The sequence below is a fragment of the Schistocerca americana genome, chromosome 2, assembly GCF_021461395.2.
Source record: "Schistocerca americana isolate TAMUIC-IGC-003095 chromosome 2, iqSchAmer2.1, whole genome shotgun sequence".
NCBI lineage: Eukaryota > Metazoa > Arthropoda > Insecta > Orthoptera > Acrididae > Schistocerca > Schistocerca americana.
In genome coordinates, this window is record NC_060120.1 from 140,941,343 (window position 1) to 141,013,431 (window position 72,089).

Below are 72,089 nucleotides of genomic sequence, written 5' to 3' on the forward strand. Positions count from 1 at the left end.
TGTGCCAGAGTTCTACTGCACATGGGTGTACACGACCCGGGACAACCGGGAGATCCGGGAAAAACCCGTAAATTTTTTCATCCTGGAGAAAACCGGGAAAAACCCGGGAATTTTTTAGAATTCCGGGAAATTTTCATTGTTTTAGTTTTCAGTTAAATTTTTGTGATTTTGACTGGTAAGAACCAATATTCTAACAAAGACTATTACTGTATCCCGCTTCTGCAGAATAATACTACAGCAACAAAGCATGAACGAGAGGGAAAAAAACGAAAATAACACGTAAGTCGCAAAGGAAATGCGCCATATACAACAACAAAACACGGTGTTCATACAAGCGTCTGCCAACGGCAAACTGTGTCAAAGACTTTAGGAAGACTATGCAACGCTTCTTAACAACAAATTGCCTCCGATGAGCGTGACATGACAGCTGTTTACATTAGATTCGTTTTACTGCAAGATCTTTTAATGTTTTACACGCACGAACATTCGGGCTTACTGCGTTATCGCAGCTGCGCAAGCTCAGTGACGCCTGTTAGCTGGCGCACTCTGGTAACTGCTGAAACGAACCTATTTCTCACAGATCATGGGAAAATATAGCGAATGGTGGTTTGAAAAGCGTTACTTTCAAAGTAAATTCCCTTTTATGTAAGATGAACTATGTGCGAGAATGTACGACGAGTTTCTTAAATCATAGAGCGTTTGACCCTCATTTAAAAATCAACTCTTTGGGGACGACCATCTAGAAGAATTTCGAGCACAGGAGATCACATATTTACGTCGTTATTAAAAATTTTACTGGCACATTTATCTCATGTATCTTAAAGTGTAACACGCGCAAAAAAAGGTCAACATTATATGTGGAAGCTTAGCTTATCTTGCAACTTATTAACCTTAGAGACCAATAATATATGTAAAAGCTTTGCTTTTCTTGTAGCAACAATATGTATATTAATTTAAACCATTAACTTCTCTTATTTGTGTGTTCGCGCTACTTAAGAGTGATCTTGCTATAGGCTGACTACATCACGTGTCCTATGCTGTCATGAGGTGGCGAGATCACGTGACATGAGCTATGACTGGCTTACAAAAGCACGTCGCAATCTCGATTTCAATGCTTCGGAAAGTAACATGCGGTGTTTAGTGGAATTCGAATTTATACCTTCGTAACACGAAAATATGCAGCGTGCATGTTGCTGAACATCAAAGATCTTTTCAAAACGTCTTTTTTCCCCTGAGTTTCATTTTCTAAAGTGCCTGGAATTTCTACGTCGGTGTATAAGACCATAAACCATCAAAGGATTGATAAGTTTTACAGTGCCGAGGAAAAGTACAGGGTGATTCAAAAAGAATACCACAACTTTAGGAATTTAAAACTCTGCAGCCGGTCGAAGTGGCCGTGCGGTTAAAGGCGCTGCAGTCTGGAACCGCAAGACCGCTACGGTCGCAGGTTCGAATCCTGCCTCGGGCATGGATGTTTGTGATGTCCTTAGGTTAGTTAGGTTTAACTAGTTCTAAGTTCTAGGGGACTAATGACCTCAGAAGTTGAGTCCCATAGTGCTCAGAGCCATTTTTTTAAAACTCTGCAACGACAAAAGGCAGAGCTAAGCACTATCTGTCGGCGAATTAAGGAAGCTATAAAGTTTCATTTAGTTGTACATTTGTTCGCTTGAGGCGCTGTTGACTAGGCGTCAGCGTCAGTTGATGCTAAGATGGCGACCGCTCAACAGAAAGCTTTTTGTGTTATTGAGTACGGCAGAAGTGAATCGACGACAGTTGTTCAGCGTGCATTTCGAACGAAGTATGGTGTTAAACCTCCTGATAGGTGGTGTATTAAACGTTGGTATAAACAGTTTACAGAGAATGGGTGTTTGTGCAAAGGGAAAAGTTCTGGACGGCCGAGAACGAGTGATGAAAATGTAGCTAGCAGAGAGCTGCAAATTCCACAATCAACTGTATGGAGAGTCCTACGAAAAAGGTTAGTTATGAAACCTTATCGTCTGAAATTGGTTCAAGCACTGTCTGCAGCTGATAAGATTAAAAGAATCGATTTCTGTGATTTTATCCTTGCTCAAATGGAAACAGATGAATCTTTCTTTTCAAAGATTGTGTTTAGTGATGAAGCAACTTTCCACACTAACGGGAAAGTCAACCGTCACAATGTCTGTATATGGGGCACTGAGAATCCGCGGGAAACAACTCAGTATGAACGTGACTCGCCTAAGGTGAACGTTTTCTGTGCCATTTCAGCCAATACAGTTTTTGGTCCCTTTTTCTTCGAAGGTGCTACTGTAACTGCACTACAGTATCTGGAGATGTTAGAGAATTGGCTGTTCCCTCAGCTCGAACAAGAAGCACAGCAGTTCATATTTCAGCAGGATGGAGCGCCACCACATTGGCACTTATCTGTCCGTAACTACCTGAACGTCAACTACGCGAGGCGATGGATCGGCCGCCATGCAGCCCGTGACAGAGCACTTCATCACTGGCCTCCAAGAAGCCCTGATCTTACCCCCTGCGATTTTTTTCTTATGGAGGTATGTTAAGAATATGGTGTTTCGGCCACCTCTCCCAGCCACCATTGATGATTTGAAACGAGAAATGACAGCAGCTATCCAAACTGTTACGCCTGATATGCTACAGAGAGTGTGGAACGAGTTGGAGTATCGGGTTGATATTGCTCGTGTGTCTGGAGGGGGCCATATTGAACATCTCTGAACTTGTTTTTGAGTGAAAAAAAACCTTTTTAAATGCTCTTTGTAATGATGTATAACAGAAGGTTATATTATGGTTCTTTCATTAAATACACATTTTAAAGTTGTGGTATTCTTTTTGAATCACCCTGTATACTGTCCGTAACACGGAAAAAGTGTATTTTCACCCGGGAGAAAGTATATTTTCAACCGGGAAATCCGGAAAAAATCTGGCAATTTTTTTCCTTGTCCATGTATACACCCTGTGTATGCGCCGCCACGGGACACCAAGCTGCATGTTTATGTCTCTCCATTAATATCTGTTAAGGAGCTTTGAAGTGGTTGCAGTGCAGGAGCGCTGTCGTAACTACAATTACGACACGTTATACCATCCGAGTGTCACGCAAGGCGTGATAACTTGGGTAATTCTCGTTAAGTGCGTGGGCCTCTGAGAGAAGCCGATACCCGCTGATTATCATCTTGGTATTTAAATCAATTGATTTGTTTGACAAGGTTCAGCCTCCCGTGGTAAAACTTCCTTCTAATAACATGCTTGCTGTTTATTGCTTTGGTCCTTTGGTGAGAATATATAAGGATGTACTATCTTACATTCAGTAAAGTTTGCTGTTGCGAACAGGGTAAAGCTTTGGTGTGGCTTCTAACGCTCCAGTTGAGTTCCTGCGCCCATCCGTATGGTGTTCTCCCAGCCCGGGCTCTCTTAAGTATTAATGGGATTGTTTCAGACCGGTAGTGCAGGTCTTGCAACCAAACATTTTCTACTTCTTGTAAATGAGGGAAAATTGTATTAACTTTTTGTAGCACTCCGTTATATCGCCTGATACCAGGAATTTTTACTTGTCCTTTCTCAGATCGTAAAACAGAGCGGCAGTGAAGGAAGAGGTGCAGCAAATCCCTAAATCTAATCACCAGAGTGTGAGATTCAGCTATTTGTTGCCGCGCTGTATTGAGCGTGTTAATTTTATTGTATCTGTAATAACAGTCTTGTGTATGTTTTAGAACCAATTAATTCGGGCTACTTGCCCGCGATCTTGTAGAGTGTCGTGGATTCTACCGCCCGATGGGAACCGCTTGCTATACCATAAGGTTGCTCAGAATATTTTGTAAAAGTTTCACCTTCAAGTTTCTTATTGCAATTTTTGTATACGTCTTTCCTTAAAACAGTCTTTGCTGTAAAGAATACTTGGTAAATTTCATCGTATGTAAATATTTGCTTTGCAGTGTTCTCAATTTAGAGATTGATAACTATACCTTTGGGGGCCATCCTCTAAAGCTTGTGATTTATGTGGAATCTTGTAAGCTCAATAGCCGCGCACAGTGGCGCCACGTCACTTATCGTGCGGCCCCTCCCGCTGGAGGTTCGAGTCCTCCCTCGGGCATGGGTGTGAGTGTTGTCCTTAGTGTTAATTTAGTTTAAGTAGTGTGTAAGTCTAGGAACCGATGATCTCAGCTGTTTAGTCCCTTAGGAATTCATACACATTTGAACATATTGTAATCTGAATAAACTGTATGCGTTAATGAATGATGTTCAATACCTATTTGCCCAGGCCTTCCTTGTCCTTCCGAGTAGAAACGTTTCGAGGCGTCTCAGACATAATGTCAACATTGCTGCTTTACCTGTTCTTCTTGTGGGGTTTGATGATGGAAGTGTTGGAGATGTGGTGGTTTCAAAAGTAAACTGTTGTTTCTTGCGTTTCCTTAACTGCAGTCGACAACTGGCATGCTGTGGCTTCTGAAGCCTTATCTGCCTACGCTGCAGGTACCTGAGGAGGAAAATCCATAGATGAAGAAATCAGTGGGTCACAAGGATAGAGCTCACATTTTTTGAAACCATTTGAAGCCACTTTCATATTTGGGGGTCTGCAGTATGCCCAGCCCATCAATGCCCGACGTCTTTGTATCTAAAACACTGGAATAAAATTCAGAACGTCTCTTTATGTAAACTGGCCCCAAATTTTGGGTACACGAAATAGTGCAACTTACTGTATTACTACCCGCTATTACGAATCACTTCCTACTTCTACACTCATATTCAGAAAGATGCAGAACACCTTGAACGACTAGAGATAGGACATTCACATTCAGCGGTCGTGTACATTAGTATGTTCTGCAGAAATGATTAGCATTTCAGTCACCTCGGTTCAGCATGTTTCCTGTTGGCTAGTAGGCACAGGGTCCGCCGTGGGCCCTGATAACTTGTTCCGTGTGTGATGGCATCGACACGTATCAGGTGCGAATGGCCTCCTGTGATACAGTCATTCATACTGCACTCACCTGGTTCCAAAGTTCAGCTGTGGTGATTGGGTTACAGCGCTGCACCCTTCGTTTCACCATATCACATACATTTTCGATTGGCGACAAGTCTGGTGATCTGGCGGGCCAGGGGAAGAGGCTGACACCATGAGACACCAAGAAGACACGTGTTCGTGCAGTAACAAGTGGTCGTGCATTGTCTTTCTGCAAAATGGCATCTGGTGTGTAGCGCAGAAAGGGTGTGGCTGCCGGTCGCAGGATGTCATTCACGTAGACCACACTGGTCACAGTGACCTGGATACACACCAACTGTGATTTGTGTTTGTACCCAATAGTACACCATAAGGCCTTGAGTTGGTCCTGTATGTTTTATGCGGATGCAGTCACTGTGGTGCCGCTTCCTCTGTCTGCAACAAACCAAAATGCAACAATCATTTTCAAACAAACATAACCTGGATTCGTCAGAAAACACTATCTGATGCCTTTCGTTTTCTCAGTGATGTCGTTCTATAGAGCATTGCCGTGTAGTATGTTTCTGCTCATTCGTCAAAGGTTAAACGACGACGGACTGTCACCCCTGACAGTGTTCGCTGTATTACACTGTTCCACTGTTGGGCCAGAGCCGACCAGGACATAGATCTGTCCCGCAATACCTTTCGGATAAGGTGTCATGGTCTATGGCCTTGTGACTTGGGCAACCACCCGAAATATGGGCACTTTACCCTACCCCTAAACAGTCCGCCCCCTTAGATGAGTGGTCAGTGCGGCTGCCTGCAATGCGACAGACCGGGTTCGATTCCAGTTACTGCCAGGGCTTTTCCCTTAGTGAAAGGAGTGGAACGGAGTGCACTCAGTCTCTTGAGACGAATTTAACAGCTGCTTGGCCACGTAGTAGAGGCTCCAGGGCACGAAAGTTGACGTGGAGAGCGGTCTGCTGACCTCACGTCCCTCCATACTGCATCCAACGGTGCCATCGGCAGAGGATGGCACGGCAGTTGGTCGGTAACGAGGGGCATACGAGGGTTCGTGGACGGAGTTTATGTTTATGGTTTTTTATGTACCCCTATATCACCTACAAATTTAATGATCTTCCTACTCTACTGCATACGCACAATAAGTAAAACCATGGGACCCGTTCAGAACTTTTATAGTTTCAAACAACGACAGTATCTGGAGTAAGTGTAGTCTTTGGCTTGAGAGTAATCGTAAGAATGAAGAGGAAACACCTTTAACTATGAACCTGGCGAAGTCAAATAATAATCGTGAATCTATGATCCATCCTTCCCCCGCACAGAATTTTGAACAAACCACTGTACGAAACATTACAAGACTTCGGTGTTACCGATATTTGACGTAACAATGTGATCGTCGTGTACTTTTTGTTTTCCATTTTCTTTAAGAGACACAAAAACGTTAGTTTATTTAGCTATCCTTGAAAAAGCTACATATAATTATCAGTCAGTAAATACAGGATTTGTTAGTGATCGCGCCTTAACTGTTATTATACTAAGACCAGAACAACCTCTAACTGTATTTTGAGATCTTAATTGCACTTAATACGTCATGTAAGCACGTTAGGCCGTAATAGCAATGGGTAAATCAGAATTCAAGGCGGCAGTGAACCATGGATCTTGCGTTGGTGGGGAGGCTTGCGTGCCTCAGCGGTACTGATTGCCGTACCGTAGGTGCAACCACAACGGAGGGGTATCTGTTGAGAGGCCAGACAAATATGTGGTTCCTGAAGAGGGGCAGCAGCCTTTTCAGGAGTTGCAGGGGCAACAGTCTGGATGATTGACTGATCTGGCCTTGTAACACTAACCATAACAGCCTTGCTGTGCTGGTACTGCGAACGGTTGAAAGCAAGGGGAAACTACAGCCGTAATTTTTCCCGAGGGCATGCAGCTTTACTGTATGGTTAATGATGACGTCCTCTTGGGTAAAATATTCCGGAGGTAAAATAGTCCCCCGTTCGGATCTCCGGGCGGGGACTACTCAAGAGGACGTCGTTATCAGGAGAGCGAAAACTGGCGTTCTACAGATCGGAGCGTGGAATGTCAGATCCCTTAATCGGGCAGGTAGGTTAGAAAATTTAAAAAGGGCAATGGATAGGTTAAAGTTAGATATAGTGAAGTTCGGTGGCAGGAGGAACAAGACTTCTGGTCAGGTGACTACAGGGTTATAAACACAAAGTCAAATAGGGGTAATGCAGGAGTAGGTTTAATAATGAATAGGAAAATAGGAATGCGGATAAGCTACTACAAACAGCATAGTGAACGCATTATTGTGGCCAATATAGACACGAAGCCCACGCCTACTACAGTAGTACAAGTTTATATGCCAACTAGCTCTGCAGATAACGAAGAAATTGACGAAATGTATGACGAAATAAAAGAAATTATTCAGATAGTGAAGGGAGACGAAAATTTAATAGTCATGGGTGACTGGAATTCGGTAGTAGGAAAAGGGAGAGAAGGACACGTAGTAGGTGAATATGGATTGGGGATAAGAAATGAAAGAGGAAGCCGCCTGGTAGAATTTTGCACAGAGCACAACTTAACCGTAGCTAACACTTGGTTCAAGAGTCATAAAAGAAGGTTGTATACATGGAAGAAGCCTGGAGATACTGACAGATTTCAGATAGATTATATAATGGTAAGACAGAGATTTAGGAACCAAGTTTTAAATTGTAAGACATTTCCAGAGGCAGATGTGGACTCTGACCACAATCTATTGGTTATGAACTGTAGATTAAAACTGAAGAAACTGCAAAAAGGTGGGAATTTAAGGAGATGGGACCTGGATAAACTGACTAAACCAGAGGTTGTACAGAGTTTCTGGGAGAGCGTAAGGGAACAAATGGCAGGAATGGGGGAAAGAAATACAGTAGAAGAAGAATGGGTAGCTTTGAGGGATGAAGTAGTGAAAGCAGCAGAGGATCAAGTAGGTAAAAAGACTAGGGCTAGTAGAAATCATTGGGTAACAGAAGAAATATTGAATTTAATTGATGAAAGGAGAAAATATAAAAATGCAGTAAATGAAGCAGGCAAAAAGGAATAAAGAATCTCAAAAGTGAGATCGGCAGGAAGTGAAAAATGGCTAAGCAGGGATGGCTAGAGGATAAATTTAAGGATGTAGACTTATCTCACTAGGGGTAAGATAGATACTGCCTGCAGGAAAATTAAAGAGACCTTTGGAGAAAAGAGAACTACTTGTATAAATATTAAGAGCTCAGATGGAAACCCAGTTTTAAGCAAAGAAAGGAAAGCACGAAGGTGGAAGGAGTATATAGAGGGTCTATACAAGGGCGATGTACTTGAGGATAATATTGTGGAAATGAAAGAGGATGTAGATGAAGATGAAATGGGAGATATGATACTGACAGAGCACTGAAAGACCTGAGTCGAAACAAGGCACCGGGAGTAGACAACATTCAATTAGAACTACTGACGGCCTTGGGAGAGCCAGTCCTGACAAAACTCTACCATCTAGTAAGCAAGATGTATGAGACAGGCGAAATACCCTCAGACTTCAAGAAGAATATAATAATTCCAATCCCAAAGAAAGCAGGTGTGAAAATTACCGAACTATCACTTTAATAAGTCACGACTGCAAAATACTAACGCGAATTCTTTACAGACGAATGGAAAAACTAGTAGAAGCCGACCTAGGGGAAGAACAGTTTGGATTCCGAAGAAATATTGGAACACGTGAGGCAATACTGTCCCTACGACTTATCTTAGAAGCTAAATTAAGGAAAGGCAAACCTACGTTTCTAGCATTTGTAGACTTAGAGAAAGCTTTTGACAATGTTGACTGGAATACTCTCTTTCAAATTCTGAAGGTGGCAGGGGTAATATATAGGGAGCGAAAGGCTATTTGCAATTTGTATAGAAACCAGATGGCAGTTACAAGAGTTGAGGGGCATGAAAGGGAAGCAGTGGTTGGGAAGGGAGTGAGACAGGGTTTTAGCCTCTCCCCGATGTTATGCAATCTTTATATTGAGCAAGCAGTGAAGGAAACAAACAAAAAATTCGGAGTAGGTATTAAAATCCATGGAGAAGAAATAAAAACTTTGAGGTTCGCCGATGACATTGTAATTCTGTCAGACAGCAAAGGACATGGAAGAGCAGTTGAACGGAATGGATAGTATCTTGAAAGGAGGATATAAGATGAACATCAACAAAAGCAAAACGAGGATAATGGAATGTAGTCGAGTTAACTCGGGTGATGCTGAGGGAATTAGATTAGGAAATGAGACACTTAAAGTGTTAAAGGAGTTTTGCTATTTGGGGAGCAACATAACTGATGATGGTCGAAGTAGAGAGGATATAAAATGTAGACTGGCAATGGGAAGGAAAGCGTTTCTGAAGAAGAGAAATTTGTTAACATCGAGTATAGATTTTAGTGTCAGGAAGTCGTTTCTGAAAGTATTTGTATGGAGTGTAGCCATGTATGAAAGTGAAACGTGGATGATAAATAGTTTAGACAAGAAGAGAATAGAAGCTTTCGAAATGTGGTGCTACAGAAGAATGCTGAAGATTAGATGGGTAGATAACATAACTAATGAGGTTGTATTGAATAGAATTAGGGAGAAGAGAACTTTGTGGCACAACTTGACTAGAAGAAGGGATCCGTTGGTAGGACATGTTCTGAGGCATCAAGGGATCACCAACTTAGTATTGGAGGGCAGCGTGGAGGGTAAAAATCGTAGAGGGAGACCAAGAGATGAATACACTAAGCAGATTCAGAAGGATGTAGGTTGCAGTAGGTACTGGGAGATGAAGAAGCTTGCACAGGACAGAGTAGCATGGAGAGCTGCATCAAACCAGTCTCAGGACTGAAGACCACAACAACAACAACATGAGAAGTATGGTTGTCGTTTCGGAAAGTATATTCGTTTAGAAAAGACTGCCGCAGTGGCCGCAGTTATTATGTATGACAGTGCTGTATGCAATTTATCCGGTTAATAAGTACTTTAAAACAAATGAAATGGTATTTGTAATGTGATAATATGAACAGGGAGTCTCTTATTTGTGATTAATTAGTTGGCTTCGTAAAATATAGGTATGAAGGTGGACACCCATGATGCCCTTTTGCGTATGATGATTGCAAGTCTCTTTTATGTTAAAATTTCCCAAAAACGTTAAGTTTTAGCACTAAATCGGTATGCCACGACAGAAGCCGGTTAAAAACACCTTTCTAACCATACCTCATTCATTCCTGTACAATTTAGTACGCGTTTAGAAAAGGAATGTTGTCTTGAGAAACAATATATATGATGATTATGTTATTTGCAGTGACTTCTGGTGATGAAGTTATAAGGGGTTCACTACCCTGCTGGAGCAAATGTAATTTCGATGGTAAGTGGTTCACCACCCTGCTGGAGCAAATGTAATTTCGGTGTATTGCTCACGCGCTGCCTGCGACAGAAAATATCTTTGCTGCAATAGAGTCGCAGGCCAGAGCAGTCTCGGCAGTAGTTGCAGTCACTCGCTGCTACAGTGCAGTTGTAGTATGTCGCTGGTAGAGCGCAGTTCATAGCCATGTATTGTAAGGTAAATTTTATTTTTATTGGGATGTGCGTAGTTAAGTCACTTGTGTGAGATGTTAATATGAATTTGCTTCAATCTTTTTGTGATTCGTCATCGCCAGCTGTCCCAGATTTGTAATATTCAATTTTTCAATAATGGAATACAGATCTTTATCAGTACTGTAAAAGATATTCAGAATATAATTTCTACCAGTCAACAAAAAAGGAAGGAATAATTTTGCCTTAAGTCATTGCCATTCCCGTTCCAGTCATTTACTTAAATTTAAATATTTCAGAAATTTTCTCAGTTTTTCCAATAACTCAGATCTCAGACAAATATTTCCAGTATTATTAGATTGGCCAGCATAGCACTACGCTGTGCCATTTACGAGCAGATATATAGGCAGCGTTATACGGCGACGCCATCACGAGGTAAGAATTTTTCAGTTTATTCAGACTGATTTCACAGGGCCATTGCGCAGCGCTGTTTACGTCAAAAAAGTATCAGTTCTCATGAGTTTTAATATATTTCGAAAAATTATCATTATTACTTTTATAAGTTACACTTGGAGATATCCGTCTAGGATCGTAATTTTGAGATTTTTTTGAGAAATAGTTAGCCATATATCTGCTCTTACTTATCCAATGTTAAGTGTAGTTTAAATTTGGTGCAACGCATTAGCTAATTTGTCATATTTTTTCACAAATCGTCGGCAGTTTATTGTTCATTGTTGTCATTGTACTTGTTCCACTTTTTGTCCGCTTTGTCTTTTCTTGATTTTGTGTCCACCTTTGACTTATGAAAATGCTGCGAAAAACTGCAAACAGTATATCGCGAAGTACAATGAATGAAAACGCCGATTTGAGTAGTTTAACTGATAATACTAGAGATACTCAGTCTCTCAGTTCTAATCCTTCAACCTTAGACAATCACTGCGTGTCAACCACCAGTAACATTTAAAATTTAAACGATGAACAAACAGATTTAATTATGTCCACAGTAAATGTAACAATAATTGATGACGCACTACAATGACCGCTGCCCAGTTTCACACATCGGATGTGCCGAATTTACACAGTGAGCAAATAAATGTTACTAGTGAAAACGAGCAATTTACTCAAAATACGTCAGATTTATTTGGTTCCGATGTAGTGACCAACAGTGTACAACCAATCAACAGACCTTTTCATGAATCAGACAATGACCAAATGGTTACAGAACACGTATCAAATGCAGATACACTATCACACAGCACAATAAACAGAGTCGCTAATTTTGACATTAATAAAGTTATAGCAGTATTGCTACAATTTAAAAAAATCGAACAAACAACTTAACGAAAATTTAAGACAGTTGAATGAAAAACAAGACAACAATTATAAACAACTTAACAAGCTCTTTGATCAGTCGGATGAAAAACACGACAGATCAATCAAACAAACCGATTAAAATTTCAATCAGATTAACGAAAAATTTGACACCTCTATTGAACAGCTTACTGAACAGATTTCAGCCATTGCCGTGCAATTCAGTGATACTAAAAAACAATTAGGTGAGGAAATTAAGGCCAGTGCCAGGAATAATAGTGAACAAATCAGATCCGTTGCACAAGAGATACGCAACACACACGAAGCTACAACAAAATTACTTAGAGATGAAATCAACGCAGTCGCTAAACAATGTTCAGAAAACACAACACAGTTACACGACGAGATTAAAGCAGTATCAGCAGAACTTTCGTGCGCTTTGCGTGCGAAAATTGACGAGAAATTTGAAGAACAGAACACCTAAATTGACGAACGTTATAATTACCACCTACAAAACAGCGAAACGCGTTACCGCAAATTCATACAAGAACCGATCAAAGTAAAGAAACAAGTCATGCAAACTATTACTACACACAGACAGGAAGATAAGCTTAAGTTGTTCGCGAAAGCAAAAACATATGTTGACACCAACATTACTAAAGTATCGGATGAAATTAACACAATCAGACAATCGAACATAGAATTTCAGGATGAAATTACCGATCCGAAAACAAAAAGCCTCTAGTATTCAGACCTTAGAAAAAAATACATGGTAGACTTTCAGATAGTTACTAGCAGACTAGAACAACTGGAATTAGTGCAGGATCCCGACGCCTTTAAAGCAGACCTTAAGATAATAAACAAAACCATGCATAAAATGAAAAAACAGATTGAATCTTGTGACTCCAGAAATGACAATCAGGTAAAAGTACTACCTGAAAAATTTGATGAATTAGCCAGTAGAGCTGACGTTATCAAGAACAATAATGACATAGATCAGACGATTCGTCACCAGTTTCCTTCAATCAGACACCCAAATTCCAAAATATGCAGCAAACTATCAGTGAGTTAGACAGATCCAATAATATGCTATGTCGAAAACTGTCATCTTTACAGCATGAAGTGACAGAAATGAAAAATGTTTCAGCCTGTAACATCTCACAGCATACGCCACATTCTGAACAATTGTCACACTCCCACAGCCAACACAACTTAAGTAGATTACAGAGAGTACGTGACTTAGATTCCAGACAGACGCAGACAAACACATTCTTATACAACCCTGATCTTGTTCAAACATTTAGATACGATAATTTTGACTATAAGCACTTTTTATCCGTTAGGAAATTTAAGACATTTAAGATTGACAGAACACAAATTCACCCCTTGGACTGGACACAAGCCGGCCGAAGTGGCCGTGCGGTTAAAGGCGCTGCAGTCTGGAACCGCAAGACCGCTACGGTCGCAGGTTCGAATCCTGCCTCGGGCATGGATGTTTGTGATGTCCTTAGGATAGTTAGGTTTAACTAGTTCTAAGTTCTAGGGGACTAATCACCTCAGCAGTTGAGTCCCATAGTGCTCAGAGCCATTTGAACCATTTTTGAACTGGACACAACAATTTACTTTTGCATTTCCACCAACTTGGCCTGTAACGCACAAGCTAGAATATATTTGCAGCTTTTTGGAAGGCGAACCGGCAACGCGAATGAGACCGATCGCAAGACAGTGTTACTCAGTAGAAGAATTTCAAAATGATGTTCTGTCAGCGTATTGGTCGAAACCGACACAGCGCGGTATCAAGGATGAGTTAATCAGCCTACCGAATTATGAAAACTCAAATTTCTCCACTATCACGCAATTCTTTAAACATATGGTACAGCAAAACCAATATTTATGCGAACCATACAGTGAATCAGCACTAATCCAGCTATGTATTTCGAAATTACCACGATCGTTAAGAGTATCGCTCTTAACTGGACAACAGAAAGAAAACATTTCGACATTCAGAGATTTATTACAGCTTTTGGAAGCCCAGCAGTCAGATTATTCAGTCATAAATAAAAATTTTCCACAACATAACCAAGGCCAACAGGTATATGGCAACTACGACCAGCCAGGCTATTTTAATAGCCAGGGAGATAGACGGACCGGAAATGACAAGCAGTCCCAGCACGACTTTAATAACGGATAGAATTTTAATCAGCAGTATGCACAAAATTTCAGCAACCGCAGACACATTTTTGCAACAATCGAGGCTCTTCCACACAACAGCAACAGAACCAACAATGTAATTTCCAAGGTGAGCCAAACTTTGAAGTTACGCCGCCTGCACGTGTAGCATCGGCTCCGCCGAGCAGTAACGCTCAGCAACATGGAAACCAATACGCACAGAGAAACCATTATTTCAACTCTCATCGCAATGTGCCGTATAATAGTAACTATCATGACAAACGTAAATGCAATGAGCCCAGTTTTCAACGTACAATTAATAACGGAAGGTTTTGTTTGCAGCAGAATCATCCACAACCGCAGATTATCATGAATGAACCAGACCGCCGATATCATCCTCAGCCCAGTACGTCAGAACGAAGTAACAGAACAGTACAGATAGCTGAAATGCCACAGCATCCTCCCGCAAATAACAGCACGCCAGAAAGAATTTGACTAGATACAGTACCGGTTGCATCTTCCAGCAACGTGAGCAACACCTTTGATATACAAGATTTTGTTCAATGAAAATGTCATTACTTTTGACGATATCCGAGATACGCTGTTACATGAAAAACCAGTTATACAAAAAAAAACTATTTCCCAATCTTTCACCAGCTGCGTATATGAACAGTGATCCAGTACTATCAAATGTTTTTCATCCTCAGATCTTCTCTACACCACGTCCTAAAGTGATAAGGCCGTAATGGCATCGTCAAAACATATAAATGTCAAATGTTTTTTTTTATTCCAGTCTTTGATCACAATATAAATTCTTTTGCGATGACCGGTTTCAGTCAGTAATGACCATCCTCAGACCTTTTCTACACCATTTCCTAAAGTGATAAGGCCGTAATGGCATCGTCAAAACATATAAATATACTCAGCACATCATCGTCACATAGATCTAAAACAAGGTGTAGAATAGGCCACATCGTGCACATAGTAATTTTTGCAACTCTGTGCTGAGTACATGTATATGTTTTGACGATGCCATTACGGCCTTATCACTTTAAGACATGATGTAGAAAAGATCTGAGGATGGTCATTACTGACTGAAACCGGTCATCGTCAAAAGAATTGATATTGTGATCAAAGACTGAAATGAAGAAAAATATTTCCCACCCTGTTATTGAAGTAAAAATTGGATCCTTCTCATTTTCAGCAGTAATTGATTCTGGATCACCTATTTCGGTAGTAAATGAATAGACTTTCAACAAATGTAACAACGAAAACAATTATCCTACATTAGCACTAGGCAAAACTGAAGTAAGAGGTGCTCAGTCCGGAACCGCGCGACTGCTACGGTCGCAGGTTCGAATCCTGCCGCGGGCATGGATGTGTGTGATATCCTTAGGTTAGTTACGTTTAAGTAGTTCTAAGTTCTAGGGGACTGATGACCACAGATGTTAAGTCCCATAGTGATCAGAGCCATTTGAACCATTTTTTTTTTAAGTAAGAGGTGCAGTATTCGATAAAGGAGTAGATTTAAAACTACACACTTATCATTTTTTATTGTAGGTCATACGTTTTCACACAGACTTTTGGATTGTACCTTTATTGATAACAGACATTATTTTAGGCATGAATTTTTGGTACAACACAAAGCAATCATCGATTTCAAAAAGTCATTTTATGTTAAAGAATGGGAAACAACAGCTTGTATTGAAATTTCAGCACACATTATCAGCAGAAGAACAGGCAATTAATCGAAAAGAAGTCATTTCTAGATCACGTAACAAAAGACTGGCATCCACCTTTTTCACAGATACGTATGTACACAACTACGATACACCAGACGAATTTGATTACGACGTGATACAAAAGGTCTCTGAGAAAGTAATAGAGAGCAACGCAAATACGGATGACGAACATAGTCAACTACGCAATATTCTTTTACAGCAAGCCCCAGTTTTCGACAAGATCCATGGCACTATGTCCAGTTTTATGTACGAATTTCAAGTTAAACAGCACGACACATTTAAAGCCAAACATTATCCTATTCCTTATTTCCATAGAGAACAAGTCAAGAAAGAACTACAAGCTATTCTAGACCAAGGCATTATCGAACTGGCAGTTAGTCCGTATATAAGCCCGCTTCACATTGTCAAGAAAAAAAGACGGCTCACTTCGTCTTGTACTTGATTCTCGTCATGTTGATGACATTATCATTCATGAAACAGATCGCTCACAGACACTAGAAGAACTTCTTCCGAAATTTCATGGTACTGCTGTCTATTCCACCTCAGATTTAAAAACCGGGTTTTGGCAAATTCAGCTCCATCCGAACTGGTGATTGTTATCAATTTTCCTAATTACCGTTTGTTTTAACAATTTCTTCAGCAGCATTTATTCGTGGTATGAACACAATACTTCCGAAAGAACTTAAAGATAGAATCACAATGCACGTAGACGATATCCTTATAGCAGAAGCTAACTGGTCTCAACGTAATTTCATTCTTGAACAACTGTTACAAACTTTTCGGCCATAAGGGCTCACAGTTAATCGTAGCAAATCGCACTTTGGCAAAACCTCCTTAAATTTCTTGGACATGTAATCTCAGCAGAAGGCATTGCGTCTGACCCTGAAAACCTTCATGGTTTATGTGATATTACTGTTTTCTAGGATTAATTAACTTTTATCGTAAATTTATTCATTGCTCTACTTTGGATACCCCTAGATTATGCCAGTTGACAGGCAAAAACACTATTTGGTCGTGGGATAATCAAGCACAATCTGAATTTATTAATCTGAAACATGCCTTGTTGAACACACCACTTTTATCACACCCAGATCCCACCAAAAAATTTTCCACTGCTACAGACAGTTCTAACACTGCTCTAGGCGTACACATTTTTCTGGAAATCTAAGATGATGACACTACAGTATGCCTTGTTGAACGCACCACTTTTATCACACCTAGATCAAACCAAAAATTTTTCCATTGCTACAGACAGTTCTAACACTGCTCTAGGCGTACACATTTTTCAGGAAATCTAAAAAGATGATACTACAGTAATCATAAACATCGCATTTGCAAGTCGCATTCTGTTACCTGATGAACGGAATTATTCAGTTACAGAGCTTGAAACAATATGTGTTGTATGGACATTTACCAGATTTAGGCATTTTCTTTGTGGAACACATACTACCGTTCACACAGACCATAGAGCTATACAGTTTTTACTTTCCGCCAAATTCACACATGACAGATTAAGTAGATGGAAACTTTATTTACAGGAGTTTGATTTTACAATTTGTTCATATTTCCGTGCGAAAGATATTGTAGCAGACGCACTATCCCGTTTTCTCAGCAACAATCAGCAAGACGTCGCAGCCAACTTCTCCCAAACAAATTTCAGCTTCATGTATATTCAACAAGTTGTATTTCAAAATTTCATTTCGTCCTCATTACAAGACGTTGCGGAAGAACAGAACAAAGATAATGTATGAAAAGAAATTAAATACCTTAGAAAAGATGGGAGTAATGTTACCATTAGAAAGAATTATACTGTGTGCACCAACCAACATTCTGTTTCGCCGCTCTCACCCTAACAGCAACAATTGGTTACTTCCCATTCCTGAAGAGCTTGTTTACGAATTAATTTGGTACACCTATTTAAGCTACGCCCATTATGGAGCCAGAAACTGTTTTCTCATCCTAAGACAGAACTATTATTTTGCCAACATGGAAAAATGTATTCGCCGACTTTTAGCGTCATGTAAAATCTACCAGAAAGCTAAATCATCCACCACTTCAAATATTCCATCATTATATCCTATTGTACCCATTAAATTAAGGCACATGGCCGCTATGGCCATCTTTGGACCGATTCCTAGATCTAATAGAGGTTTTTGTTTTATCTTTGTTGCAGTTGAACTCACTTCGAAATTTGTTACCCTTACTCCGTTAGGCGAAGCTACTGCTAAATCTGTTTCAAATTCATTCGTAAAACATTTTCTACGTCATGTAGATCATGTACTGAAACTAATTTCCGACAATGGACCACAATTCCGATCTGCAACATGGACACGTATGTTACAAGCTAGAAACATTTCTGATTTATATATCCAAATACAATGCTTTTTCCAACCCTTCTGAACGTTGGTTGAAGGAAACTGGTAAATTATGTAGAATATACTGCCATAAGAAACATATTGATGGGACACACACACATTTTTTTCATTCCAAGATGTAATTAATTCTATACCAGATGAATCCACTATGTTATCTCCTACTGTTATTTTGAAGAACGTTGAACCACCCAATAAAATTAATGAACTGGTATCTTCTCCTGCATCACGTCGACTTCGTCACCATGAAATAATTGACATTTCCCTCAACAACTTCAAGCGTGCCGCACAGCGCCGCAAAAGACAACAAAAACAGGTTTGCAAACTCCGTGAATTTCGCATAGGACAGAAGATATTGGTACGCACACATTATTTATCCAACAGAGGAAAGAGGAGATGCAGTAAATTTGAACCTCTATACGCTGGCTCATATAGAATCCGCAGCATTCCTCACCCCAATGTACTACATATCGAAACTTTACGAACCAGAAAGTCAAAAGGTAACCACCACACCTCCAACGTCAAAGCCTTTATAGAATGAACTTGTTTAATGATTTGTCACACTGTAATGCCATATCCAGTTACATTTACATTTATGCCACCACATACTGATTATGATTGTATTTTTCTTGGCAAATGCCCAGCAAGATGAGGCTAGCAGGTCGCTTTTCTTGTCGTAATATCAGACTGTGCACATTTTATAAATAACATAATTTTTCTTGGTCACTTTATAATGTACATATGATGGTTTTCCTATAGAAAATAGAATATTCTCTGTATATACTATATAGTTTTTAAGATATAACAAACACCAGTTCACTCTGACGTTTTTGCATTATGATATCCCACTATCTTGTTTATTGGATATTTCTTTATGCCACTACATTGTGATATTGTGTATGCATTTCAGCACTTGAAAATATTCTTGTCTATGGATTTGTACCTACCACATTTTTTTCTATTATGCTATGCTATATGCACATACCTTGACATATGTTATAAAACAAAACAATTTTTTTTGCTATGTTATATTTGATCATATCATTAGAAATAAGTTTTTCCTTAATGTGTATATAGTGTAAATGTTAGATATTAATCCATATTTATCATTTTCAGACAGCAATACCCTGTAAAAGAAATAAATTAAATAACCACAGTGCTTAATGCAAATTGAATTGGATATTTCACCATCAGAACGAAAGAGAAAAAATGCAACACTTTGCCATGAAAAGTAATTGGGCAGGAATTAACAACCATTAACAGTAGTATACTATACACACCATATGATAGCAGTCTTGACTAATTATTTTTTTGCAGAGTATGACGCGATTATGGCAGACTATCAAGTAACACTATATACGTTAATTTTATTGGTGATGTATGTTAGATGTAAGAAACTCTATAATATTTGAAATGATGATGGTAATAATGTTATACAAAGAAAATGATTCTAGAGAAGTCATATCTTGAGCTGACACAAACAAATGATGGTGATGAATACTGAAGTCTTTATTTTTAGCATATGATGATAATGATGAAGTCTCCCTTTAGTTATGGGATGCTATGTAGTTATTTAGTATTTGTTGTAGTTTTTTTACAGTATGTCATATATCGCATAATATAATGAAGGAATATTTTTGGGAGAGACAGCTAGAATACATTCATATTAAACACAATTTTTCATTGCCTATTAATTCAGAGTTTATTACTTTTCTGCATAATAGGCATACATTTCTTCTTTCAGCTAAATAATCCATTTTGTATCTTTTCCAGGAATAACTTTTCATGTCATCAGAATCATTTTTGAAATATATTTTTTATGTTATGTGCTATAGACACTTACTTATTAACCCTGCTCCACTAGTTGTATTTTACCTACTTCTTTCTGTCATTCATGAATGTGATCACATATACGTTACTTATTTTATAACCTTGCTGCAGCTGTCTCATGACAAATGACAAATGACATTAATCATTTTATTTTCAGCAGTAAATCAAAAGCAATTAATCATTAATCGCAAAGCAATGCATTGCTAGTCCAAAATATATTGCAAAATTCCGTTCTTGCCTTATGTGTAGATTCCATTACCTGTATGTATTATAAGGCTAAGCACCTTGATCACTAGCTTAAATGTAATACATTTTAGGTATCTCTTATGTCACTTGCACTATATTATATGTACTTACTAGCAGGTAAATGCTGGATGTAATAACACCTATTTCTGGATATTGATTTGTATATCATCTATATCAGTTAATGAAATTTAGACAGGTGACTGAGTGCCAACACTTCTTCAGCTAAGAATATATAAGATTACTACTGATTTCTATGTTACACTTATTTAATATTTTAGTTTTATTGTTTGGACTTTGAATGCCACAATATTTTTGGAGAATTGTCATGTAAAGCTTCCTTGAAGCCACATTAGTGATGTAATAACACCTATTTCTGGATAATGATTTGTATATCATCTGTATCAGTTAATGAAATTTTGACAGGCTGCTGAGTGCCAACACATCTTCAGCTGAGAATATATAAGATTACTATTTCTATGTTACACTTATTTAATGTTTTAATTTTATTGTTTGGCCTTTGAACGCCACAACAAGTTTCTAAAATTGTCATGTAAAGCTTCCTCGAAGCCACATTAATGATGTAATAATCAGTTAATGAGATTCTGACAGGCCGCTGAGTTCCAACACTTCTTCAGCTCAGAATATATAAGATTACTACTGAATGAGTAACAAAAAAGTTTCTTCACCTACTTATTGTGTCAAATCAAGTATATATCTACGTAGAACCGCCAATGGAACACTCACGTGAGCTTCCCTTACATATGTTATGGGACGGAATCTCGGCTTATAATTTGTAACTTTGGACTGATGTCAGTAACGTAATTTTCTCAAAATGTTATAAGACTAAATGTATCCTTCAACATCTGACCCAGTTATCACCCATTAATGAGACTGTCCTATATCCTGCCCATCCTCATGGTCATGGAGCACTCTACTTGGATTTTTTGCAGTAATTCTGCGTTGATGTACAGATTATGGATTCTACAAGAACGTGGCGTTGACATATCAAGCTGTCCACCACACTGACCAACGGAGATCTTATTATGGGCCTAATGCTTGGTGTACCTTATGTACTTTACTACCAAAAGAGCAACATACAATATTAATACTACATTTCAGTGTCTTGGCTACACTGATAAATGCTTCGGAAAATAGATCTTCAGATTGTCACACCTACGTTGTGCTTCTGTGAAAAGATACGGACATTTCAATGCAGCTTTGTGCAACCCACTGTGCTACAACAATGATGCTATCCTTTCCATTCCTCACCCTCTTCTTATAAAAGATAGTAAAGGCTCATACAGTGCATGTGCACTTTGTCTGATTCTTAATATTCATTATTCATAACTACCTTTGTATGTTAGTACTTATATAACTTGTCAGTGATTTCATATGTACTCTGTAACTATGTAAAGCATATATATACTAATTACCAAAACTGATTTTGTAGACTTAGGAAACTAAATATTTCATATCTATTTGCATAGAAAAATTTGTTGCTCATGGCAAATCCAATTGACTCACCATCACTGCCAAATTTTTACACCCCCCCCCCCCCCCCCGCCAGTGGATTGTTATGTAAGGGGCTCACGACCTGCTAGATCAAATGTAATTATGTAATATATTTAAAAAATTATTATTATTTTTATACGGGAAGGTTGCAAAGTTCAATGGCCAGAAATATATACTGTCGCTACTTGAGATGGTCCCATGAAAAACGAGTGATCGTAGGACAATGAAAATGCGGATACATTTGTGAATGCATGCGAAAGAGAAATAATGAATAAACCATTGAAAGAAACAAGTTTTAGTTTCCACATGAGACATTTGAGATGTGTTAATTTCACACCATGTTTACCTTCCAGTTTATAAACGTTGCTCAGTATGACGACCATCTGCATCCACGACAGCCTGGAACCGCAATAGAGATTGCTCTACTGCTACCCAAAATACCTCAGGTAGGATGTTGGCTATCTTCCTCGCTATGCTCTTCTTCACCCTCAAACGTATGGTAGTGTCCCGTTGATATACTCTGTCCTTCAGGTAACTCCACAACTAGAAATCACACAAGTTCAAATCTGATTATCACCTCTCTCCCGCAGAACATGAATCACTTGTTGACGAAGCAGATCACAGTAGCGTGTGGCGTTCATGCTGCATACCCCTGGTCCTTGAGGAACCGAGTTCCTCAGAGAAAAATGAACTGTGCCGTGAAGCCACACCACACAATTCACTATGCAGGGCAACATTCGTTGGCGGTGACTATCTGCAAATGCAACAACTGTGAGTGTTCACTGCCCTAGTGACGTAAAGTGTGCTTTAACACTCCACAAAATGTTCCAAGGCCTAAACGTAAGTGCAAATTGTACTCGAACGTCTGCGTCACATAGGTCTGTCTGCAAATGTAATGCACACTGATGCTTTTGTATCGACCCTACATCGCTGTACCAGTGTGAGATCCTGGCCACTCTTCTTGTATAGGGTCCCTAGGAAGCTGTTTTCTCGGATAGATAGACTACATTCAACCAATTCTTATTACTGGAGTTTATTACAGTAAGTTAAATCGACAATACTTAATTTTACGTTTCTACAAAGATGGGTCACAAGCAAATGGCAACATCTAAATAATCAGTGTCCTTTGATATATACAATTTCCATGCAAGCAAATCACGCAAGTTCATGAGTCACTGCTACAGAGTTTATATCAACGCTCGTCTTCTTGTACGGCTCTTCCAGTGCAGCCGAGGCTAGCTGGAGCGGTGTTAATATTCTCTTCGTATAGGTGCCGCACCTGTCGTAGTGTCGTCCTAGTGAGTGTTCTACTGGCTGCCGTAGTCTCACAGCCTTCTATGCAGTTTCGTTCAGGCCGAAGTGCTGGCGCTTGATATTACGCCGGAACAACCAGTACCACCACCTAATGGAAAGTCATGATACTAGCACTACTAACAACGCAATTCCTGCAGCGCAGTCTGAACATCATTCCTATAAAGTTGGGTGCCTATACGACAATCAGACCTTGGTGATACCTATTGCTCAAGAGGAAGTTGCTGTCACAACTTCCAAGCTCAAACCTGGAGAGGCCGGATGACGCCTACCCAGAAGCGGTGCGGATGGTAGGTCGCTTTGACAATGTGATGTTTGATAGCATTACTAAACGAGGGGAATATGTAGTATCCCGGCTATATGGATTACAGCTAGAGCAGTAGTGATTAAAAAGGGAAAGGATAAAGACCCGGTATCACCGGAAAGCTGTAGACCAATTTGCTTATTAAAAGTCTTGGCCAAAGTTCAGTAACGTCTGTTCTGTGATCGGTTGCAGGCGCACAGCGAGCTCTTGGGTCTAAACCGGATTCAGAAATGGGAAACCTATAGATGATGCAGTTAATAGAGCTCTTCAGATTGTCGAAAATTCGACAAGGAAGTACGCATTCTCGCTCATGATTGACACCGCAGGCGCATTCGGCAATTTTTGGTGGCCTGCGGTATTCACGTACCTTCGAGATCTCAGAATCCCCAAATGTTTGAAGAGCGTTGTAAATTATTGTAGTGGACGTAGCGTCCAGTGGCTTGTGGTGCAGAAAAAATAATCAAAAAGATTACCAAGGGCTGTCCTCAAGGCCGGAATCTTAGTACTGAACCCGTATTAGATCTATTAAATGGGGCAGATGCTATTGAAGATGTGGTCGCATATGAAGATGACATCCTAGTAGTTGTGTCTGCAGACTCCAGGGCGAGACTTGAAGAAAAGGCGAATGATGTGCTTATTCAGATGCAACATTGGTACAAGAGCAACAAACTGACTATAGCTGTTCATAAAACCACTACATACTTCTGAAGGGAAGACTTTCTCTTGCCACAAATCCTTCCCTGAGGCTTGACGGAATACCTGTAACACGAAGTACTGTTTGTAGATGTTTAGGCATTCTACAAACGAGAAAAGAAACTTTCTGGAACACGTAAAATCTGTTACTCAGAAAGCAGCCATAATTACGCATAAGACTGCCCGTGCTGGCACAGCCGACTATGAATTTTCGTTCCATGTGGTGTGGTCATATCAGAAAGCTGCTGTAAGTAACCTGTTTGTATGCTGGCAGCGCCATAAACTGTGTTAATATCGCCGACTGCGCTCTGCGCCCTCGGCAAGAGATTCTGTGGTTGGACGGACTAGCAGTTAGCAAGTGGATAGAGAAGTGTATGGACATGATTTTCTTGGTGGAGACTCTGTGTTGGTAGGACAAGCAGTGAAAAGTGAGGTGAAATTTCTTATAAGAAAATATGCAAGGAAAGGTATAGTATGGATGTATGGTTGATAATGTTTGGGTAGTGGAATTACTGACAATTATATAATTTTTAGAACTGGATGCCACATGAATACGGTAAAATTTTCTAAATGCATTGTTTGCTCTTCAACAAAATCTTTCTTTTGCCAACCATATGCCCCCTAGTAATCAGTGTCTATAGTAGTTAAAATCCTTTTATTTAGCTGGCTGTTGTTGCTACTTGCTGTAATTGCTGTAATTCATGTTATGAAGATCTTCTGTGAGGTAAGTGACTTATGACAAAGAATGGGGTTTCCACTATCAGGATTTGTGTCTGAAATGAGTTTAGGCGATTAGCAGAGTTGGAGGTAGTATCATATTTCTTTAATTTCATATTTTCTGAGTTTGTATTTTTGTTAGGATTTCTTGCAATTCAGGGCCATTCTTTTGTGTTAATTATTGGAAGTCTTGTTGTCAACGTATACCAGTCAGATTGCGTTGGGCTTGTATATTGTGGATAAATAGGTTAAGTTTGAGTTGTCTTTGTCAGGGAAAATTCTCTAGGCCAGCGTTTAATAAAAAAAAAGACTTAGTTTCACTGTCTTCAACGCCATGGTGGGCTCCACTGACAGCGTATGGGCACGTTGCTTTAGACTAGGCAGCTACAAAAGAATACTGAGACGAATTCAGCATAGCATACTTCTGAGGCTCATCAGTGTCTTTCGCACCACACCTGTAGACGGTTTACTGGTAAACCTCCGGACTTGTCTGATGTATATCGTGGTACATTGCAGGATAACTCTGTCTTGCCTGAGTGAGTGAGCAATATGATGTATATGATACCACAGGAACGCAAATTACTGATTAAAAAACATTTACGAGCCTGGAAGTTATATGACTGGCAGCCTGACTGGTACACTGGGAGCACTGCAAGGCTTGTTTACAGCACATCCCAAGCATCAGGAACAGGCTCAAACTGCACGACATTGCCTCTGCTCAAGGTATGGTGCACCTATTAACACGTCATGGTCCACAAGCCAAACATTCGCAACAAGTGGGATGTAGTAACACGCCAATCTATGAATGTGAAGAGGAAGGTTCTGTTGATCATGACGTTAACAGAGTGACTGCAGATAATTAGACTGTGGTTTGCAAATAATTTTAAGTGATCAAAACTTGTGGACTAAAATCAATGACAGCACATCGGATGTCTAAAAGGCAACTGCTTAACTTTCAGTCCATGAGATGAAGTGGACGCTGTTGTTGTTTGGTACTTTCTTTCTGATAGCGGCTATCGAGACGAATCCAGTGATGTGTAACAGTAAGGTCAACGAAGGTCACAAAGTTGGCATGAACGTCCGTTTACAGAAGGTGTTCGAAGTGATGATCATTGGTATCGATGCAGTGCTACAATCTTCTTATCATGGACTGAGTGGTATTCCTTATCACGTCGGCACTTATCGAAGCAGATGCTCTGACAATTCTCTCTCGCATATCTTCAGGTGTAGTTGGAACGTCTTTATAAACAATGTCTTTTACGAATCCCCACAAGAAAAAATCCAGAGGCGTCCTGGTGAACGAGCCGGCCACGACACATCCCCTCTGTGTCCAATCCAACGAGCTGGGAATTGTCTCTGCAATTCATTTCTAGCCATCAGCGAAAAATGTACCGGACACCCATCGTGTTGATACCACATTCTGTTCCTTGTTCCTAAAGGTATTTCTTCAAATAACAGATGTAATATTTCTTGCAGGAATGTGGTGTACTTCCTACCATTAAGATTTATTTCGATGAAATAGGGGTCTATAATTCTGTCACTTATCGACAATGATAGACACATATACATCTAACTAATTCAAATATACAGGATGAGTCCGTAACTATTGCCACCTACTCCGAAAGTATGATAGTAGCTCAAAAGTTTGTGAGACAAATGTGGCATGGGAAAATAGGGGCCGTAATATGACTTTGGTTTTTTGTTGCTAGGTGTGTTCGCATCAGACATATGAAGGTCAACTTTGTTTTTTTTTTAAATGGGAGTTGTAGTTTGGTACTTTCTTTCCGATAGCGGCTATCGTGACGAATCCAGTGATGTGTAACAGTAAGGTCAACGAAGGTCACAAAGTTGGCATGAACGTCCATTTACAGAAGGTGTTCGAAGTGATGATCATTGGTATCGATGAAGTGCTACAATCTTCTTATCATGGACTGAGTGGTATTCCTTATCACGTCGGCACTTATCGAAGCAGATGCTCTGACAATTCTCTCTCACATATCTTCAGGTGTAGTTGGAACGTATTTATAAACAATGTCTTTTACGAATCCCAACAAGATAAAATCCAGAGGCGTCAAGTCTGGTGAACGAGCCGGCCACGACACATCTCCTCTGTGTCCAATCCAACGAGCTGGGAACTGTTTCTGCAACTCATTTCTAGCCATCAGCGAAAAATGTACCGGACACCCATCGTGTTGATACCACATTCTGTTCCTTGTTCCTAAAGGTATTTCTTCAAATAACAGATGTAATATTTCTCGCAGGAATGTGGTGTCCTTGCTACCATTAAGATTTATTTCGATGAAATAGGGGCCTATAATTCTGTCCTCCAGATTCCCACACCATACATTCACCGACCATGGTTTTTGGCGTGCAACTTGCCGCAGCCAACATGGATTTTCAGTTGCCCAATAATGCACGTTATGAAAATTAACATTTCCATGGTTCGTGAGTGTAACCTCATCAGTAAATAAAATCAAATTAATAAATGTGTCATCCCTGTCAATCTGATGTTGAGTCCATTGGCAGAATTCAATGTGATGCATACAATCCGTACCGGTTAATTTTTGGTGGTGATTGTTGTGGTAAGGATGATATTTATGGCGATGTAGAACACAAACAACGCTACTCTTGTCGTGCCAGATTCCCTTGTGCTTTTATGCGAACTAGCACAAGGATCTCGGACAATGGTGGAAAGAGTACCAATTTGCGTTTGCTCGTTAGTAACTTTCCTTTGCCGGATATGTTTCCGGTGCGTTAAAGATCGATTTGTTCTCAATTTATCGTACACATATTTCAATGTACGACATGTAAGGTGAGTACTTTGAGGATATGTTTCAGCGTATAAGTCTCTAGCTTTCACTGTATTTTGTTAGCATTCTCCATATATGAGAAGCATGTCGACTTTCCTCAAGGAATACATCGTTCACATTCGCATGATTCGACGGTACTAGTCTTACCGTTCCTATTAGTGTTGTATTGCGAAACCGTCGAATGGTGTTTACATGTCAATGGCACGTTAGATGGATACGCCGTATTCGACGAATATTTACTATTTGCACGATATACGAGAGAAAATTGTCAGACTATGTGCTTCGATAAGTGCCGATGTGGCAAGGAGTACCAGTCAATCCATGATAAGAAGATTGCAGCACTGCATTGATACCAATGATCATCACTTCGAATAACTTCTATAAATGGACGCTCATGTCACCTTTGTGACCTTCGTTGACCTTCAAAGACCTTACTGTACAGCATCCTATTTTTTTTTTAAAGATGACCTTCATATCTCTGACGCGACCCCACCTAGCAACAAAAATCCAACGTCATATTATGGCCCCCGTTGTCCTATGCAACATTTCACCCTCAAACTTTTCAGCTATTATCATACTCTCAGAGGTATTCTAGGTAGCAATAGTTAATGACTCACTCTTATATAAAGTTTATTGCTACGAATTTGTGACCTATTACCTGAAAAAAAAGAAGATAAAGCAAGCCACCCACACAGGTATGCATAGACACTCTTCCTTTTTTTAAGAAAAAAATAAGAGAAAAAAGCTATGACCATCCGCACGGGTATGCATACACTCGAGGGTTGCAGACACGCACATACCAGTGTGGGTGATGTACAATAGTGTAGCAACAACAGGTGTAGAAGTAGGTGTAGTTGTAGTTAGTCGGCGAACCTCGGGTTCTTCCGAGACTGTCAGTAACATATCTAGTAATGTAAGACAGAAGTTATTCACTTGGAAATTGAGTTGACTCCCTCTTTTTATGTTTTTATGATTAACGAACATATACGACCTGTTTAGATTTTCCAGATAATAGGTCTCAAAATCGTAGCAACAAACTGAGTTGAACTGAACTTAATTACGCATACGGTAAATAGTTTTCCGTCTACCCTGTCTCAAGTAGATAAAGTTTAATTATAACAACGTCGCGCTGTGTGGTAGGACGCTGATCACTTCTTTAAAATGAGAATTAATTACGAAGGGCAGAAGGAGTTCGAAGGGGCACAGAACTCCTGCGGCTCTGGCGTTGGCTGGCTTATAAACCAATGAAAATAAAGCGAGCTGCGACGCGAGGCGTTTGTAAATCACGAAGGAAGTCGTCAAAGACGGCTGCCTCGTCCTGGTAAACAAGCGGTGTGGCGTGGCGCCGCGCCAGCGCCTGGGGTACGTCGAGCTGCTACCTCCTGCGGGGCTCCGCATATCCCCCTCCCCCCACGCCGACCCCCCCACCTATCCGGTGAGCTTCCCCCACAGCGACCCAGTCCCAGCAGGTCTGCCTGCCACAGACCGCCGTCACAGAGCTTCTGCTGATACCGCATCTCTTTGCAGTGGCACAGGCGCGCCAACTGAAACGCACTACATATTTATAAACCCGTCCGGGCACGACCACTGCGCCCTGTATGAATAACTGATTCTAGTCTTCTAGCGAAAATAAAAAAAAAAGGGAGACCGACTCTGTTCTGACGATGCTTCTCTCTTACAAGCAGATGTACCTGACTTTTGCATTTATACAGGCACAGACAAGAATGTAACCGAGAAAACACACAAGTTTTGCACTGAAGTTGCAGAAGGGAGTGATTTATATAAGATTATAAACAATGTATTCGTGCTTTCTTCAACAAATAACAAATTACTTTTCAATGACAGATTCTTTTCCATACATTCCGTACTTGTGATTTGGTAAATTTGTTCAAAAAAATGTTTCAAATGGCTCTGAGCACTATGGGACTTAACATCTGAGGACATCAGTCCCCTAGAACTTAGAACTACTTAAACCTAACTAACCTAAGGACATCACACACATCCATGCCTGAGGCAGGATTCGAACCTGCGACCGTTGCGGTCGCGCGGTTCCAGACTGAAGCGCCTAGAACCGCTCGGCCACACCGGCCGGCGGTAAATTTGTTGTTGAACTAGCTATGCTCTGCGGTGTTACCGGAGTTAAATAGTTATTTATAAAGAAATGTTAATGTCGAACCTCATTATGCACGCGTATCCACCACCACAAAAGTTCTCTCTCGGAGGTATTAAGCCATTCGTGTTTGATGGAATAAATATGTCCCACAAAAGTAACGTGTAGTTTTGAGCGTTGGGAGGTCTATATCTCATATCTGTCTAGTGCTAGCATGTAGCGAGAAGCTTTGGGAACTTGGAAAAAAATACTACGGACCATGGGGTGGATATATGGAAGGGTTTGAGTGATCAAATGGGATGGTGTGCGTTTATTGGTGACACAGTGTATCTGTTTCACGAAAATCAGATTGAGTCGCCATATTTTTCACTCCAAGAAAGTCTGAAGTAAGTAATTGTGTGTCCATATATATCATATCCATTCTTTTGAAACATTACTACACACCTCAGTAATTATGCCGATTTGTATATAAATTGTACTTAGTTGAACGTATATGATACGGAAAACTTCACGGAATCTAGAAAATATTGTGTATGATACGTCAAAGCCATCAACAAATCTTACATTGAAAACTTGTGTATGATATTTCATGTTTTTTCCGTCAGGAGAATAAATGTGTTTTGGTACTAATTTGTTATACTTTTTCTATAATTGTCATCCTGATAGAATCATTCTAAAATTAAAAACATAACTCTCAAAATCCTAGGGTGACATGAAAACATCGATGTAGTTAAGTTCGTGATGCACATTTGTCCCACTTCACCGATTTTCAAAACAGCACACCTTAAGCTTTTTGGTAGTGAAAGTGTGTTATTTGTCACAAAGGAAGACAGTTATTGACATATCATTTTTTAGATGTACAGGGTGTTACAAAAAGGTACGGCAAAACTATCAAGAAACATTCCTCACACACAAATAAAGAGAAGATGTTATGTGGACATGTGTCCGGAAACGCTTAAATTTCATGTTAGAGCTCATTTTAGTTTCGTCAGTATGTACTGTACTTCCTCGATTCACCGCCAGTTGGCACAATTGAAGGAAGGTAATGTTGACTTCGGTGCTTGTGTTGACATGCGACTCATTGCTCTACAGTACTAGCATCAAGCAACACAGTACGTAGCATCAACAGGTTAATGTTCATCACGGACGTGGTTTTGCAGTCAGTGCAATGTTTACAAATGCGGAGTTGGCAGATGCCCATTTGATGTATGGACTAGCACGGGGCAATAGCCGTGGCGCGGTACGTTTGTATCGAGACAGATTTCCAGAACGAAAGTGTCTCGACAGGAAGACGTTCGAAGCAATTCATCGGCGTCTTAGGGAGCGCGGAACATTCCAGCCTATGACTCGCGACTGGGGAAGACCTAGAACGACGAGGACACCTGCAATGGATGAGGCAATTCTTCGTGCAGTTGACGATAACCCTAATGTCAGCGTCAGAGAAGTTGCTGCTGCACAAGGTAACGTTGACCACGTCACTGTATGGAGAGTGCTACGGGAGAACCAGTTGTTTTCGTACCATGTACAGCGTGTGCAGGCACTATCAGCAGCTGATTGGCCTCCACGGGTTCACTTCTGCGAATGGTTCATCCAACAATGTGTCAATCCTCATTTCAGTGCAAATGTTCTCTTTACGGATGAGGCTTCATTCCAACGTGATCAAATTGTAAATTTTCACAATCAACATGTGTGGGCTGACGAGAATCCGCACGCAATTGTGCAATCACGTCATCAACACAGATTTTCTGTGAACGTGTGGGCAGGCATTGTTGGTGATGTCTTGATTGGGCCCCATGTTCTTCCACCTAAGCTCAATGGAGCACGTTATCATGATTTCATACGGGATACTCTACCTGTGCTGCTAGAACATGTGCCTTTACAAGTATGACACAACATGTGGTTCATGCACGATGGAGCTCCTGCACATTTCAGTCGAAGTGTTCGTATGCTTCTCAACAACAGATTCGGTGACCAATGGATTGGTAGAGATGGACCAATTCCATGGCCTCCACGCTCTCCTGACCTCAACCCTCTTGACTTTCATTTATGGGGGCATTTGAAAGCTCCCGTCTACGCAACCCCGGTACCAAATGTAGAGACTCTTCGTGCTCGTATTGTGGATGGCTATGATACAATACGCCATTCTCCAGGGCTGCATCAGCGCATCAAGGATTCCATGCGACGGAGGGTGGATGCATGTATCCTCGCTAACGGAGGACATTTTGAACATTTCCTGTAACAAAGTGTTTGAAGTCACGCTGGTACGTTCTGTTGCTGTGTGTTTCCATTCCATGATTAATGTGATTTGAAGAGAAGTAATAAAATGAGCTCTAACATGGAAAGTAAGCGTTTCCGGACACATGTCCACGTAACATATTTTCTTTCTTTGTGTGTGAGGAATGTTTCCTGAAAGTTTGGCCGTACCTTTTAGTAACACCCTGTATATGAAAAAAAATTTAGACATGAAAGTGTTAAGGCACGAGCCACTTGCAGCCCAGCAAACCGCGCGACACCGAAAAAAAAAACATCAAATTTTGAAACATTGGGAAAACGTGCCAGAATAGATATTGCTCACAACTCACTCGTTTACTTAAAGGGAAAAAATTACACGACCGAGTAGCGAGTTACAAAATGCGCCACAAGGGAGTAAATAATTTCACAATTGTCTGCAAACATGCCTAACTCGGAAAAAGTCATAATCGTCTTGGTGTTTCTGGACAGCCGGAAATCTACTGTAATAAGTCTCTGTAAAAAGCGTGAGGGGATTTCTTGTTCTCTGCGTATATGAAGGAATTTCTGGCTCTCGTTACACGAGAGCATACATCGGATGCTAAGATGGATACCTGACACTATTAACGTTTGTCCTTGTCTCTTATTTATAGTGATCGAGAAGGCCACTTTCAAAGGGATTGCAAGTATTTTAACCGGAAAGCAAGCGTGTTGTGATGATTCGTGGTATCAGTGCCGTCTCTCCTTTGGCTCCGCCAGTGATGATGGTGGTCTGCATGATATGCCTTTTCAGCTCTGTGGTGCGTAACCTCGTGCCACTGTACAATCTTGGTGCACGCAGGTCAAGCATCAGTATGTCAGGCACACCAGACGTGTACACATTCCGGTTTTACGCTGACCATGCTTGCCTGTTAACAAGACAGGCAAGCTGCCGCACATTAGCAGCCGATCGAGGCCATTTTACTCCCATCCCAGTTAAGCTATGACCAATTCAAGCAGTCTGAAAGTGTCCTGCTTGCCTGGAAGCCTTCCCTCTGTACTACTCTACGTAGCACTTTATTCTGTACGCCTTCATTGTAGTGTTATTGAGTAGAATTAGGAAGTTGACGAAAAATCTTTTTTACCCGAGTATCACAAGAGGAGGCTCAATATTATATTATATTTATTCATTTTCAGTTCTAGCAGGTCAGAAAATATTGGATTTTATTTACTCATTTTTTTCCTTTTCGGCGTACTTCGGGCTAATTGATTTGAAGGTCTTTTTTTTTTTAGGTAGCTTCATGCCCTTTCGACTAGTAGTGGTTATCCTCAATTCGAACCATCATCACGTTATCTCTAATACATGTTTCATGTAGTGATCAGAACAATCTCTGAAAGTCGTAATAGTTTGCCCTAAGATCCTGAAGATGTCTGTTACACTGCGGCAACTAAAGTGAGTATTTGTAAGTCTGATCCCAGTTCTACGAATTTTAATTACTTTTTCTAGGATATATATTGCGGGTCGCTGAATGCATTGTAAGTTGCCAATATAGTTCATCCTAAATTCTTCAAATGCATTATAACAAACACGAAGTTCGTTTTTCATATTGCGTTACTCTAAAAAGTGTACGTCTGAAAGAAGAAGCTTTTCTTTCATATTAAGCTTTCGCCGGCGGGTGTGGCCGAGCGGTTCTAGGCGCTTCAGTCTGGAAGCGCGCAACCGCTACGGTCGCAGGTTCGAATCCTGGCTCGGGCATGGATGTCTGTGTTGTCCTTAGGTTAGTTAGGTTTAAGTAGTTCTAAGTTCCAGGTGACTGATGACCTCAGAAGTTAAGTCCCATAGTGCTCAGAGCCCCCCCTCCCCCCTTTGAACTAAGCTTTCTTCTTAATACGTTACATACCACCAGAATGTGGTTTCTAATAGCGACTGAGCCATACTCTTTTTCCTATTTCAGTCAATGTTAGCAATTTAGAAAGACTCTATGTAATGCTAAATGGCAACTCCTTAGAGCACATTTCACACACACTGGCCGGCCGCGGTGGTCTCGCGGTTCTAGGCGCGCAGTCCGGAACCGCGCGGCTGCTACGGTAGCAGGTTCGAATCCTGCCTCGGGCATGGATGTGTGTGATGTCCTTAGGTTAGTTAGGTTTAAGTAGTTCTAAGTTGTAGGGGACTGATGACCACAGCTGTTAAGTCTCATAGTGCTCTGAGCCATTTGAACCATTTTTTTCCACACACTTGTCAGCCACTAAGGTTTTGTCCCCTTTGAAAATATTTATAGAGTGAATAAACTGCTAGTGAAATTTACAAACATGTAACATTCTCGAGATTTCTTAGTGAGTGTCTAGTAACTTTTTATGCAATTTGCATTGCGAGGCACGTGGCAACTTCTTTGAAGCTGCCACATAAACATGCGAAAACTTTCTCCTGCTGGACTTGGGCTCTGTTTTGTGACTGGTATATATTCTCTAATTCTGGTTTGTTCATTTTGCTGCTTCCACCGTTATTATTAATGAGCTGTAGTGAAACTATCTACGCAAACATATACAGGGTGTTTCGCAGTTCATGTTACATGTTTCTAGAGGTTGTACAGGGGACTTAATAGGTCAAGTTTTACATAGGCACTCACGTTCGGAAACGTCATGCAGCGACGCTACAGAGCGTTAAAGTCATAGGCGTCGGTGTTCGTAAATGTATGTATATACACGGTGATTCCATGATGTTACAAACTTTCTGAAACGATGGAGAAGGATAAATGTATCGATTTGAGGTAAGGGTAACTCTACCAGAAACAAGTGAGACGAAAGTTATAAGCGAAAACTGCCCTGATACCTCTGACAGTAGAACACATATACTGGTTGGTATTGTTGTTGCTAAGGTTGTAGGATATACTATTTCCAGAGGTGCTAGTATATTCCAAAACAAGCAAAAAATGACCAGTAAACATTGGCTCTAAAATGCATATCCGATGAACCACGACCACTTATATATCTTCGTTACTGTGAAATACATCTCCTCTATTGAACAAGTGCTCATAGCTCTTCAGGTATGCATTTTAGAGCCCATGTTTACTAGACTTTTTTCTTGTTTTTGTTCATACCACGCCCTCTGAAAGTTGCCTGCCCTACAATCTTAGCAACAACAGTACCAACCAGTACATGTATTTCATTGTCAGAGGTATCAGAGAGGTGTTCACTTATAACTTTCGAGTCATTCGTTTCCGGTACAGGGACCCTTTCCTCAATTTGATACATTTATCCTTCTCCATCGTCTTAGAAAATTTATAACATCCTCGCGGAATCACCCTGTTTACACATACGTAGGTGCCGGCGCCTATAACGTTGACGCTCTTTGTCACTGGAAGACGTTTCTGGACCTGGGTTCCCGTGTAAAACTTGATGTACTAAGTCGCCTTTACGACCTCTAAAAGTGTGTAACATGAATTGTGAAACACATGGTACCTGGCTAGTCACGCCTTCGACCATAATAGATACTAGTAGACTGGCCTTGCTGTGCAGAAGCTATAGGGCTGGTGTGGCTCCAACATAAACCACCTGTCTGTTGGCAAAACGTGGCGGGATTTTAAATCAGCGGTCTGCCATCCTATGTTTGTATCGTATTTTACCCACATTTCTCAATTGACTGCCAAACGCTTCCAACAAAAATTACTTTGTTATTTGCGGAAAAATTATGTCAGAACTACATTTGACCTGGATTTGTTCACAGTACCATTTATAAAATCTAACAAATACATCGAACGCCCCACTGGTGGGCAGCGGGACGAAATTAATATAAACTATCAATTAAAGTAAAATGTCGTTAAAATTCTTTTAAACAGTAAGAGTGGGCTCGTGTCAAAACTTTAAACATTGGATTCGCCGCCACGTTTTGAGCTCTAGTCACTCATAAAAGAAAATGGGATACGGGAATTATGTCAACTATAGGTGCCAAAATTGTCGACTTTAGGAGCAGGTCCATTTTAGAGTATCAATTTTAGGTGCACTTCAAAGGTTCAGTTCCTACTATTTTTACAAAAGTTTAAACTATCAGTTTAAAAAAATATATATTTTAGATGAAAGGTGAGACTTTGAAGTTTCAGAAAATAATTTTGGAGCCTACATTTATTTAATTTAGAAGGTAGAAAAAAATTCTCTTCATGTGTCGACTATAGGTATCTTACCTTATTATAATCTCACTTGTATATACAAAAAGGCGCGTATGTGCAGATGGCTTAAAATTTTTCCGTTTCAGGGCCTGTATCCAAAGCTGCCTTCGGTTTTCATCCTTAGGGAACCTATGAGTAGGAACGAGAAACAGTTATACTTACTTCTGTAACCTAATTATCACAGATACTTTCCACAATGTAATATGAGTCTGACTTTACAGGCATCACTTTCAACACTTTAATTTACGTGATACTCTATTTCAAGTGTAAAAAACATATAAAAGTCACTTCAGCAGGTTTCAATAAACGATCTGCACTATCATAGAAACACTTACACGTGAAATGTAATGCCATTTCCCGCGACAAAACGCTGAGTACAGCCATAAGCGCAACACGAAACAACCATGTTTTGCTAACATTCAGGTGACTTGAGCCCAGAGATGTTGGAGCCACGAAAATGACGTCTGGGCCAGTCTATTATATTCATAGTCGAAGAGTCACGCTGGACTGACAGCGCAACCTGTTGACAGGTGCAGCAGACTGAACGGGTCCCATGGAACCTTCCACGCTTGCGGAAACCCAAGCTAGCCTGCTTTAAAAGCCGTCGGCACACGGACCGTGCATCCGAGCGTTGAGCGTGCCAAGTTTCTGATGTCATAGCGTGGAATAGCGCGCTCGGGAGTCTTTCCGAAAGTGCAGAGCAATATCTGGCATGTCAGATATTCTGAGCGTGCGTCTGAGCGTTGACCAATGAGATCGCACAACGCCACTTACGTCACAAGCACGCCGTCTCCCTTCAGTACAGAGTTGTGAGGCGCCATATTGGCATTCATTTCAAGCCTATATGTATATATGCCGTTTCTGAGCACCAGCAAATTGAGAATCACTGGAAAACCCGTTGTTAACTGTGTGATTCGTTCCAATAAATTAATGAGAAACATCATATTCGTGGCAAAAGAATTATTGTAACCTGTGTGTTATGAGAGTAGGCTATTTGAAGGCAGCGACACACCGAAGCCGGCCGCGGTGGTCTAGCGGTTCTGGCGCTGCAGTCCGGAACCGCGGGACTGCTACGGTCGCAGGTTCGAATCCTGCCTCGGGCATGGGTGTGTATGATGTCCTTAGGTTAGTTAGGTTTAAGTAGTTCTAAGTTCTAGGGGACTTATGACCTAAGATGTTGAGTCCCATAGTGCTCAGAGCCATTTGAACCATTTGACACACCGAAGATCCACACAAAACGCATTGGTCTTGGTACTATTTGTTATAATTAAATTTCAAGTAGTAACATATTTACGATAAAGATTTTCAGCAACATGATTAGATGAAATGGGTGTGTTGTTGGTTTAGCATGCCGGCACGGTAGCTCAGCGTGTTCGGTCAGAGGGATAGCCACCCTCTGTAATAAGAAAAAATTCAGTGAATGGATCAACGAACAACCTGAACGGGTGTCATGAGACGCCCACCCTGAACATATACAACGAACAAAATGAGATCAACAAAGAATATATATATATATATATATATATATATATATATATATATATATATATATAAAGAGTGTGATGAGTAGCGTCGCTGTTCTGTTAAGAGTAAGTTGTTGGGGCACTGGTTCGCGTCTTCACACTTCCAAATTTTTTTTTCCTAACATTCGCCTTTTTATTAGGTTCTGATACTTTATTATCAGTTTAACATAAGCATATACTATAATATTTGAAGTTATGTAAATAAAAGTTTACCTTTTTTTGAGGGGTGACTTTGTTCGATTGGCTTAATCTACAGGACAACTTGCGCTACTTGTATAAAGATATTTTGCTCCTTTTTCTTTTACGCTTCGTAATTCACATGTTGCAAAGATTCTGCTACTGCGTAGGAACAGTGATCAAGTAAGACTGGCCTTGGGCTTTTACTAAAATGTGGGAATGATGAAATAATGTTTATCTTATGCGGAGAAGTATTCCAAATTTGTAATGCACTGTTTGTAATGGAACTTTTATAAGCCTGTATCCTTATTGATTGGACGTCGTACTTTCCTTTTCGTGGACGATGGAGGAAATGTGCGTTTTAATAGAGCTACCGTGGGAATTTTACGCGCGCCCGTTGAGTAAACAGTGTGATTACGAACTAGAAGCATCCCTCAATTGCCGCTGGAGTGCGTTGCGGTCGCTTATACCACGTTGGGGCCCACGTACCGTATGCATAAGTCGCATCGTTGCTGAGCGTTCAGCAGCACGTTGAACTTGCCACGCTCAACGTTAACGTTCGACAGCACGGTCCGTGTGCCGACGGCTTTAGCTTCTGTGCTTTAGTACACGTATACTCTTTTGTCTCTGTTGCGGCAGGTTGAACTGCTTTAATGGTTGCGGCGGAGACAGGGACAGGCAGGCTGGAAGGAGGATTTGTATACCTCTGAGACGCACCCACTTTCAGCTTCAACGTCTGGGATGGCACAAATGAGCTCTAATGAGTTTAGAATCTCTACAGCGTTTTTGGCAACGTTGGTTCTTACCATCACTGCAGTGACTGACACTTCAGCGGGAAGGAGTAATAAACATACTAACCTGGCGAACAAAGAAAGAAAGAAAGAAAGAAAGTAATTTCTAGTTCGGCGAAGCGTAAATTTTATAATATTTGTATGTACAAAAGCAACTGGCCTCACGTGTGTGCTCGCATATTATAATAAAATCCAGCCTCACTGTAAGCCTACGAAGTTCTGCTTGTAAAGGCATGACGTCTCTGTGACGTACAGCATTTAAATGACATTGTCACTGTGAGTCTTCTAATGTTTAAGAAGCTATAACATATGCCTGACGCTCAGCGGCTAAAATCCAACCAGCTTATATGGAAGTGCGGATTAAACGCTCTGAATATTATCTAGCATTGTTGTATTCATTACGTTGAATCGTATTGTATCAAGACCATGCAGAGAAAACTCCAAACACCGCATCGTGGCGTCATAGTCACACGGCGATCGTTATATACAGCAGCCAATACCAAAAGAATTGTTTGGCCCGTAAAATACAAAAGAATACAAAGCAAACAGCAAAACGATTTAGAAAAAAATATCTGTATGGTGCGAAAATTGGCAATTGACCGAAAGTAATGGAAAGTGTGGAATCAAATGGCTCTGAGCACTATGGGCCTTAATTCCTGAGGTCATCAGTCCTCTAGAACTTAGCGGTCACGCGGTTCCAGACTGTAGCGCCTAGAACCGCTCGGCCACCACGGCCGGCAAAAGTGTGGAATCATCCACATGAGTGCTAAAAGGAATCCGTCAAACTTCGGGTACACAATAAATCACTCGAATCTAAAGGCCGTAAATTCAATTAAATACCTAGGAATTACAGATATGAACAACTTAAATTGGAAAGAACACATAGAAAATATTGTGGGGAAGGCATACCAAATACTGCGTTATATTGGCAGAACACTTAGAAAATGTAACAGATCTAGTAAAGAGACTTCCTACACTTCGCTTGTTCGTCCTCTTTTGGAGTACTGCTACGCGGTGTGGGATCCTTACCAAACAGGATTACCGGAGTACACGGAGAAAGTTCAGAGAAGGGCAGGACGTTTTGTATTATCGGGAAACAGGGGACAGAGTGTCACTGACATGATACAGGATTTGGGGTGGATATCATTAAACCAAATATTAAATGTTTTGTTGGCACCACCTACACGATCACCATAATAAAATAGGGGAAATCAGAACTCGCGCAGAAATATGTAGGTGTTCGTTTCATGTTTTATTTGTTCGAGATTGGAATAACATAGAATTATTGTGAAGATGGGTCGATGAATCTTCTCTCAGGCACCTAAGTGTGAGTATCCATGCCAATGTAGATAAGTAGACCGTAGTTAACAGAGGAAACATTTATAGTTGTTTATATGGAAATGAGGCGAATACAGTTAAGAACGCATAACTGCGACTAATTTCGTGTATAACAAATACATTTGTGAGCAAAGCTGCTGACCTTTTTGAAAAAAATGCTTTATTGTTATGCGTATGAACTGTTAGGGATGTCTGGGGCATTTTCAAACGTACAGTAGTTGTTTAATAAAATATTCACACATTTCCACATAATATTTTATACAAAAACATTGGGACATGCACATCAGAGACGGTTGTATTCACACAATTTTCTGTTACCAGTACAACTACAAGAACAAATTCAGTGACTAGAATTTTTTTCAATGACACTTATTTTGAATACACCAATTATCAATCGCAATATCCACTGAGTACCGAGATTGCACACATAGACCGACACACGTAAATATTACTCTCTTTTCTCATTATTTTCACCCATTTCTTCCGTAAAAATTTTACCTTAACTTCATCTTTCAGTACCTGATGACTGTTACATGAAATTCTTTTTAAATATCCATTATGGCTGGCTACATTAATCTTGATGCTTTCCTGCAATGCTGCTGCCTTCAACGTGTTCCTTTTTTTTCCAGCCTCTCTCTGGATGGTACTGCAGCTGTGGGTAGTTTGGCTGGACAGATCGGAAAAATGTCTGGCGCGATATGTGAATCAAGCTGTGATTTTTAAAGTGCAGCAGCTGTAGTTTTTCCGTCTATAGCAGGTACTTTCCATATAATGTTGCTAGCTTTGAAATGTCTGTGACACACTTGAAAAATGAGCAATGAAATACATTAATCGAAATATACTGAAACCAAGTGATCTGGCAAACAATAATACACCATGATCTAATACATGCGTTACTAAATTGCACTCAAAAAAAAAGATTGCCACTGAATAATTAATAATTGCGAAATCCTACCTTGAAATTGAATCGCGCCATGTTTGTCTCATTAGATCGTCTTTACAAAACTTGGGCACATGAACATTGTTTCCTGCTGTGTAATTTCCATTACCTTTTGGTACACAACACTTCAAGACCTCAATGAAGGTGAAACAGCATAAACATACATTACGTTGTGTTAAACTCACACAGACACAACTTGGTAACACACAATATGATTTATTTGTGCTTAAACAACAATCTCGTAACAGTCACATAGCACAACGGATCTTTCATACTCAACACGTTGTTAATACAACACAAGACAGCCGTTGACTTTCGCCGCTTCACGGTGACGTCACAACTTCAAGTTCTCGCAATTGTTCGACCTCTCCATCTAGGTGGTGTTGATTGTGTAGGACACATTGAACAATAAAAGCATTTTTACAATTACGACACCGTTCAAAAGTCAAAGAGTAAGTAGCTTTTTCAAAGAGTAATTATTGTTCTGCATTCTGTGTTATACTCATCAAATCAACAAATAACCTGTACTAAAAACTTTAAAAAGTAGTCTATGTGTTAATTCAGGGTATAACCTAGTTCCATTCCAAATTTCTTCCAAATCCGTCCAGCCGTTTCAGCGTGAAGGAGTATTAATCATACTTGCACATGAACTTTCGCATCTGTTATATACAGGGTGGTCCATTGATCGTGACCGGGCCAAATATCTCACGAAATAAGCGTCAAACGAAAAAACTACAAAGAACGAAACTTGTCTAGCTTGAAGGGGGAAACCAGATGGCGCTATGGTTGGCCCGCTAGATGGCGCTGTCATAGGTCAAACGGATATCAACTGCGTTTTTTTTTTTTTAAATAGGAACCCCCATTTTTATTACATATTCATGTAGTACGTAAAGAAATATGAATGTTTTAGTTGGACCACCTTTTTCGCTTTGTGATGGATGGCGCTATAATAGTCACAAACATATGGCTCACAATTTTAGACGAACAGTTGGTAACAGGTAGGTAGGTTTTTTTTTAAATTACAATACAGAACGTAGGTACGTTTGAACATTTTATTTCGGTTGTTCCAATGTGATACATGTACCTCTGTGATCTTATCATTTCTGAGAACGCATGCTGTTACAGCGTGATTACCTGTAAATACCACATTAATGCAATAAATGCTCAAAATGATGTCCGTCAACCTCAATGCATTTGGCAATACGTGTAACGACATTCCTCTCAACAGCGAGTAGTTCGCCTTCTGTAATGTTCGCACATGCATTGACAATGCGCTGACGCATGTTGTCAGGCGTCGTCGGAGGATCACGATAGCAAATATCCTTCAACTTTCCCCACAGAAAGAAATCCGGGGACGTCAGATCCGGTGAACGTGCGGGCCATGGTATGGTGCTTCGACGACCAATCCGCCTGTCATGAAATATGCTATTCAGTACCGCTTCAACCTCACGCGAGCTATGTGCCGGACATCCATCATGTTGGAAGTACATCGCCATTCTGTCATGCAGTGAAACATCTTGAAGTAACATCGGTAGAACATTAAACAAGAAATCAGCATACATTGCACCATTTAGATTGCCATCGATAAAATGGGGGCCAATTATCCTTCCTCCCATAATGCCGCACCATACATTAAACCGCCAAGGTCGCTGATGTTCCACTTGTCGCAGCCATCGTGGATTTTCCGTTGCCCAGTAGTGCATATTATGCCGGTTTACGTTACCGCTGTTGGTGAATGACGCTTCGTCCTAAATAGAACGCGTGCAAAAAAATCTGTCATCGTCCCGTAATTTCTCTTGTGCCCAGTGGCAGAACTGTATACGACCTTCAAAGTCGTCGCTATGCAATTCCTGGTGCATAGAAATATGGTACGGGTGCAATCGATGTTGATGTAGCATTCTCAACACCGACGTTTTTGAGATTCCCGATTCTCGCGCAATTTGTCTGCTACTGATGTATGGATTAGCCGCGACACCAGCTAAAACACCAACTTTGGCATCATCATTTGCTGCAGGTCGTGGTTGACGTTTCACATGTGGCTGAACACTTCCTGTTTCCTTAAATAACGTAACTATCCGGCGAACGGTCCGGACACTTGGATGATGTCGTCCAGGATACCGAACAGCACCCATAGCACACGCCCATTGGGCATTTTGATCACAATAGCCATACATCAACACGATATCGACCTTTTCCGCAATTGGTAAACGGTCCATTTAACACGGGTAATGTATCACGAAGCAAATACCGTCCGCACTGGCGGAATGTTACATGATACCACGTACTTATACGTTTGTGACTATTACAGCGCCATCTATCACAAAGCGAAAAAAGTGCTCCAACTAAAACATTCACATTTCTTTACGTACTAGACGAATATGTAATAAAAAATGGGGTTCCTATTTTTAAAAAAACGCAATTGTGAAACACGTATGTTATGTGGCAGCAATGGCGAGGCATGATAAAATCTTTGACCAGAGAGCCATTTATCGTGGTTAGTCTGCGCTTGACCGCGCGAGTGTTGCGAGCGGCAGTCGGTCAGTAGTCGTCGTGCAGTACAGTTGCGAGCAGTCTGTCAGTAGTCTGTGAGCAGTACAGTATGTCGGTAGTAGCAGTCGAGTGCAGTTGTGTGTGAGGAGTCGGCGGGCGTCGACATGGCATTCTGGTCAAGATTTAGGACGAGGTATATTATTTTTTAAACAAGGTAATAAATCAGCAATGCCCTTAGCTAATAATGTAAATTAATTGTAACTAATTTGTGCAATAATCGCCCCAATAATAATTTTGATTTCAAAGCAATTTTTTACAAAAGAACCAGTTAATTGAACCAACGATTTCCTTCCATTTCCTTTAAAAGTAAAGTTTCAGTTAAATTTCAAAAAAAAATATAATTTACTTGCGATGCAGTTCCTCCAAGCCGTGGCCAACAATAAGAGCAGAAATTTGACATGCAGTTATTCTGAGGTAAGAAATTAATTCTAATTTTTTTTTGTACAGGGCCAAAGACCGACATTTCGGTTTAATTGAGTTTGCATTGTCACTGAAGTCTCATTAGGATTGAATTGTCTTTTATTATTTTTTTGTGGTAGCTTACACCAGAGTCAGATTGCGAATTTCACATTTTTATTGTCTTTGTCAGTACATTTCAATGCAGGGAGGTTACGTTTGGCTCCCATTCATTTAATATTTATATCTTTTAAATTTTTGTGGGGAGGTTACACTTGGCGACACCCAGTCCAGGATCGTATTTCGTTGAGAATCTTTTGAAAAACAGTCAGATATCTGCTCTTATTTACTTAGATATAATTAGGATTTGGCGCAACGCTTTTACTAATATTGTGACTTTCTTTCTACAGGTCAACGGCAATTCGTTGCTCTGTTGTATTTGTGTTTGTTGCCTTTTGCGTTTTTGCTTATTTGTTTTGTGAATAATTGTGACTATTGTAAAAATGCCGCGAAAGACTGTGAATAGTGTATCGCGAGGTACTGTGAACGAAATTACCGACTTAAACAACTTTACTGATAGTACTTGTGACACGCAGTGTAATGATGACAATCCTGCGTCCACTGACAATCAGTGCATTCCAACCACTAATGATGACTTTTGTCTTAATGATGAACAAACGAACTCGGTTGTGTCCTCTGTTGATTTGACGACAATCGATGACGCGGGACGCTCTGTTGTAATGAGCGCTGCCCAGCTTAATACACCCGGTTTGGAAAATTCAAATAATGTACGGACAAATTTTTCTAATGAAAATGGACAATGTACTGAAAGTACGATGGATCCATTTTATTCCGAAATAGTAACTGACAGTGTATATCCGACTGGCGGACCTTTTTGTAAATTACAGAATGACCAAATGGTCACACAAAACGAGACAATTCCAGATCGACCATTGAATAGCACAGAGAATAGAAATGCTAATTTTGAATCGGATCCAATTATGGCATTTTTGCTGCAAAATTTCAAACAGTTTAATGAAAAATTTGATAACATTTCCAAACAACAGAGTGAAGATAACAAACAATTTAAAGAAAATTTCAAACAACAGAGTGAAGATTTCAGACAACTTAGAGAACAGAACAAACAAGATAACGAAAATCTCAAACAACACTTAAATGAAAAATTAGACAACAATTCCAGACAGCTTAGTGAACAAATTAGAGACGTTGCCGCGCAGTGTCATGATACCAAGGAACAGTTACGCGAGGAAATAGAGGCTTGTTCAAGAAAAAGTAGCGAAGAAATTAAGTCTGTTGCTCAGGAATTAAGGCAATTGCAAACAGCTGCAACAGAAACACTCAGAAACGAAATTAGCGGAGTCGCTAAACAATGCACTGAAAAAGCTACACAATTACGCGACGAGTTTAAAGCAATGACAGCAGAACTTTCGCGCACAATGGATGAAAAGATTGACGCGAAATTCGAACAACAGAACACTCAAATTAACGAACGGCTTAGTCTTCACATACAAAACAGTGATACGCGTTTCCGCAAATTTATTCAGGATCAAAATAAAGTCAAACGTCAAGTCATGGAAACAATCACTGCTCAGAGACAAGAAGACAAACGTAAAATGTTTGCGAAGGCAAAAACGTATGTAGACAATAATATTGCCACAGTGTCCGACGAAATTAATACCATCAAACAGTCGAACACAGAATTACGTGATGAAATTTCGGATCTTAAATCGAAAACAGACACATACACAACCGATTTTCAAACAGTGACCGACAGACTCGAACAATTAGAACTAACACAGGACTCCGATGTATTTCAAGCTGACGTTAAAAAACTGAACGAAACTACACGTAAATTGCAAAAACAGATTAATGCTACTGACACTAAAACCGATGATCAGGTAAAAATACTGACTGAAAAATGTGATGAACTGGCCAGTCGTATTGACGTCATCGAAAGTACTAATGACAATAAATCAGACGATACTGCACCGGTTTCATTTAATCAAACACCAGAATTCCAAAATTTACAGCAAACAATTAATGAGATAGATTCATCTAATAACACGTTGCGTAGAAAATTGTCAAGCTTACAGCAAGAAGTAACAGAGATGAAAAATATTTCAGTTAATAACACAGCACAGCAGACGCCACTTTGCGAACATTTGTCAGAACCGCGCAACGCCTATAATTTGGGTAATCTACAGAGGGTACGGGACTTAGATTCCGAACAACCACAGTTCAATAGATTCTCTTACAATCCCGAACCTGTTCCATCACACAGAGACGATAATTTTGATTACAAACATTTTCTGTCAGTGAGAAAGTTTAAATTGTTTAAAAACGACAGAACACAGATTCACCCACTGGATTGGATACAACAGTTTAGCTTTGCTTTTTCACCGACTTGGCCCGTTACGCATAAACTTGAATTTATTTGCAGCTTTTTGGAAGGCGAACCGGCAACTCGTATGAGGCCGATCGCGAGACAATGTTATTCAGTAGAAGAGTTTCAGAATGCCTTTCTATCTGCGTATTGGTCGAAGACGACACAGCGCGGAATTAAAGATCAGTTAATTAGTTTACCGAATTATGAGAACTCCAATTTTCCCAGTGTGACGCAATTTTTTGAGCACATGGTGCAACAGAACCAGTACCTAAGTGAACCGTACAGTGAATCCGCACTCATTCAATTATGTATCTCTAAATTACCACGATCATTAAGAGTGTCACTTTTAACAGGTCAGCAAAAAGAAAATATTTCGGCATTCAGGGATCTGCTGCAGCTTTTAGAAGTGCAGCAATCAGATTATTCTTTCGTAAACAAAAATTTTTCATATGACAACCAAGGCCAACAGACGTACAGCAACTATGATCAGACACGTAATTTTAATAGGAAAGGTAACAGACGCTTTAGGAATGACAACCACCAAAACTTTAATAACAGACAAAATTCTAATTATCAATATCGTCAAAATTTTGAGCAACAGGAATCACATTTTTGTAACAATAGACGTTTTCCACCACAACAGCATGAAAGTCAGCCGGTTGGAATACATAACCAACAATGTAATGCACAAGGTCAACCTAACTTTAATGTTTCGCCGCATGCACGTATAGTCCCAGATCCAACAAATAGTAACGCACGGCAGCAAAGGAACAACTACGTACAGAAAACGCAGTATTTCAATTCCTGTCGCAATGCACCGTATAGGAATGACTATCACGACAGACGTAAAAATGATGAGCACAATTATCAGCGTACATATAATAACAGACGATCTTACCAACAGCAAAATCATCCGCAAGAACATATTCTCATGAATGAACCCGACAGTAGGTATCATCCAGAGCGTAACACGTCTGGAAGAAGTAATAGAACTGTTCAAATAGTAGAAATGCCACAGCATCCTCCTGATAACAATAACACGTCAGATAGAATCTGACTAGATACTGTACAGGTCGCATCTTCCAGTAACACGAGCACTACTTTAGACACGCAGAATGTTGTTCACGAAAATGTAATTACTTTTGACGACATACGAGACACTCTTTTGCAGGAAAGACCGTTTGTTCAGAAAACCATTTCACATCCTGTTATCGAAATTAAAATTGGTTCATCGAAATTTTCAGCAGTAATCGATTCCGGATCACCTATATCAGTAATAAATGAAGAAACTTTTAACGAGTGTAACAAAGAGAATACTTATCCGACATTACCTTTAGGCAAAACAAAAGTGAAGGGAGCAGTATCGAGTAAAGGAGTAGACGTTAAATTACAGACGCATTTATCATTTTGTATTGGAGGTCATACTTTCCACTCAAATTTTTGGATTGTTCCTTTATTGACAACAGACGTTATTTTAGGTACGAATTTTCTGGTGCAACACGACGCAGTTATTGATTTTCAGAATTCTTATTTAATGTTAAAGGATGAAAATGTACAATTGGCTTTAGAATTTCAGCACTCATTATCTGCGGAAGAACAAACAATTAACCGCACAGAGGTCATTTCCGCAACACGTAACATAGACTGTAATTCCGCATTGTTCACAGACACGTACGTACATAACTATAATACTCCAGACGAAGCTGACTACGACGTAATGCAAATGATTTCTGATAAAGTTAAACAAAGCAGTGCAAATACAGACGACGAACGCACGCAGCTACACAAAATTCTTTTACAGCAAGCTCCAGTTTTCGACAATGTTCCTGGTACTATGTCCGGCTTTATGTATGAATTTCAAGTCAAACAGCACGACACATTTAAAGCAAAGCATTATCCCATTCCATATATCCACAGAGAACAGGTTAAAAAAGAGTTGCAGGATATGCTTGACCAAGGAATTATAGAACCAGCAGTTAGTCCGTACATAAACCCGCTACATATTGTTAAGAAAAAAGATGGCTCACTTCGCCTTGTACTTGATTCACGTCACATTAATGACATTATTATTAATGAAACAGATCGACCACAGACACTAGAGGAACTTCTACAAAAATTTCATGGTACGGCGATTTATTCTACACTAGATTTGAAATCGGGATTTTGGCAAATTCAACTTCATCCGAACTGCAGAAAATACACAGCTTTTCTCTGTTTTGGCGACTGTTATCAATTTTGTAAATTACCATTCGGGTTAACTATTTCTTCTGCAGCTTTTATTCGCGGTTTGAACACAATGCTTCCGACAGAACTTAAAGACAGAATTACGACGTACGTAGACGATATTCTTATCGCAGAAGCTAACTGGTCTGAACACAATCTGATTCTTGAACAACTGTTACAAACTTTTCGTGCACAAGGACTTACAGTTAACCTCAGTAAATCGCACTTTGGCAAAACTTCTATAAAATTTCTTGGACACGTAATTTCAGCAGAAGGCATTGCGCCAGATCCGGAAAAACTTCAAGCTCTACGTGACATTACTGTTCCTACGACGAAGAAGCAATTACGCAGTTTTTTGGGCTTAATTAACTTTTTTCGTAAATTTATTCATCACTCTGCTTTAGACACACCCAGATTGTGCCAATTAACAGGTAAAAACACTATTTGGTCATGGGATAAGCAAGCACATTCTGAATTCATGAACCTGAAACATGCTTTGTTGACTGCTCCACTTTTATCGCACCCAGACCTTACCAGAAATTTTTCCATTGCCACCGACAGTTCCAATACCGCTTTAGGCGTACACATTTTCCAGGAAATTGAGGAAGAAGGCTCAACAGTAATTAAAAACGTCGCATTTGCAAGTCGCATTTTGTCACCTGCTGAACGAAATTACTCCGTTACAGAATTGGAAACATTATGTGTTGTATGGGCTTTCACGAGATTTAGGCATTTTCTTTATGGCAGACATACCACCGTTTACACAGACCACAGAGCGATACAATTTTTACTTTCGGCTAAATTCATTCACGACAGATTAAGCAGATGGAAACTTTATTTACAGGAATTTAATTTTACAATAGTTCACATTCCCGGCACACAAAATGTTATAGCAGACGCACTATCGCGTTCTCTGAGCAACAATCAGCAAGACGTCGCAACCAACTTCTGCAAAGCAAATTTCAGTGTCATGTACATTCAACAAGTTGCATTTGAAAATTTTATTTCGTCGTCATTACAGGACATAGCACAAGAACAAAATAAAGACAACGTGTGGAAAGAAATTAAACACCTTTGGCAAGATAGGAATAATGTTACGATTAGAAACCATTACACTGTACGCAATGACATTCTGTTTCGCCGCTCTCATCCTGACAGCAACACTTGGTTATTATGCATTCCTGACGAACTGGTTAACAAATTAATCTGGTACACTCATTTAAGTTACGCACATTACGGAGCACGAAAATGTTTTCTTATACTGAGACAGAACTGTTATTTTACCAATATGGAAAAACGTATACGACGAGTTTTAGCGTCATGTAAAATTTGCCAGAAAGCTAAGTCAGACACCACTTCACACATTCCTCCATTATATCCCATTATACCTGTTAAATTAAGACATATGGCGCTGTAGACATTTTTGGTCCTATTCCGAGAACTAACAGAGGTTTTTGCTACATCTTTGTCGCTGTTGAGCTCACTTCAAAATTTGTTACTTTCACTCCGTTACGCAAAGCTACTGCTAAAACTGGTTCGAAAGCATTTATAAAACATTTTCTATTTCATGTAGGGCATGTGATGAAAGTAATTTCTGACAATGGATCACAATTTCGTTCTTCTACATGAACACGTATGTTACGAGCTAGAAACATTTCTCCGATTTATATATCCAAGTACCATGCTTCTTCGAACCCCTGTGAAAGATTAATGAAAGAAATTGGTAAACTGTGTAGAATATACTGCCACAAAAGACATATTGATTGGGATACACACATACTCTCATTCCAAGATGTAATTAATTCCATTCCAAATGAATCCACTATCTCCGTCTGTTATACTGAAAAACGTTGAACCACCAAACAAAATTAAAGAGTTAGTTAACTTCCCTACCTGTCGTCGACTAAGACACCACGAAATAATTGACATTGCGCTGAACAACATCAAACGTGCCGCAGAGCGCCGGAGAAGACAGCAAAAACAGGTTTGTAGACGCCGAGACTTTCACATTGGACAGAAGATATTAGTACGTACACACTATTTATCCAGCAGAATAAAAGGTAAGTGCAGTAAATTTGAACTTCTATGCGCAGGTCCATATCGGATTCGCAGCATCCCTCGCCCCAATGTTGTACACGTCGAAACTTTGAGAACCAGAAAATCGAAAGGCAACCACCATTGGTCAAATATTAAACCCTTTATTGAATGAAGACACTGTATGATTCAACACACTATGATGCCATTTACTAATGCAATTATATTCACATGACTAATTATTGATGATTATCGGATTTTTTTTTTTGGCAAGTGCCCAGCAAGGTAAGGTTAGCAGGTCGCTTTTCTTGTCGTTGCACATCAGACCGTGCATATTTTTCCAGATGAACTTACGTATTTTATGAATAATTATGCAATTCTATGTAGTGACGTATTAATTTTATCAAATTCTCTCTCCATTAAAGTCTTTAATTCTCGCCTCTATTAACTACACTACATACGAGCTGAACACAACGAACGTCACATTTTGTCTTTTTATGTATGATTGTTTTCAAGTTTTGTTTATATGCACTGTGAAATAGCTAAGATATAACACACACCAGTTGGCTTTGACATTCTTTTTGCCCTATGACATCTCAAGATCGTGACTGTTTTACCTTTTTTTTTTTTGCTGCTGCATTGTATTATTCTGTGTACATTTTTGCATCTGAACACTGTCAATGTCTTTGACATATTACGTTTTCTGTCATGTTATGCTGTATGCTTAATTGTGTCACCATTAACCAGTTATTATTTAGTGGGTATATGATTTAAATGCAAGACATTAATCTTTGTTCATCAATTTCAGAAAGAAATGATGCGTGTAAGAAATAAATTCAACAGAAATGGGAATTTCACCTACGGAATAAACGAAAGAAGATGCAATAACTTTATGAAGAAGAGTAAATGGATCAGGATTAACAAGCATTAACAAGAATATACTATACTCATCGTAGAATAGCAGTCTTAACTAATTTTTTCTTTCAGAATACAAGGTGATTGATGCAGGCTGTCAGACAGAACTACACATCTTAGTTTTAGTGGTGAAATATGCTAGAGATAAGGAATAGTTGTATAATGAGTAATGAAGTGATTTTTTTGCAGATGATAATGAATTCTGATGAATAATGATGAAGGATATGCTACTATGAATAATGAAGTTTTTCTTTACAGGTGATGATAATAATGAAGTTATGATAATATGGATAATGAAGTGATGGATAATAAAGTTTTTTTTCTTTACAGATGAGGATAATGTTGAAGTTATGTATTTAGGCTATGTAGTTATTCAAGTATTTGTTGCAGTTTGCTTTGACAGCAGGTGTTATATTGCATAGTAGGATGACGGAAAGTTTTGGAAAGGACAGCTATGGAACACATTTTTATACACATTTCACTACCTGTTAATTCGAAGTTCACTACTTTTCAGCATAGTATGCGTTTCTTCTTTCAGCTCAATAATCCATTTTGTATTTTTTTCCAGGAGAAGCTTTTCATGATACATACTAAACCTGGTACTTATTACACCTGTTCTAGTACTTGCATTTTTATTTTTTTACCCATTTGTGTCTATCATTTATAAATGTGATCACATATACTGCCTTGTTATATAACCTTGCTACAGCTGACTCATGACGAATGACGTTACCTATCCTCATTTGCAGCAATAGGTCAAAAGCAAATATTGTTATGCCTCAGCAATTAATTATCGATCCCAACGCAATGCATTGCTAACAAAAAAAATGTATTACCAGTCCCAAATAATGATACCAGTTTAAAAGAGTTCTGAGTAATGCTGATCAGCTCTGAATAGTATGTCACTTCAGTAATGACTTCTTAATGATACAAAAAATATATATATAAAATAGTGCTTTGTAACTGGCTAATAACTGCCACTGTTTATTGTAATGAGACTTCTTATAATGGCCATGATTATTAATGCTATGACTGTAATTAACTGATTTTTAATAATGACTTCTTAATGATCTGAATAACACTGAATGATGAACAATGTTTTATACTGTTCAATACTTGCTGGCCACTGAGTGCCAATAATTAATTTAACTAAATGAATTATGACTTTTCATATTTTGCTAACTGGCCACTGAGTGCCAATAATTAATGTCACTAAATAAATTATGTTATTAATTATGCCATTAATTAGCTCCTGTTTTCAATGATGATTTTTCATGTTCTATAACTGGCCACTGAGTGCCAATAATTAATATAACTAAATGAATTATGACTTTTCATATTTTGCTAACTGGCCACTGAGTGCCAATAATTAATGTCACTAAATGAATTATGTTATTAATTATGCCATTAATTAGCTCCTGTTTTCAATGATGATTTTTCATTTTCTATAACTGGCCACTGAGTGCCAATAATTAAATTATGTTATTAATCATGCCAATAATTAGCTCCTGTTTTCAATGATGATTTTTCATGTTCTATAACTGGCCACTGAGTGCCAATAATTAATATAACTAAATGAATTATGACTTTTCATATTTTGCTAACTGGCCACTGAGTGCCAATAATTAATGTCACTAAATGAATTATGTTATTAATTACGCCGTTAATTAGCTCTTGTTTTCAATGTTGACTTTTCATGTTTTGGTAAATGGGCAATGAGTGCCAATAATTTGTATCACTCAATGTATTATGTTAATGCTAGGCCAATAATTGACTCTCCTTTTCAATTAAGACTTCTGATGAATATTATTCTGTCATACTAAATATGCTTTGTAACTGGCCAAGGACTGCCACTGTTTATTGTAATATGATTACCCATGATGCCAATAATTTAATTTTATGAACATTATTCTGTAAAACTACATACTTGGTACAGAAATGTTCAATAACTGGGCTATGAATGCCGCAAACTACTACTGTAATTCTCAATATTATGTGACTTAATGTCCTTCAACTACTGACCTAACTACCCTGAATTACTGCAATATCCATTTGTCCTGTACATCCTCCTGATCATGGAGCACTATATTTGGTTTTTGCACTAATTCTACGTTGGTGTGCCTTGTAAGAGCGTGGTGTTGACACGACATGCTGTCCACCACCGTGAGCGATGAAGACGTTATTATGGTCCCACTGTTTGGTGTACCTAGTGTACTGCCAAAATGAGAACATGGAACATTACTACGACACTTCAGTGTCTTGGCTACGCTGATAAATTCTGATGGGAAAAGAACTTCAAATTGTGTCACTTGGTGTTGTACTTCTGTGGAAAGATATGGACTTTCAGAACAGCTGTGTGCAATCTAAAGTGCTACAACCATGATGCAATCCTTCCCTTTCCTATCCTAATTCTTGTCACATAGTGAAAATCATTTTTTTGCTAACATCATTTATGTTCATGGGCTATACATTTTTTTTTCGATTTGCTGAACTCCAGTGCGAGTACACTTATGTTATTGTCGACTTGATTTTTTTTTTGCCATTATGTTTATTTGTTGTGAAAATGCTAAAGACATTTTTTCAATTTGTTCTGAAGTACAGTATATGTGCACTCTTGTCTTTTATATTGTACATACATTTTAATTTTGATGATATGTTCTGAACTACAGCGCATGTGCACTTATGTTATGTGTTAATATGTTTTCTACTGAACTTCAGTGCCTGTGCACTTTTCTCATTTTTCAATATGATTTGTACTCATTCTGTATGTTCAATTCTTCAGTGCGTATGCACTTATGTCATTAGTTACTCATTGTATATACATTTCGTCATTCGCTGATATGTTCTCAACTGCAGTGCATGTGCACTCATGTCACTTGTCAACATGATTTTCTGCCATTCTGTTTATTTGTTCTGAAAATGCTAAAGAATTTTTTCAGTGCGTGTCCACTTTGTTATCTGTCAAATTATTTGTATATACAGTTTTCTGATTTGCTACTACGTTTTGTACTCATATCTTGTCTTTGTCTGAAATGTTTTGTACTCGATGCATGTGCACAACATTTAATTCATGTATCTAAATATTCTGTAAATTGTAAAAGTTCATTAATTAAAGAAAAAATTATGCCGCGCTTGGCAAATCCAAATGCCTCACCATCGCTGCCAAATTTTTGCCCCCCCCCAGTGGAGGGTTATGAAACACGTATGTTATGTGGCAGCAATGGTGAGGCATGATAAAATCTTTGACCAGAGAGCCATTTATCGTGGTTAGTCTGCGCTTGACCGCGCGAGTGTAGCGAACGGCAGTCGGTCAGTAGTCGTCGTGCAGTACAGTTGCGAGCAGTCTGTCAGTAGTCTGTGAGCAGTACAGTATGTCGGTAGTAGCGGTCGAGTGCAGTTGTGTGTGAGGAGTCGGCGGGCGTCGACATGGCATTCTGGTCAAGATTTAGGACGAGGTATATTATTTTTTAAACAAGGTAATGAATCAGCAATGCCCTTAGCTAATAATGTAAATTAATTGTAACTAATTTGTGCAATAATCGCCCCAATAATAATTTTGATTTCAAAGCAATTTTTTACAAAAGAACCAGTTAATTGAACCAACGATTTCCTTCCATTTCCTTTAAAAGTAAAGTTTCAGTTAAATTTCAAAAAAAAAATATAATTTACTTGCGATGCAGTTCCTCCAAGCCGTGGCCAACAATAAGAGCAGAAATTTGACATGCAGTTATTCTGAGGTAAGAAATTAATTCTGATTTTTTTTTTTTTGTACAGGGCCAAAGACCGACATTTCGGTTTAATTGAGTTTACATTGTCACTGAAGTCTCATTAGGATTGAATTGTCTTTTATTATTTTTTTGTGGAAGCTTACACCAGAGTCAGATTGCGAATTTCACATTTTTATTGTCTTTGTCAGTACATTTCAATGCAGGGAGGTTACGTTTGGCTCCCATTCATTTAATATTTATATCTTTTAAATTTTTGTGGGGAGGTTACAATTGATATCCGTTTGACCTATGGCACCGCCATCTAGCGGGCCAACCATAGCGCCATCTGATTTCCCCCTTCAAGTTAGACGAGTTTGTTCTTTGTACTTTTTTCGTTTGATGCTTATTTCGTGAGATATTTGGCCCGGTCACTATAAATGGACCACCCTGTGTATGGGATGCCTTCGTTCCAGATATTTTATCAGGTTATTCACAGTCGTTTCAAAACAAAATATTTAATCATAAAAAACTAATTTTACGCTTTTGCTACTGACGTCGCTCAAAGAAATATATCGCCACAAACAATGGACTTTTATTTAAAGTTGAAATCCACAGGCAAATGCACATAAAAAAGGATATAAAATTTATACACTTTTCTTTTGCTTTTGCGTAACACATGAGTAGAGGATTGCAGCAGTGAACGCACAACGCACTTGGAGCTGTAAACGCAGCATCCGTGCTGAGACCGTTGGTTTGTTTACATAGTGGAACGACTCGACACTCGACACTCGGCAGTCCGCCCCAGCTACAATGGTCACGAACGGACGAGTAACATTACCTTGGTCACATGCAGTATTAATGAGTAATGGCCGCCGTATAAAACAGATGCGATAGAACGATGACGTTGCAGCTACGCGTATAACAGCCATACCACATGGAGGTATCAGTGAGTAATTGGTGAGAAACGGAAATGATGTTTGCACAGCAAAAAGAAAAGCATTTTAAGAAGGGAAACCCCTCTTACCTCAGTGGTAACAGCCCAAGTAGGCTTGGCTGGCAGTTTGCTGCAGGGATAGGGGTGGGTGGTGGGGGGTGGGTGGGGAGAGAGTGGGGGGGGGGACACTGTTTAAGGAAAGTTCAGGTAGGCTTAAACGTAAGCCACGTCACTTCTTGGTTTCCAAACTTGGATAATGGACTTGGAGATACTGGATCAGCCTATATGCTTGTCAGATTTCGTATGTTCTGAGTTCAGAACACTATCCTATCTGCAAAAGACTAGAAATTCGAAAATCCACCTACCCTAACTTCAAAACAGTGGAATCTGCAAGTTCAGCAATTTCCCGCACGCTTCTGATATCTTAGCTTGCCGCCCTAAGCCTGAAAGCGTTGTAAGAAGGAACCACCCGTCCTACTACCATGGTAACAGCACAAGTGAACTGGGCCAACAGATGGATTGGGGGACACTGTTTAAGCGGAGTACAGGTGGAATTAAACTTAGGGCAAGTCCGCTCACGGTTCAAAAACTGAGGGTGCCAAACTTTGACGTCAAAGGGATGTGAAAAATTGTTTAACATACTTACTGCGCTGTTTCATAGTTAGGATATATGGATTTCTGAATTTCTCGCCATTTTGCACTTAAGGTATAGTTCTAAACTTAGAACATATGAAATCTGACAAGCATGCGAGCTGGGCCAGTATAGCCAGGTCCACCATCTCTGATTCTGACTTCATAGGCCTGGGGAAATTTTATAGACACGCAAACTGGGCCAGTATCCACTAGGTTCGCTACCTTAGATTCTTTACACATATAACTCCGTCGCTAATTTTGGGCGTTACTGTGAGATAAGCAGTTCCTTTGCAGCAGTATGTGAGGTGAGCAGGCATGCACAGAGGCGCTGATGTGCGATTACATAAAAAAACCTGCTTACGTACTACAAGGTGGGCAGGTTGAGTCCCGCAATCTTTGCGACTTTGCAGTTAAGAATTGGCCTGAGAGGAGTTTCCACACCAACGGCCCACAAAGGTGTTGATCTGTACGTGCCTGGGAGAAACGTATCAGCACAAAAAAACGTGCCATTAACGACTAAAAATACCCTTTGATACCCTTTATTCTAGTACAGTTTTAAGCAGTCTGGCAGCAGCCTCCACGACACCAGGGCCACGCAACTCTCCACCACACATGGCCCAGTGAGCAGCAGACACTGGTCTGGGCACCCATCTCCACCATATCATCTCATGGGTCTAAGTCCGCAGCTGTGGACCTGGAGCAGTAGAAAAGATTGGTTGTCTCCAGGTTCCACAGCAGCAGCTAAACTTCTGCCCACCACTGCCATCCATCCATCCATCTATCCATCCGTTCATCAGTAAGAGCTTCTCTTCCAATATCAGTAGAACTCAATGAGAATCTGAGCAGACTTTACCGCTGCTGGCACTTCTCGCTCACGGTCGCAAGTTGTTAAATGGGTCACGAATTGCTGTGTGAAGCAAAACGTGCCAGCAAAGTAGGACGCGGATGTCACAGGCAGGGGGCATGTTCGAGCATCACAGCACTTCGATAATTTTAATGCAAGACTGAATAAAGATGTTTTACCTTCCAGCCGAATGTTCCTAGCCATCATCCGTCAGTACCACTGCCTCAAACCCTAATACTCCACCACCTCTGCACCGTAGTGGCCATACTCACCATGGGTCGCTAGATATTGGTCTTACAGGTATTTTGGCATCAGTAGATCTGGACTGGCAGCTAGTGCTGGCACAATCGATCTCCATTCAGCACGGCTTCGTGACCACAGCATGCAGGTTCATCACGCAGCGGAATGAATGAGTAGACTATTGGCTTTTGTGATTGTTCTCCTTGTTTTGTACATAGAGGGCGAGAGACCCACAAAAATTTGAGGGTTACTCTTATCTTTCTTACTTCCGCGGTAATACGGAAGAGCAGATTTTCTAGGGCATTCTGCACCATGTACAGTATCAGTACAGGTAATTTGTGTTAAATGCCATAGGTACGGCCATATGGCTTGTCACTGCACGGAGTGGCTGATGATAAGGCGCAAGATGTAAATGTTGTATTGTGGTGTACGATCTGAGCAGGTGTGTTCTTGTGTTACTTATTGCGTATTAGAGACGATGGTTTCGCAATAACTGAGTCTCAGACTCAGGGGTCACTGGTCGGGAGATAATTCAAGCGCTAGTTAATGAAGTAGCGCGACTGAGGGCTGATAATAGGAACTTGTGTAACAAGGTTGCAGCTAGGATGAACAGTTAGAAGTAGCTGAACAACCTAGTCCTTTACTACATCCAGCCACAGCCAATTTCAGCACGCCCTTCTCTGGAAAGTCAATTGACAACGTAGTGTCTTTTTGGGTGACCTGCATGCCAGAATTTGGGAATTGTCTCAGGATCAGTTACTCCAGGCAACGAAGGGAAAGCCAAGACGTATGTCTGATGTGCAGAGGGGTTAAAAGGCACACAAACGTTTAATGGACTGAAACAAGGCCTGCTACAAAGGTACAAGAAGCAAAAGAGCACTAGGTTTTTTCGCAAACAACTGAGTAGTCTGTCGAATAAACATAATGATTCAGCGAATTTTGCAGACAGGATACGTAATGTGAATACGGTCACATGTGAATTAGTGAAGAATGACGAGGCATTTAAAGTCATACTCTTTTGGAGGCAGAACAGCTGGCAATGGACGCACTTTTAAGGGGCTCGCGGCCAGGTATGCCGAGAAGGGTGAGAGCGGCTACCACAAAGGATTTATATTCTGTAGACACATAAGTCACTGAGTTCGAAGAAACTGATGCAGCAAGAGGACGATAATAGGGTACTGTTTTCCACTAATGTAAGGTGCTACAGATGTGGGAAGACGGGATGTGGGCAGAGGCAATGTTCCCAACGTTAGGGTAGTAGACGTGGTGTGGCTGGACACCATTATACCAACTGCAGGAACGGTAAGGGAAAGCAAGGGAGGAATAAACAGGTGTTAAAACGCAAGAGGGAGCCCTAGTCCCGCCGCGATAAGTTGCCGGTAAATCTTGATGCAATAACTATGGATGCAGAGGCGGAATGTGGTATAGTGGGAGTAGTTGAGGGTAGAAAGCCCAAGTTTTTGTTGGACACAGGAGCACATCTCTCGATAGCAAGTATCGACCTCGTGGGTCAGAGGAGACTGAACCTTCTACACTATAATCTTGTTCAAATGGTTCAAATGGCTCTGAGCACTATGGGACAACTTCTGAGGTCATCAGTCCCCTAGAACTTAGAACTAATTAAACCTAACTAACCTAAGGACATCACACACATCCATGCCCGAGGCATGTAGCGTCTAGAACCGCTCGGCCACTTCGGCCGGCCCTATAATCTGGGTGGAGTTGGAAATAATGCTGTAGAAGCTTTGTTTTCAACAATAGTAGATTTTCAGGTTGTGGTGCACCGTTTTAACAAATTGCATAAAAGTGGTGTCCCACTTAAGTGAAGGTTGTTGTGTCCTCCTAAGGTTACGCTTTCCGATAACATAACATGCCAAAATTGAAGTCAGGCAACGTGTAGTTCAACTTGGAGCGACAACGTTTATTTATATCGCGACAAAAAAATAAAGGAAGACAAATTTAAACTGCAATTTATTTCAATGAGTATTGAGCCGTCTCACAGCTCAGCATTTTGATTTACCCGCGAGATTATTTCACTTGTTTTCGCCGCAGCGATAGGGGGCGTGATTGCTGATCGCTGTTGGTGCTGGTACGCGAAGCAAGAGTTTGGGGAGGACGGCTCGGTCGGTATATGGCGACAGGACGGAAGCGGCGAGGAGTGAACTAACTGGTGCCTGCCGATTAAGGACTGCGATGAGTGTGGCTGTTTGCGAGCATGTGGGGATGACGGAATGCTCGCTTGCTTTGCGTGGTTCTCCATGACCAGCTGTTGTTTGTTGCGTCTAGCACTCGAGTGTAACTGGAAACTGCCTTGGTGTTATTCTCGTAACCTGGCTAAGGCCGAAATTTTCATATACTTTTATTATATTTCATGATCATTACTTATTATGGGGTTGGTGGTACCTGTAGCCAACATTTTGTGATCTGGAATAATTTAGAGAATATCATCACGTGCCAGGTGTCTATTGTAAATAATTCTTTATTTGTTTCATAGTGTATGGCACGGTATCCACTATCATCGATCATTTTATGAAAGTTCTGTCCAAATTATTATTACATTAGATCTTGTTAACCTTGGCGCGTTTAAATTGCAAATTTTCTAATTCTGCTAATATTGCTTGGGATATAGATTTTGAGCTGTGTTGTGTATGCACTTAAAAGAACTGTTGTGAGTGAGAAGCACACTTGAGTGTGTAATGTTTTTCAGTTCCATTGTTACGAAGTGATCATTATTTATATTGCGTGATTTGTTGGGTTTTGTAGTGAGTGGAACTTTAATTTGTGTGATTCTGTTTTGTAGAATGTTTTTCGTGGCAGCATTTGAGAATCCGTTGTTACAAGAAGTTGCTAGCTCTGAGTTCCCACCTCGTTAATCAACCATTTATTGACAGATGTGTTTGTCTGTCTGTAGCAAGTAAGACGCAGCAACTGTAGCTTGTTCGTACAAAAACTGTTATCCAGAAATTTGGATGGGAAAAAAGCAGTCATCCTTTATTATAAAGTTGTTTTATAGTATGTTGGAAGATCATTCTTTGAACCGTGTTTATTCTGTATGAATCAAATTTAGGTATCACACAGCTGACAGAAATGGCTGTTGAGCTCGTAATAGACTGTATGTGTGAAATAATTCGTGTAGTTTTGTGAGTGATGTGTTAAATTATTTATTTGTAAGTTGTTTTGAAGATCTGCATTTTTGGTGTTGTTGAACCAAAACAGCATTCTTGAGGTCTTGATGACTGCACATGGTATATAATATACCTTTACTAACAGTACCTTTATGTAATGTTTCAGAGTGGGACTGCATGTTCTTCTGGAGAATGTTAAAAAAAATTCTGTTGCTGAAATTTCCTTTAAACTGATAATTGTATTAAGTTGGATGTGTGACCAATTATTGTTAAATAATAAATTTGTGTCAACAAGGCTTGGACCAAATAAACGTGCCTACACCTTCCCCATCCTGGCTCTGCTACCATCTGTACATTACAAGTATGAAACTCGAAACGTTACGGTTGGAATGAATGTTACTTGAATGTTAAGACAAATGTTAATGTGCTCCACAGCCGGCCGCTGTGACCGAGCGGTTCTAGGCGCTTCAGTCCTGAACCGCACGCCTGCTACGGTCGCAGGTTAGAAACCTGCCTCGGGCATGGTTGTGTGTGATGTCCTTAGGTTAGTTAGGTTTAAGTAGTTCTAAGTCAAGGGGACTGATGACCTCAGATGTTAAGTCCCATAGTGCTTAGCGCCATTTGAACCATTTCTGTGCTCCACAAAGAGGTTTTCCTCTTAATTAAGAGTGGCTTTAATTGGATCCAAGCTTCCCGAACTGTCTAGCTATGCTTATTTTTAATAAGTTTACCTGTATGATGTAGGTTCGTACAGTCGCCGTAATCATCAAATGTAGCGATAAGAACCTGTAGCCTCCGCAACCCGCACAGCTACTTCGCACGCCGCTGTCCTGAAAACTTTATTTCAGTTTATTTCTCACGTTAGACATGCATGGCCACCTACACTCGTAGCTGTCTCTGGGACGTATGAACGTAGACGTTGCATGGGGGCTTAATTAAATAAATTTGTTATTGAAAATACTTTTAATTTTAGTAACTGAATGTCCGATTACGCTGTGTCTCGTAATCGGCTGGCCCTGACTAGTATATTTACGCTATCTGACTGCAACAAACAATGTAAGAAAATTTTCGTAAATACAGTTAATCAATTAAGACCCCAGCAACTATAAAACCTACAAAATCCAAGCACAAATGTAACTGTTCTGTATGTGGGAGTGTGACTCAACGTACGCATCTGGCACGGTTATTTTTCAACAAGACAAGAATTTTGATATTAATTATACTGACGTGACAAAAGAAATTTAGAAAAACTATAATTACGCAAGAAAACCAGAATTCACTCTAATTCAAGAACACAAGCCAGATGCTTTGTTGACTGAACCTGTAGTGATGCATTATTTCAGATACACAATTAAATAAACGAACATAGTATATTTTACCTTTATATATATTGACGAATGCCCTCATTACAATATCATCTGCTATCTCTCCCATCAAATAACTGCATAAGACATGAAACAACGCTCTTTACTACATCTCGCTCCAACTTCACGACAACCACGAGCTCTGCCCACGCACACACACACTGTCCTCTCCGATCTCTTAACAACCACTGACTGCTACGAACTCTAAACAGGCACTGTGGAGGCGGCTTAAAAGTACTCTTTGGCGCACTCTCTGGCGCAGTGGCACAGTGTAGCCACCTTTCATATGCCCCTCCTCCACAGGCCAGAATTTGATGGTATTTTTGCCAGCATTGGTGGTGAAAATATCACCAAATTCGTCCACAAAAATACAGACAAAAATAAAAGATAATATTAATACCTAAACATCACATAATTAGTTAAAAATTTTGGCTTTGCACTGACCTTTTACTAACCTAATATATGAAATACAGTAAGCAATACAACTTCTTTTCATGCATGTGGCTTTACATAATAGTTTACACAATATGCAAAAAATCAGTTTATACAAATGTTCACATAAAATGCTTTCAATGATTAATTTATACAAAAAAAAAGATACTAACAGGTGACATCTTTTCAGTAAAAGCAGTCCATCAGTTGCGCCCAGTAAAGTTTAGCAGGTACACCCAGCAACAAGTCACATTAGTTCAGTAGAAGCAATCCATCAGATGCACCCAGCAATGTTAAGCAGGTGCAGACGCCAACAAGTGACTTCATTTCAGGAAAAGCAGTTCACCAGTTGCACCCAGCAATGTTGAGAACAGGTGCAGACACCAACAAGTGATACCATTTCAGTAAAAACAGTCCATCTGTGGCACCCAGCAATGTTGAGTAGGTGCAGACAGCAAAAAGTAACATCATTTCAGTAGAAACAGTTCTAACAGTGGCACTCAGTAAAGTTCAAGAGGTACACACAGCAACAAGTCACATTAGTTCAGTAGAAGCAGTCCATCAGAGGCACCCAGCAATGTTGAGTAGGTGCAGACAGCAACAAGTGACTTCATTTCAGTAAAAACAGTTCATCAGTTGCACCCAGTAATGTTGAGCAGGTGCAGACAGCAACAAGTGACTTCATTTCAGTAAAAACAGTCCATCAGTTGCGCCCAGCAACGTTGAGTAGGTGCAGACACCAACAAGTGACACCATTTCAGTAGAAGCAGTCCATTAGTGGCATCAGCAATGTTGATCAGGTGCACACAGCAACAGGGGACATCTTTTCAGTAGAAGCAGTCCATCAGTGGCACCCAGCAATGTTGAGTAGGTGCAGACACCAACAAGTGACACCATTTCAGTAGAAGCAGTTCACCAGTTGCACCCAGCAATGTTGAGAACAGGTGCAGACACCAACAAGTGACACCATTTCAGTAGGAGTAGTCCATCAGTTGCACCCAGCAATGTTGAGTAGGTGCAAACACCAACAAGTGACACCATTTCAGTAAAACAGTCCATTAGTGGCATCAGCAATGTTGATCAGGTGCACACAGCAACAGGGGACATCTTTTCAGTAGAAGCAGTTCCATCAAATTCATTAGCACTGATCACTCTGTTCATCAGCAGAAATTAAACACGACCAAATGTCACACATCATGTTGAAAAGTGCAGGTAACAGTTCAGAATATTTATCTTCATTAATCAGACAGTTCAGGCATGAACAATAGTTTGAATGCACATACAGATGCTTTTACAGTAACATACAAATCACAACAAACACACAAATGATATCAGATAATTATCCTATTAACTATTACAATACACAAATACCAGTAAACCTATAATATTCATGGGTGTCAGTGCAAGCCACTACAAACAAATAAAATAATATTTAGGAGATAGGTGGGTAGGATTAGTAAAGGAAAACACACAGAACACACTCACTCATCTCTCATCCACCTTAAGTACTACTGTGTAATTGAATAGTGTTAACTGTGTAAATGAAATTCTGTCTAAATTTAATGTTCATCATGTGTATCAAGTAGTACTGGCAGCAATGTATAACAGTCAATAATAGTTAGTCAACGTCATAGTCATCATGTCAAGACCAATGTTTGCCAAGCCAGATCAAAATGTACTGTTGTTGAACAACTGTCAGTGAGCCAAGATATGCAATTACTTCCTCTCTCCAAAAAAAAAAAGTATATACTGCTTAGTGATATAACAAAGTGTGTGTATAGACTATCTTCCTTCTATTTTAGTGTTTTAGTCTGCTCTCTTCATCCTCTTGTTCCATAAGACCAACAAAAAAAAAATATGCTCCTCACTTACTTTACCTCTTATCCACCAAAACTCCAAAAATCAACAGCATCACATAATCTCAATAATACCTCAATAATACCTCTTCAATACGTCTTATCATCAATATCATTTACCTTACCTCTTGTCCACAAAAACTCCAATAATCAACAACTTAATATACTCTCAATACCTCAATAATACGTCGCTACATATAAACCTCAGCACCAATATCATTTCACTTCCAACACAACTCTTTCCTCTAGTCAGTCTCCTCGAACAAGTACAGATAAAATCCTAATGCAACTTCAATTCAGCATCCCATACAATCCGAAGACACAGTGTCCACACACAACCTCTGTGTAATCCATCTGACCCAAATTTTCTACTCATTATAAATTATAAGATACATTTTGGTTCCTTGTCCATCATTAAATAAAAGAAATGCATACCTGACCTCTAACAGACTTAGTTCGAATAACTCTCAGTAATTAAGTACGATTACGGAGTGTGAATGATCATAATATTTCACAGTGTGTACACCACTTCAAGAATCATAGCAGAAGCAAACATGTGGAGTATTTTTTGTGTCAAGTGTCACTTCCTATTTCAATTGCTTACGAAAAATGCAGTCTAATAATTGTTAATGGTCTAAACCTAGTTTCGGTCTGTCATGTCGTTAGCCTCCTTCCTATTTGCATAAATTTATACAGCTTCCATAAAACCTCAGCTCATGTGACTTCAATGACTTTCTTGTACTAATGTCGTTCGTCGAATTATAGCAGTGAATTTTCTTATCTTAAAAATATAAGGCACTGAGCGTAAGCAAAACAAGCAATAGCGAGTAAATAGACCAGTAAAGAACAGAATGTCAACAAGTGGATGCAGCACAATTCCTACAACGAGGCTCTGCCAAGCGAACAATCTATAATTAATACAGTAATGTGACCTAAACTCTATGTTCATACACAGTATATCAGCATTTCTATACACCAAATTAAAGAGCAGTTATGACAACAAAACAGAAATGTGTAAATATGTAATCCATACGAAAAGCAGCAAACATATATCTTACGTAATAAACAAGTCATTAGCATCATATCAGCATAAGCAAATAAATATTCATATGTCATCTTAATAAGTAAACATGAAGGCACAAGCAGATAAATCACAAAGTGTAACTTACATAACTAAACTCATCAGCACAATAAATCAGGTTACCATTACAATTTAAATAAATAAGCACAGCAGGCACATAATTAAAAAAATATGACATCAGTGAAATAGCAGTGCAGCCAAGCGATGCATAATATATACAAGTTACAACCCAGTTCATTAATCAATAATTGTCAAAATCAGTAAATGTGCGCAAGCGCGTCGCTTCACACGTAAATTCATAGAACATGAAATTAGCACAAAGTATGAATCACGTAATCGCGAGCAGCAAATTACGTCTAAAGTACGTACCTATGTGGAAATATGTTACCTGAAAAATAAACTCAATTAATAGTTACCCTTTTTTAGTTAATTAGTTTCTTCTTGGAAATTACATTCTTCCTGAAAATTTCTCGATAGCAGGTCGTCTTAACGTCGGAGACACACAGAGTTTACCTGAAGTTCTTAAATACTTTATACAACCGTATCCTGCAAAATACTGAATGTTAATAACAGAATTCATCAAGTCACTATAGCTTTATACTGAATTTAGTCGGAGAAATTAGACTGTGTGTTTGTTTACGGCTGTCAGTGCATTCGCACTGGGCGCTCGATCAGCTGTAGGCGCGTGACGTAGGAAGCAATTGTTTGCGGTCAACGACTGCCTTGTGCGGCGCGCAGACTTGACTGTTGCTTTGAGTATGTGCCGCCGCCAAAACACAGCGCGGTATCCTTGTACTCTCTGCATGTTTACATGTAGCTGTTAGTTTCTCACAAGTATGTCATTCCACAAAAATTTTGACGTTTGATATATGATGTATTCCTTTAGAGCGTCGAGATTTAAGAGTTTCTACTTCGACAGTGTTATCATGTATAATTTTGCGAATTCTGTATGGACCGTTATAAAGCAGAAAAAATTTGCGACACAAGCCTTTTCCTTTATGAGACAAACGATGAGATTTAATTAATACCTTTTGACCAACCGACAAATTTTTTAAACGACCAGGACGCTTCGCCGATTTCTTTCTTCTAGCAGCCGCAGATGCAATATTTCGTAGAGCCATGTTCACAACTTCAGAATGCCGTAGTTTCCGTGAAGGCGGAAAAGGAACGATTTCAGAAATGCGATTTGTTGGTACTTTATTTTTTAATGTCAGTATAGGCGGTAAAGAAGTTGAATCATTAGGAAGTTCATTCAGAATGTTTTGAAAAATATGAAGATACTGATCCCAAGTTCTGTGATTCTGATGACAATAAAGACGGCACAATTTATTGATTTCCTTCATCCATCTCTCTGAAGCGTTAGATTGAGGGTGAAAAAGTGAAATGAAAATTGGTTTGATTTTACGACGCCGTAGAGTACGAAGCCAAATTTTAGAACGAAACTGTGATCCATTATCTGATATAACCTTGTCAACATGACCAACTTCTTTAAGAAAATGTTTGATGAAAGCATTAGATACTGAACGAGCTGTTGCTTTGCGTAAAGGTGTAAAACACACATATTTTGACGTCAACTCCACTGCTACGAAAATGTACGCAAAACCATTAGTAGAACGAACCACTGGACCAAACAAATCGACTGCAGCCATCTCCTTTAATTTCGCTGGAATGATGGGAAACAACGGTGCTCTGTGAGAAATCGTTGGAGGCTTAGCCATTTGACATAATTTACATTTGGCAAGAACAGATCGAATACGTTTTTCCATATTATTGAAGTAACAATTTTCTCGTAATTTGTGAAAGCATTTTCGGGGACCAAAGTGTGCATAACTGAGATGCGTATACCAAATCAGTTTATTGACCCACTCATCAGGAATACAAACTAACCAAACAAAGTTGTCGACGGATTTTCGTTTAAAAAGAATGTCATTGCGAACTAAATAATGCTGTCTAATCGCCACGCTTTCCTTTCTCCTCCATTTCTCCTTAATGTCCTTCCAGATAGGATCCTTATTTTGCTCCTTAGCGATGTCCTGGAGCGAAGACGAAATAAAGTTCTCAAACGCAACACCTTGAATATACATCAAACAATAATTGTTTTCCTTGTAGTCCTCTTCAGCACTTTGTTTCAAACCCATAGGTGCACGTGATAAAGCATCGGCAACAATATTAGAAGAACCCTGTATGTAAACAATACTAAAGTCAAATTCCTGTAGGTACAACGCCCATCGTGACAATCTGCCATGAGTTAATTTTGTTGACATAAGAAATTCCAGAGCTCGATGATCGGTGTAAACCTTAGTATGTCTGCCAAACAAAAATGTGCGAAATTTTGTGAAAGCCCAAACAACAGCCAAAGCTTCAAGTTCCGTAATCGAATAATTCTTTTCTGATTTAGAGAGAACGCGACTTCCAAATGCAATAGTTTTCTGTACTACAACGCCGTTTTCTTCTATCTCTTGAAATAAGTGTGCCCCTAGGCCTTTGTATGATGAATCCGTTGCCAAACAAAATTCTTTAGATAAATCCGGATGTGAAAGAAGTGGAGCAGCAACTAAAGCATCACGAAGCTGTTCAAATTCTGACTGAGCTTCCTCATCCCAACACCAATTAGATTTCTTTCCAGATAGTTCACATAAACGAGGTGTGGCCAAATCGTCCAATTTAACAAAGCGTCGCAGAAAATTACAGACACCAAGAAAACTACGAACATCACGTTTTGTGGTAGGAACAGCATAATTACGAATAGCGTCTAATTTTTCTGGATCAGGAAGAATACCTTCTGTAGAAATAATGTGGCCGAGAAATTTCACCTGAGAACGACCAAATTCAGATTTTTCCAAGTTCACTGTCATGCCAACTTTTGCAAAGATACGTAATAATGAGTCCAAAATTTTGTTGTGCTCACTCCAAGAACGTTTAGCAATAAGAATGTCGTCAACATAAGAAGTAATATTGTCACGAAGATAAACAGGTAAAATTTCATTTAAGCTACGAATGAATGCTGCTGAAGATACTGTAAGTCCAAACGGTAATTTCCGAAATTGGTAACAGTTACCAAAGGCTAAAAAGGCGGTGTATTTTCTACAGTCGGGGTGGAGTTCTATTTGCCAAAAACTTGCGCGCATATCAATCGTAGACAAAACTTTAATTCCATGGAAATGTTGAAGAAGTTCATCTAAATTTTGTGGGCGGTCAGTTTCAGGAATGATGATGTTATTTATTTGTCTGGAATCCAGAACCAGACGAATTGATCCATCCTTTTTAAGAACAACGTGTAATGGGCTAGTATAAGGACTGACTGCAGGCTCAATAATGCCCTGATCTAACATGTACTGAAGTTCATTCTTAACCTTGTCTCTGTAAGCCAAAGGAATAGCGTACGTTTTCCCGCGAAATGGTGTGTGTTCTTTCGCTTTAAATAAATATTGTAGGCCTTGTATAGTTCCTGTGTGATGACTAAACACTGTAGCATGTGAAGTTAAAATGTGGTGCAGCTCTTCTCTTGCAACGTCATCTGGCACTTCAGCTTTCTTAACCTTTTCGTTAATTAATTCTTCGCTATTAATTATATCATTCATCGCGTCTCTGTATCTGTTGTCATTATCATGAATAAACACATTGTCGTCATAATGCTCAACGAAAACATCAGAAGTAAGAAACCTTAAACATTTTGTATCTGACTCAGATCTTGTTAAACACTCGAAAAATTTTAAACATTTCGGCATTCCAGCAACAGTCAAATTTACACTTCCTTCTTTAAAGTTCAAAATTGCCTTATATGCGTTAAGAAACTCCATACCTAATATAATTTGTGTACTGAGTAATGGAACAATAATAAAATTAGCAGAAAATTCGTATCCTTGACAAATGAAATTTAAATTGGTCTGTTGTTTGACCTCCACACTTTTTCCAGAAATCGCACCTCGAATTGTAGTTTTAGAAATAGGTAACACAGGACAGGCAATAGTTCTTTCACATATACGAAAAACTGATTCACTAATGACATTCAATGGGCTCCCAGAATCTAAAACTGCAGTGAACTTATTCTTACCCACACATACTTCAATAACAGGATGTAAAAATGCGTCTACATTATTTTCCTTTTCATCTAACAGAATGTCTCTCATGTCTTCCAGGCGTACGTAGTGTAAAGTCGTAGTGTCATTACTTTCTGAGCCGTCTATATTGCTGCCAGAAGCCGAAGCTGCAAGTCATTGTCGATTGTTTACGTCACGTCTTTGAGTATTCGCGTCATTTCGCGGATCCATTTCTACGATTTGCACTTGTCTCTCTGAAATTCTGTCACGTGGAGGATGCCAATTAGGTCCTTCCTGTCTGTTAGATACAAATTTTTGGTTGTGTCTGTTATTAAAATTTCTGTTTTCCTGTCTGTCTGCATAACTACTTCTTGTGTAATTTCGACTGTCATTTCTGAAATTATTGTTGTATCTACTACCCTGACTATTTCTGTAGTAAGAATTTCTATTACTGTATGAATGATTTCTGTCCTGATGATACCGATTACTGTTTCCGTATGATTGATCATTCCGATACGAATTACCGTTGTTATAGTTGTCTGTGTAATTTCTGTTAGAACGTCTGTTATTGTCATAGGGCTGGTATCTATTGTCGAGTTTGTTACGTCTGTCATTCTCAAAATTACCCATATAACGCCCGTTCCGACCACTATCACTTTTCTCTGAAAATCTATTGTAATTACTGTTACTGAAAAAGTTACAAGAGGTCCCGTCGTCGTTGTCATACTCCAGTTCTTGCAACAAAGTCTTAAAAGTCTCAATGTCATCTTTACATCTTCCGGCCAAAGCAATTTGTCTTATGGATTGTGGCAGCTTAGTTAAACAAATGCGAATTAATTCAGTCGGGCTATAAAGGTTGGACGGGAACTGATTCTTTCGAATCATGTCTTCAAAGTACTCTGCCGGCGTGCGGAACTCAGACTGTTTGAAATTACGCTGCATAATAAGACTGTGTTTGACTCTGTCTTGCGTGTTTTCGGACCAATATGCCGATAGAAATGCATGATAAAAATCATTTAGATTATTACAATCTCTAATGAGTGCGCGCATCCGCGTCGCCGGTTCGTTTTCTAAATATCCACACATAAATTCCAGTTTATGACTTAGTGGCCAATTTGGTGGAAGTGCGTACATAAATTGATCTAGCCATGCACATGGATGTATGTCATTCTTAGAATTGCGGAAGATCTTAAATTTCCGGACAGTCAAAAAGTGTTTATAGTCAAAGTTTTCGCCTCGCGGCGACAAAGACCTACCGCGTCTGTCCCAGTCCGAATGTCGATTATTGTAAAGTTCGCGCGCCTGGCGCTCTCTTGTTGCATCCCGTAAATGAAACAAATTATTTTCTTCAAACCCCTCTGCTGTCTGTGATTCGAAATTTCTTCTGCTGTCTTTTCCTACAATTTCGCCTTCGATCTGCTTGACTTGTTTCCGTAATGCCTCAAATTCCTTTTTCACGCGTTCATTAAATTTTCCCTGATTTTCAACATGCTTATTTATGTTCTGGTATTCTTCGGTTTCTGCAAATGGCAATGGGGCTGTATCATCTGAATCTCTGTCCCCATGTAAACTAAGATTTGTCAATTTATCTGAAATTTCCTCAACTCTTTCCGATAAGTCACCTATTTTTTCTTTCTGTTTGTTTACATCTTCCGTAAGTGTCGCGACTCGGGTTTCAGTATTGACACATTTGGTAGTTAACTGTTCATATTGTTGTGTTAGGTTATTTAATCTGTCATTTGGTACGGATTCCTCGATTTTCTCAAATATTTCTTTCTTATCGTTTGCACGTTGTAAATTTAACTCTGAAAATTTTTGTACTATCACGCGATCTCTTTCTTCCTGTTCTCTATCCTGTTCCCTTTGTCTGATTTCTACTGCAATTAATCTATTATTGTGAGAATTCAGAATCGGTTGTACTTCTTCCCTGATTTCTTTCTTTAATTCATCTTTCATATTTTTGAAACATGTCCCTATTCGTGAATCTATCCGTGTTTCCAAAGTTCCCATCTCTGTTTTAAATTCAGATCCTAACCGTGTTTCCATTGTTCCCATATCAGTTTTTAATTCAGATCGTAAAGTTCCCATCTCTGTCTTCATTGTTCCCATCTGTGTTACCATTGTTCCCATTTGTGATCCCAGATTTAATATTGCACCCATCAACTGCTCCAAGGTAGCCGGTTCGCAATTCTTTTCGCGCCTAACATTTCCCGCAAAACCAGTTTCCTCCGTCATAGCTGTAAAGCTATCTGTGTTCGATACAGTTTCAGAATCTTCTATCGTTAATCTCGGATTCTGTGAATTTTCTGATTGAGAAAAATTTTGAAATGGTTCCGGACTATTTTCCCGACTTATTACATTGTTTTCCACTTCATTATCCATCATACTGTTTTCCTCTGTTGGCGAGTTCGACATGTTAACAATTTCGTTATTCTCACTATTCATCATTTTTGCCTTTTTCATTGATCGCGTAATCATTTACAAAATATACGAAAGATTCGTCACTGTACGAAAATCACACACAATGACCCCTTATCTCCAACAATACTA